Source organism: Apium graveolens, chromosome 8, assembly GCF_009905375.1.
Source record: "Apium graveolens cultivar Ventura chromosome 8, ASM990537v1, whole genome shotgun sequence".
Classification (NCBI taxonomy): domain Eukaryota; kingdom Viridiplantae; phylum Streptophyta; class Magnoliopsida; order Apiales; family Apiaceae; genus Apium; species Apium graveolens.
In genome coordinates, this window is record NC_133654.1 from 206,335,308 (window position 1) to 206,407,396 (window position 72,089).

At 37.4% G+C, this 72,089-nt stretch overlaps 1 non-coding gene across 1 annotated transcript; it reads right to left on the reverse strand.

Annotated features, from left to right (window-relative positions):
- Positions 1 to 41,446: 41,446 nt before the first annotated feature.
- LOC141682370 (small nucleolar RNA R71) lies at positions 41,447 to 41,553 on the reverse strand. The gene has a single exon (XR_012559771.1). It is a non-coding gene; the product is annotated as a small nucleolar RNA R71 (small nucleolar RNA).
- Between the last annotated feature and the right edge of the window lie 30,536 nt (positions 41,554 to 72,089).

The following is a 72,089-nucleotide window of genomic DNA, read 5'->3' on the forward strand; positions in this document are numbered from 1 at the left end:
TCTCTCCTCCCTCCCTTCTCCCTCTCCTCTCAGCCCTCCCCCTCTCCTCTCGGGTTTTAGCCGAAAACCTACCCCCTCCCCTTTTCTTCATTCCTCATTCAAGCTCCCACCTTCTATACAAGTAAATATTACTTCTCATATCATGATCATATAAAATTCAAAGAGTTTTGAGTAAAAAGTTTAAGTTTTAAGTTTGCATGTCAAGGTTTTAGTTGGAACTCAAAGTACAATCTTGATTCTTATGGATTTAAGGTTGTTTTTTAGAGGACTACAAGGAATGGTGAAATGCCAAGTCTTGAGAAAGAGAATCTTGATGTTGAATGGCCATTTCCCTTCCATTTCATTCGGCCATGACCTTAAGGGAGCCGAATGAATGGTCATTGAGATCATTGTTATTGCCTTGATTCATTTCTATATGTTTTTGGTAGTGATAACATAAATTTTATATCAAAAACTTGATAAAACCCTTTGCATGCTAAGTGATCATCTAGATATAGCTATTGCTGGGTTTGCATGTCGATTTCATGATAGAATATATTTAGAAAATATGTTGTTTTGGTTTGTAAAACTCGAAGTCATGCATGCATGTAGATTTCTTTTAGAATGTTGGAAGATTTTGATCATTTGGAAAGATTTTGTTAGTAAGCATTAATTTCAGTAGGGATAAGGTGTTAATATTGATTAGTGCTCCTTGATGCATGGTAATAATTCGTGTATATATTTTATATGAATATATAACTTGTTATTTTTCAAAAACTTGATGACTTGTAAATTGTGTAATGTGATTTTCTTTGTTTTTCCATGTTGCACCCTAGGTAAGGATGATCTCTACCAAGATTATTTTGAGTGTAAGAGAGTTAGTTCAGTAGATCACCATAGTTAAGTCATGGTTTGGGTATTTGAGTTGTTGGTGGTTGAGTTTGTCAAGTAAAAACCTTGGAGAAAGGAGAGTCTTAGTTTCTGCAGAAAATCAGTTTAGTACCCTGAGGTTTAGAGTGAGTTTTGACCATGTCATTGATGTGCACTTTGATGCCCAAGCCACCAGAAGCTAGTATTAGGAGTATATAAAAGGTTTTAGGTGTTGTTTGGAGGTTTATAAGTCGTTTGGTTAGGTGCAGAAGTGAAATCACAAAATCTGTCCAGCAGGGGACAGTTTTGTTGCAACTTAGAAATAGGAAGTTTTGACCATGTCATGGGTAGACCCTCATTAGACCCTGTTGGGCCTTAGTTAGAGGGATTGTCAGAGAAGTTTTTCCAGCCATATTTTATAAAATAGGAGTTAGAACCATGTGTCACAAGTTAGTTCAAGTCAGGGCATATTCTGCCCAGAAAAACAGGGGAATCATGGAATTTAAGCTTAGACCCAAGGAGGCCCAAGCTAGGCCCTTGAGCCACATCAAGTTTTGGAGATGCCTTATGGTCAGAAGAGTTTAGAGTAAGAGTTTTGGAGGAAAACTTGTAGTTTAAGGGTGTCTAATGCACTCAAGAAACCATAGATGTCATTCTGAAATTTACTCCAGTGAGCATTTTCACTTATCGCATAGTTTTAGAACACTTAGGAGTGAGATCTAGGTTGACCACCATGGTTGTAAGATAGTATAAAGTCAGTAGAACAAAAGGCCCAAGTGAGGGTCAATAGGTTTTGGATAGTTTCGTAAAGGCACATCGGGTTAGGAAGCCAAAATTTGGAGACTTTGTCTAAGTATAGGGACCAAGTGACTTAAGTTGGGGATCGAGATCATCCAAGCCTAGTGTTGCATTATGGTGTATATGGTATTATTTGGTATTAAAATATGATATGTGAATATATGTGGCTATGTGTACAATTATATTTATAAGGTGAATATAAACTAAGTGCATATAGGCCTAAGTGCCATCCGTGTTTAATTTCGGGTTGTAAATAGGTTAAGTTGGTGAGAATATATTATAATGAGGATTATTATTTATGTAGGATCTCGAGACGAGGGTAAACCTGCCATAAAGGTCGAGTGAAGCTTCCAGTTGCTCCTACCAGCCAGACCAGACTAGCCTTTCTCAAGGCAAGTGATTCAACCTGTCTTTCGTATTCACTGCAAATGTGTAACAATTAGTTCATATATATATTGATGCGATTATCCTGAGTCATTTTGATATACTTGAACCAAGCGTATCTTAAGTTATCTTTGAATTATATAGAAATGCCATGAACCCTCAAGTACGTATTGCAAGTAGTTCAAAAGTCTTATCATGATAGTATATTAAAGTAATTTGAATGCCATGATAAAATAAAGAGTTGTTATAACACTTGATTGATCCTCTTGATTATCATGCTAATGATTCCTAGAGTATTGATATCTCACCCTGATGCTTGAATCCCTATATAACTTTACCTTGATACCTAAAAGCCAGATCTTCATCAAAGTTGTCCATAATTAATTGATACCTCTCTTTATTACCCTAAAGTTTAACAATCCTGATATACCCTGAGCTAAAGATCATTTCTTTAAACCTTAACCACCCTTATTATTCATGAAGCTTATCTTCTTGATGTTCTAGCACTTGTACCTTGTCGAAAAACCATTGCTTTAAGCCTAGCTTGGCATTACCCCTTCATAATATCCAACAGCCTCGCTAAATTTTCTTGCCCAAGTTTTGTATATGGAATCCTTTCAGTTACCCTAATAGAGTAAAGTCTAGTGGATCATGGCCCTGAGATTTAGTACCATATTTCCAGTGTTTCGAGATAATCTATAATCCCTTGATAAAAATGTTTACTGTTAAAAGAGATTTTGTCATAAATCGGCATCAGTTTTTTTTAAATGAATAAAATGTGGATTTTCAGTCCCAAAGGGGGATAAATGTTTTCTTTGAATAGTGGATCTGGACTGAGACGCGAGTCCTTTCCACACTTATAATGTAGGCTTAAAAGTTGCCTAGGGATCCCATTAATGTTTTAGAACCCAGCGAGGTTCGGGATTACTTCGCGGCTGATCACCGGCTGTAATCCGTAGCGTCATAAAATGATTTTGTTTAAGATATGATTTTGAAAATGTTTTGATACAAGCAAATGATGCCATCACCCAAAGTTTTATCTCTTGTTATTATTGGTTATGTCTTCACATTCTCATTCTTTAATATATATCTCAATTTATATTTCACATCGTATTGTTTAGCGCTTGTTGAGCATTTGGCTCACTGCTTGCTTTACCCTGATATTACAGCTAGCAGCTATGGTTAGATTCAAGCAGACAACACGTAAGACCTGTGACACTGATGCGTATGTTCGAGCTCAGGTAGAATAAGGGATAGTTTTGTGTGAGGACTCGAAATTAAAATCAGTTGTAATAGATGGTAGTGTTGGGCTGTTCCAAACCCTAAACTGTAAGATCTTGGATTTGGTTATGTTTACTTTCTTCTAGATATTGTAATGATTATATTTAATTTTGTTGGTTAAGTTGGGGGTGTGACAATATTCATTAGTCAAACCAAATATATTTATGATCTTTTAAAGAAGTTTGATCTAATGGATTGCACATCTGCAAAAACTCCCATGGCCACTGCAACTAAACTTGAATTAAACACTACTGAAAAGTCTATGGACATTTCAAGCTATAGGGGCATGGTTGGCTCACTTCTGTACTTAACAGCGAGTAGGCCAGATATAATGTTTGCTACATGTCTTTGTACTAGATTTCAGGCTGATTCTAGAGAATCTCATTTAGTAGCTATTAAGAGAATTTTCAGATATCTCAAGGGAACACTAAAACTTGGCATTTGGTACCCTAGAGATTTTGGTTTTGATCTAACTGGTTATTCAGATGCAGATTATGCAGGTTGTAAAATTGATAGAAAAAGTACAACGGGAACCAGTCAATTTTTAGGAAACAAGCTTGTGTCCTGGTTCGGTAAAAAGTAAAATTCAGTTTCTACTTCTATAGCTGAAGCTGAATATATTGTTGCTGGTAGTTGTTGTGCACAGATTTTATGGATGAAAAACCAATTGTTGGACTATGGTCTACAAGTCGACCTATTTTCTGTTATAACACAAGTGCAATTGCCATCACTGAAAACCCAATACAGCATTCAAGAACAAAGCACATAGACATCAAGTACCACTTCATTAGGGAAGATGTGATGAATGGTACTATGGAACTTCATTTTATTCCAAGTGAAAAGTAGCTTGCAGATATCTTTACCAAGCCACTTGATGAATCCACATTTTCCAGGTTGGTAAGTAAGTTAGGTATGCTTAATTATTCTTAAATCATTTCAGATATTTTTGCAAGTTGTAATGCAGCCAGAAACTTAATTGATTTTTCTGTGTTAGATGAAATTTTCGCTAAGTCAAAATTTACATCTCGACGGATGCTCATTATCCATCGAGTTTGATCATCCGTCGAAATAGAATTTCTTAATAAAAATTAATTACTTTTCTGGATTATTTTATACCCGACGGATAACTGTTTTATTCTCATCCGTCAAAATGCCTTCATCTTAGCTGTAATATCCGGGGTATATCATGTAATTATTTTGCTATTAAATAATTATTATATGTGTTCAGTATCTATTCTGTGAATTAATTGTTAAATGTTATCTGTATTTGGATATTCAAAAATAATATTAATTGAGTATTTTAATTTTTATATGTCCAAAATAAAATATAGATAATTGTTATATCTTCCTAATTATTTTTATGATGATTTATGAATTTATAAGAATCATCTGAAATTTATAAAATCTTTTTTCGGGTATTTAAAATCTATTTTATAAAAACGGGAACCAACCGACGTCACCGTTGTTACGTTTTTGGAACCCGAAACTCTTCCGAGAACTCCTTCCTAACCTAATTGTAATATTCCGAGCATTTTCCATGTTTCGACTTTTTTGATCCGGCGTACGGTTTGTCCTGCGCGGGTCCCGGCGCAACATTTTCGATACAATATTCGTTTCGGTAAATCAATAAAACTCGTATTTTCGATAAACGGGAGTGTTTTATTAAACTATCACAATTATCACTTCGTAGTACGTGTAACCAGGCGCTGAGACCAAGACCGCAGTACAAATTGTACTGATTTGGATAATTATCCCGAAAACCGATACCGTTTGGATCAGTTTTTATAAATAAACGTACCGTTTTATATCCGGAATGATCCAACGGGATACTAATTTTCCGTAAATATAAATAGCCTTTACCCGTATTTTATTTCGTATCAAAATCATTTGCAGACAGATAATTATATAATTTTCAGAGAAAAACCTTAATTTCATAAACTGTTCTAAGAATCAAACAAGCTTTTGGAGGTGTTATTGAATTCGGTTTGGAAAGCTCGAGTAACCAATTTGAAGGTCTTGAAGAGCTCTACCAGATTCTGTAATCCATACACCTGCAGAAATCAAGGTTATTTTTCTATAATTTTATTTATTTTCGAATTAATTTTAGTAAAAATATGAATTTTTGTTCGGATGATTGTTTCTATGATTTGATGATTGCATGATGTAGAGTTTGTTTTCCTGATGATTTTGATATATTATACGTCAGATTTGGAGTTCAATAACATGTTCAAATTTGAGTTTGATTTTCGAATTTTAAAATTAGGGTTTATAACCCGTATGAAAGTTCATAATTGAAATTTGGGGGTTTCTTATTCTGGAATAGATTGATGTTGTGATATAGTGGGTTGTGTTCTCTGTGAAATTTGCAATCCAGTCGTATAAGTTTCATGAATCAACGAGGTATGTAGAGAAGGGAGTTGTGTTTTGAATATTTCCGAAGTTCGCCGGAAACTGGCAAACTTCACGGCCAAATTCCGGCCAACTCAGGGACTGTTAGGTTGATTTGTTGGCATGGGTGTGTTCCTGGTGAAGTGTAGTTGTGATCTGGAGGTGGTGGTGGCCTGAGCACCCCTGGATCGTGTTCTCCGGCGAGACAGGGTGTTTTCCGGCGACCCCCTGTAAAAATTGCAGTTTAGTACCTGAACTTTTGGGAACGATACAGTTAGGTCCCTGAAGTTTCCAGACTTTGCAAATTTAGGATTCCTGTTTTAAAAATGTTTAAAAATCATATTTCCTATTTATTTTTATTAGAAAAATTCGTTTTTAATTTCTGAAAATTCTAAAAACTATTATTTTAATTCCAAAAATTATTTTTAATTCAAAAATAAATCTGAATTATTTAGTTAATTAATTTCAGTTAATTTTTAATTGATTAATTGGTCAATTAATTCGAAAATTAATTGATTAATTGATTTAATTAAATATTAATTATTTTAATTAATTATTTAATTAGATTTAATTATTTAAAAATGATTTAAAAATTCCGAAAAATAGTTTAGAGCTTTAAAATATTATTCTAAATAATTTCCAAGGGTCGATAATTATTATAAAATTGTTTCGAAGCCAAAATTGGCTAATCGGACCCTGTTTATTAACCCGAAATTGATCCAACGACCCGTTTTAATTCCAAAAAATGTTTTAAAAATCATTTTAAATACCAGAAAGCCTATTTATGACCCGAAACTTCTTTATAAATGATATGTCATTGATTATGTGACGTATTATGTGTTATATGTGATTTGTTGGTTGACTGTCGGTCTCTATATTCGATGTGTACTTGTTTATTGCATAACTTTCAATCCGTTAATCGGATTTGGGTGAAACGAAGGGTAGATAGAAGTATGTGCTGAATAGAATCATATGAGTTGATTATTGTTAGATGCTTATGATATGTGAGTAGAAGAGGCAAAACGTAGGAAAGGGAAACAGGTAGTTGAGGAGTAAGGCGGTTGAGATTGGAAGCGAGTATAGTGTAGTAAGCTAACACCAGGCAAGTGTTCTGAAATTTCTCGAGATATTGTAGTGATTGATAGTCCCGTTCTAAATTGCAAGTACTTTGAAGCACTAAAACCCAAACCCTGATTCCAGTTTTGATCTTGAGCCGTAAACCTGATTCTTTCTAGACCATTGATTGCTGTATAGCTAAACCCGAACCACAAATATACAATATCATTCTGCAAATACATACAAACTATATACCAAACACTGAATCGAATTATCTTCACACTCAAACCATTGTATCCTACGCTTTGAAAGGAAAAATCCTTGAAACCTTGAAACACTGATTCCTTTGTTATCCAATTCTTTGATTATCCAACAACTAGGCTTTGAAAATGCCTTATTGATCCTCATGAACTCTGAAACCATTTCATTATGAAACATCCAATGTTGTTAATGATTCTGTTTATTGTTTATTATTGCTTATTCTGTTATTATGCTAGAATTGGATTGTTTTTATAAAAATTATGGACCAGATTCGTGGTCAGACCATATGATGGTCAAATTAGGCCAATGTGTGCCTTGGATCCAGTAGTTAGAGCAATGCTGTGTGCTTTGCTCGGGGTTAGTTCGTGACTGATCAACATCCTAACCTTGGTTTTTAAAATGAAAGTATAATGTCCAATTCTAAATCATAATTCATTGTTCACTTGATATCGTAACCATTTTCACCTATGATCATTATTCTCAGTTTTGTCATTGTGACTTGCTGAGCTAGTTAGCTCATTTGTGCGATGTTGTTTATGTTCTTTTCCAGTTAAGAAGGAATAGGTTGGTAACGAAGATCCCCAGTCCAACGCGAGAGCTAGGGGTTCAGGTTGATCGAGCTGAGCTAGTAGGCTTGTTTTGGGATAATATAAGTTTGTAAAAGTTTGTAATAATGTTTAATACTCAGTTCTGAGTTTGGATAGTTGGGATTTGAACGGTTGGTAATATAAGTGTGTGTTCGGCTTGTATGCATACTTTAACCTGTTGCGGTTCGTGGTAGTTGGTAAGTAGGGTCACTGCATATTATTATTATCTTTATTATTGATATAAGCAGGTTATAAATAAGGTGTGTGGGTGGACCCCAAACTTCTGACCCGGGTTTGGAGGGCGCCACATTAGCCGTTCAAAATACTGAACATTATCCATCAGATATACTTACGGTCTGTAAGTATATCACGATGGATAATTGACAGAATTTTGACAGTTTATTTTATTTTAAACGACTATTTTGGGCTATTTTGATTGGTTACTTTATTTCACTTTATTACTTTTGACAGTTTATTTCTGAGATAGTATAAAAAAAAATTCATTTTCATTCTTTTCTTTTATCATTCTCAAATCAATTACTCTAACTCTCTTCTCCAAAGCGAATACTCTCTTTCTCTCTGCAAATTCCCTTTATCAATGGCACCAGTAGTCAAAATCATGTCTCATTCTGGATTCATCTATGAAAAGAACTTTGTAGCTCTTATGAACAAGGAAATTCCGGCGTCTGAAGATTTTCACAAAATGATGGATTTTGTGAAAAGTTGCAAACTCAGTTATGCTATGCTGGAATCACCCACAATCTAGTGTGAAGTTGTGGAGGAGATGTGGACCACTATTGTGTACCAGTCTACAAATAAAACCATAACTTTCATACTCAAAGGTAAGCAATTCTGCATTAACAGTGACATAATTTAAGCATGCTTTAAGATTTCTGAAAACATTACTACTATTCCACACACAGATGCTAATTTAGTTACCATGCTTACTTCTATTGGCTATGCACTTCCTACCTCTAAGTTGAGTGAGATTAGGAGGCTAGGTCTTAGAAAAGAATGGAGTTATTTGTGTGATATAGTTACCAAGGTGTTTCCTGGTAAAGAAAGTAACTTTGATTCTGTTAACACTGCCATGCTTAACATGCTTTATATGCTAGTTACTGATAAGTACTTTAATTTCAGTGACATGATCATGTTTGAGTTAGGTTATAAGTTAGGGGAAATTAATAAGAGAGGTAAAAGTGTCTATTATGCTAGATTCTTTATGATTATTGCTAACCATCTTATTGAGAATAATTCTATTTAGAACCCAACCCACAAGCTGGATTGTTGGATTCAAGAAAGAAGAATAATTACAGATCTTAACAGAGAAAATCACCACAAAGAGTTGCCCCTCTTCTACTTTCCAATCATACATGGAGGGACCTCAGGTAAGTGAGGTAAGCACCACTGTCTCTATTATTCCAATCTCACAAATTTCTTTACCTTTAAGTGTAGTTTTGGAATCTGTGTCAATGACCCAACAGACGCCTACCCAAGCTACCAAAACAAAAAATTCAAAATCCAAAACAAAGAAAGCCCCCTCTGGTTTCTCTCAAAAGAAACCAGTTGCAAAATCTACCAAACCTAAAGAGGGGGAGTGAAGGGTGGTGAGATAGGTGAGGGACAGGGTGAAAATCAAAGAAACCCTAAGGATAAGGTTGGTGAGGTAAGTGTACTCAAGCCTAGACACACCACAGTTTCCCAATAAAATGTGGTAGTTAATAAGGAAATTAGCACAACTCTAGTTTCATCCTCCCAAAAGGATGTTACTATTGAAACAAGCTCCCAACCAGGAGCACATGCCAAAAGGGTAAGGGACACTAGTTCACCTCAAACTTATGCCGGAAAGAAGAGATCTAAAACCCTTGGGGATGCACAGGGAACACACACAGTGCAAACTGAAGCTAAAGACTCAGTCACTGCACCATCTCAAAGCCAGTTTGATGTGGCTCCAATAAATGTGGAGTCACAGCCAAAATCTATAGTAATAGAAGCACCACAAACACCAAACTCTCCCACAAATTCTCTGGATGTGGATATGATCAACACATCAATTCCTGATTCCCCTTCTTTAACTCTATTGGGGAAGCCAAAATCTAGTGCAAGTGAGCATCATCTTTTGGATGATTTGTTGGCTCACTTGCCAATTCTTTCAGGAACTGTTGAAACATTTGTGCCCTAATTTTCATCAATCTGCACAGAGTCCACAATAGTTTCCACTCCAAACTCATTTATTTCTTCTATTGCGATGGATATCGTTCATCCGCCGGTTAGTGATTGTATCTCGACGAATGTGCCTAACAGCAGTCATCCGTCGGTTATCCTAACTACTACCCCGATGGATGTTTCTCATCCGTTGGTACTCACTACACACACTGAAATTTCAACTATTGTTACAAGTGTAGATGAGTTAGTAGTTGTACAATCACTCTTAGGACTGAGGGAAGAAAGTGATTTGAGTGAGAGGCTGGGTTGCTCTCAGGCAAAAGGAGAGGAAAGGAGTGAACTCTTGCAGGCTATTTCTTCCAGCCTGGAAAAAGAGAGTGAGAGGAGTCCTACCTTAGAAGGTGAAGGTGAGGGTGTGAGGGTGGTGAGCCAAGGGGAGTCCTTGATGCAACAAAGGAGAGAAAATGAGAGAAATGCAGGTACAAGAGTTATAAGGATGGAAACCATTGCTAGTGAGTCAATGAATGTCAGTGATGCAGAAAAGGAGAGACTATTTCAGCAAGAATATCAAGCTGTCATATATTCTATCTCCCTGGATGCTGAGACATTTACTCATCCTGTTCCAGCTTATCAAACTCTAGTTGAACAGGGCAATGAGGATGTTGAGAGGATGCTGAACCTAGTGCATACAACTGCTTAATTATAAAGGGCAAAGGATGCAATCAGTGATATGCCATCTACAACTGCTAGTGATCCTGAATTGGCTGAAGACTCTTTTGGGGATGATGGTGAAGATGTGGAGGATGACAGCATGAACATAGGGGGAGATGCAGATATTCCTTCCTTGATGCTGACTAAAGAGTGTTCATATTCACATCTCTAATTCACCTTATTCAAGCTGATTCATGACACCCAAACAGCAATCCAGGCATCCACAAGTGCCAGCACTAAAAGGTTAGTCACAACACATCTTGAAGCTCTACAAATGCACAAGATTCAAGCTCTCCAACACAGTCAAAGTGTGGATGAAATGAAGCAAGAAAATTCTGAAATTAAACAAGATTTTGTGGCAAGGTTGGATGCCAGACTTTCAGGAACCACCATGACTGAGATAGCTCAAAAGCTAAGGAAAGAAGCTAATCTGAACAGAAAGGTTGAGGCCATGGACTCTAGGTTGTCTAATGTGGAAAAGTCAGTGGCCAACATACTTGCAAATCAGACAGCTCAGACTGCTCTACTCCAACAGTTGGTGGTTCCATAACTCCCTTCTTCTCAACAACTTGATGCTAACAAAAAGGGGGAGAAAGGCTCATCAAGTGAGGGGGAGAAACTGCTCAACATTCAAGTCAGCAAAGTAATTGTGCCAGCAATTGCTTTCACTAAGCCACCAGCTATGGATAGCATTGATCTCATTAATCTAGCAGCAGCAAAACCGGAATTAAATGACAACCTGACAAAGATTGATGTAGCAACAGCTGAGAAGGAGCTAGATGATAAATGGAAGAAGATTGATGCAGATATTTAAAAGAAATTTGGTCAGATATAGAAACCAGACAAGACTTTTCATCACCACTCACAAGTCACACAAATCCCAGTGAATGAAATGAGTCTTGGTAGCTTGGAAAAAGGCCAAACCTCATGCATCAAATCTCCAAAAGCCAGTCTAATTCTGAAGCCTAAAAGGAACTATTCAAAGTTCTCAGACACTAAACCCTGTTGATCTTATGTTTGAGACACCTAGGCCAGATGAAAAGAAGATGTTAGCAAGGCCAAATGGGCAATAGAGTTGGGAGAATTTGATATCAAGTATAAGCCACGAACGACAATAAAAGCCCAGGCATTGGCTGACTTCGTGGTGGAATGTACTGTAATAACCCCAATTTTTGAAATTTTTAAAACCCTGATGAATAGTAATTTTTGCTGATGATGCTGATTAAGGAAAATTATCAGACCACGCTATATAGGAGTCCTTTTATCGAAATTTCTGAGTTTGTATTAGTATTCTATAATGAGAATGTGTGTATGTAAAAGTCGTCAGAATTCGAAACCAGACACTTTCATTTTTCTCGAGAATCCATCAGACACTGAAGGAATTATGTGGAAGGAATAAGAATTAAGGATTTAAGCCCAAGGATTATAAAAGGTGATTAAAGAAGGAATAAAGGATATTAAGAAGGATTTATAGAGCCCCTGATAATGAAACCACGGATACGTTTTATCGAACGATTTAGGAGAACGAACGATAAATGAATCGTAAAATAATTAAACGACTAAGTAATGCAAGTGGCAAGAAGAAGAGTCAATTAGTGCAAGATTAAGACACTTAATTAACATCTTAATTCAAGGATTAAACTTAAAAGATGCTTCCACCATAAGCTCTTGACAAGTGGCAAGAAGGATGAGCTCATTGGTGACCAAACAAGCTTATGTCACCTTCCACTCACATTAATCAACCAATAACCAAAAAAATATCTTCTCGTCACTTCTTTATCACCACAAACCAATTCAAACACTTTTTCTCCCCCATTTTTATCAAAAAACCCGAGAGGAAAGAGAGATGAAAATGGAGGAAGATGAAATGCTTGTATCTTGAGTTTCCCTTGGCCGTTTTTCGCGTTCTACCTATCAAATCGAAGCCCTCGAGAAGCTTTACACATTTAAGGTAACCACTTTCCTCACCTCCTTAATTTTCAATTCCGTTTTTAATGTTTTATAGTTCAGATGAATAGTTAACTCAAGAACTAATGTTGTGTTCTTGATTTTGTTTTGAGGTTTTGATCATTATAAGGCTAGTTAAGGATCATCTAAGGTTTGTTAAGCATTACCCACTCTCCAGGGAAGGTATAAACTCTAGAATCTTGATCTTATCTTTGAGTTTTGTTTAAGATTTGTGGTTAAAAGTGATGAGTAGTTTGATTATGTATGTATAGTGAGTTAATGGTTGGTTTTTAGTGGTTATTGTTGTTATTGGTTGAAAACATTGGAGGAGTGGTTTGAAATGGTTTGGTTATGAAAGAGTTTTGACTTGGTTAAGTACTATAGTACAAGGTCTTGATTGGTTGATGTTTGGTTGTTGTTTTGGTATAGTCTAGAAGTGGAAAAGCATGTAAATGTAGCCGTCGTAATGCCCGATTTCTTTTAAACCGAAATTGCACTAGACAGTAGGCACGCAAGCCTCATTGTCCAGACCCGACTCACACCATGACTAGATAAAGCATGTTTTTTAAATTCGTTTTGATATGTGGTTCGCCTAAAACGGACTTACGGTATAGGTGAAACGACCATTTTAGTAAACTGCGTTTCGTGGCGATACTTTTACTAAACGCCGAACTTGTAAAATGTTTTCGGAAATTGAAAAAGGCTTCGTTGGTCCCGAAACTTTTTGATAACCTGTACGGGATAGTAAATAAGAGTCTCGAGTTAAAGTCGCCTTAAAAATGTAATTTCTCAATTTAATAAAAATAGTGGAGCCGAGGGTGCGTAAGAAGAATTCTTTGATGATGATAGTGAAGAGGGATCACTGGACATAGGGGAAGAAGTAGGCCCTAGTTCCAGATCTGGTATGCCATCTTGGGTATTTTCAAAGCAATGTGATGAACATTATTTCGAGACCACCATCATTCAACTCATCAGTGAGACACAATACGCTCTTCAATCAACATCAAATGCCAGCACCAAGCAGCTCCTACAAGCACACCTTGCTTCTCTTCAGTTACAACAAATCCAAGGCTTTCAACACAGTCAGAATGTCACTTCTATCAAAAATGAAGTTGATCAAATGAAGAAGGATATTTTTGAAAGATTGGATGCTAAACTTCCAGAAGCAACAATGATTTATATTAAGGGACAGCTAAGGAAGAACTCTAATCTTGCCACAAAGGTGGAATCCTTGGACAAAAGGATGACTACAATGGAAGCTTCTCTCACAGCTATACATCTACATCAAGCACAAGAAACTCAACTGCTGCAACAACTGGTGGTTGTACAATCTTCTTCCCCCAATCTACTTGATGATAACAAAAAGGGGGAGAAATCATTATCTCAAGTCAGTCAAGCAGATCCATCTAGTGAGGGGGAGAAAGTGATAAATGTACAAATCAGCCAAGTAATTGTTTCAGAAATTACTTTGCCAAAACCACCAGTATTGGACAGCGTTGATCTGATCCACATAGCAGCTGCTAAGCTTGAGTAAAAGTCAATTCCTAAGATACTCGATATTGCAGCTGTGGAGAAGGAACTAGATGATAAATGGAGAAAAATAGATGCATAAATTCAACAAAGATCCATCTGATTCAGTTCAAAAGAAGAGAATTGCCAAAATTTACAGGAATAGAAAAGAGATATGTGTGGTGGCTGGACACCCTCTGTTTGTAGAAGCTAAGAAGGAAGAAAAAGAAAGGATCAAGCAAGAAAAGAAGCAGGCTGTTCTAGATGCTAAGAAGCTCAAACAAAAGAAGAAGCAAACAACTATCTTGGCCAAACTTCAAGTTGTCAAATCTACAACTAAGATTTCTGCAAAACCACATGTGATTACTGAAGCTCAAGATCAACAAATGCAAAATGAACCTCCACAGAAAAGAAAATTCAGATACAAACTTCATTCCAAAAGGAAATTGGACTTCAGTGATGAGGAAATGGAAAACTACGTTCCCAAACAGTCTACAACTTCAACTCAAACATCCAAGCCCTCAGTGGTACATGAGGAATTCAAGATAGATCCAACAAAGAATTTTCATGGTGAGCCTATAATTCCCAAGGATGAGCCAATAGACTGGTAAAGTTTGCCAATTCCTAAACTCAATTTACCTATCTTCAACAAGCCAAAGAAAACAAAGATAAGAGCAACTAAGAAGGTCAAGCCTGTGACTCTCAAAACCAAGATCCTAACCAAATCTCAACCTATAGTCAACAAGGGAGATCTCTTCTACATCTGTGACATCAAGGAGTTTTCTGAAATAAACCTCTACTTGGATGAATTAGAAGAAGTAAGAGGGATTAATGCTCATAGACATCTTCCTGAAAGGCTGTTGTTCAAGTACAAGGGAGGGAAAGAAATCACATGACCACTTCATAGGATTCTTCAAGAAAGACAATATGTACTGATAAAGGTCTACTCATCCTTCAAGAAAAACTTTGGATTTAATGTGACTGTAAGGAGATTAGACCTAAAGAAAATAGAAGATCTAAGAAGCAATAGAGCCAAAGATGCACTCCCAAAAACTCTATCAATTCCCTTCACAGGAAAAAGAGTGCATTTGAGGCCTCTTTGGCAGATGGAATTCATGGATGATAAGGGAGTTAGAAGATTCTTCAGACTGGATGACTAATTGAGTATCTCTAGCAATGAGACTCTAATGGAATTGCAAGAAAAGCTGGATCTATCAGAAGCTGATGAACTTGAATTCCACAGACTACTCCAGAATCAAATAGAAGAAAATAACAGAAATCCAAACAATCAAGGATATAGAATCATCTGCTCAGACTAGAGGAGCACCTTGATAATGATTGTGAGAACTCTTTGTACACTTTGCTTTATTCAATTTTCAATAAATTTGTAGCACTTATCAGTTTTATCTACTATCTTTCAATCAGTATAGTTAGGGTGTTTTGTTATCATCAAGTTTCTCTTAATTTATGACTACAATTCCAGTAGACATAAATTGGGGGAGATTGTTAGGAATATGTTGCGAACTTGATGATAAGTTAAACAAAACACCTTAGTAGATTTAATTTAGTGAATTTTATAGCTCTCGACGGATGATCTAATATAGTCCTGACGGGTGAACTTTATAGTCCCAACGGATGGCAATTTGACATCCATCGAGAGTGTAGCTTATGTAACAAATAAGTACAGTAGCACATTTCTGCAAACAACATGTTTTAGTCTAGTAGATTATGTAGGGTTCTCTAAGTCATGTTGACTACTAGATTGATATGCAGAATAGACTGACTAATTGTAAATATGAGATGTCTTGTAATTCTGTATAAGTGAAATAGAGTCAAGTGACAGATAGACTCTCGACGGATTATCTACAGGACTCCCGATGGATGATCAACAAAGCTCTCAGCGGATAATCATCATGACTCCCGACGGATGACCAACATAGTCCTGACGGATGATTAAATTCAAAATAGATGTTGACAGTGACAACATAGTCACATGCATTGGGTGTTTGCAAAAGGAATGTGGTAGCCTGTTAAGCAGGATTTTAAGAACAAAGAAGCATTACCATTTCCATGCAAATGTGAAGATATTCAAAGATGCTGGAATAGAGTAGTGAAGCAGCATGGAGTTAGGCTAGATATGTTTTGTTTTATTATCTTGTCTTACTATCATGTAACTTGGTGATATATAAACCAAGTGCAGAAAGTAGAACATTTAACTAAGCAAGTTTATTTTCAGAGAAACATATCAAGCTGTATTCTGCAAGAATTTCTCTGTAGTTTGTTTGTTCAACTTGTAAAGCAGCTGTGAGCTATTCAAAGCTTCACATAGTTCTTATTCTGATATATATATATATATATATATATATATATATATATATATCTCCGGTGGATACATTCAAATCCACCAGAAAGTTTTAAAGCCTTGTGTTTTCTTACTTAGTGTTTTGATTTCAATTATCTTTCTATTCCGCACTTCAGCAAATCAAACACTATTATATGTATTAAGTTAGAACATTTTTAAAATCAAGAAAAGAATCCAAAATTACATTCAACCCCCCCTTCTGTAATTCTTGTTGTATTGTTAGGGAATAACAAGATGCGACGGGCTGAGGAGGCAGAGCAACGTCGACTCGAACTCTTGGCGTTACAAGAGAACATTATTTCTCTTGCGTCATCCATCTCTCACATATACCGTAGGCGAGAGATGAAAAACAAGGAGGAAAACAAGAAGGCGAAGGAAGAATAGTTCTAGTTCTTAGGAGTTAGGATTAATATCTTGTGTAGTCTTTCTGTATTTAAATATTATTATTAATTAAATTCTCCATTATTTACTATCCTCTTTCACCATCATGACTGCTCGTATTCTCTTGATGTTTGCATGTGTGAATATTGTTGATTTCATATTTCTCTGCTTAACGTTCATATTTCACATGTGTACAACTAACTATTCTCAAGCTATTTCAATATTAACGAACAGATAAAGAACACAGGTTTTTGACAAAATTCAGATGATATTACACAGTGTTTCCTGATGGTGTTGGTTACACTAGGATTTTACAAGTGATTTTTACTTATCTTTTACCTGGTGAAAGTTTTGAAAAAGATAAACTTCTGATGATTTTTCAAATCAATTTTAAATCTCTAACTAATTTAGCAAAATGGAAAGATACTTTCAGGAGAGGAACAGTTTTACCATGAGAATTGTAGGTGTTTTCGTCTAACAAAATTCCTTACAAATATAACTTTCCAAATCCTGACTATAATAACCCCCAAAATTTTGAACTTTTTGTAACCCTTATGAATAGTGTTTTTGCTGAATGAGAAAACTTTTCATGCCACACTATGTAGGGGTTCTGTTATGGATATTCTGAGATTTTATTAGTACTCTATATGGTTTATGAGTGTATGTAAAGATCGTCAGAATCCAATTCCGAACACTTTGATTTTTCCCGGAAATCCCCTAGATACGGAAATAATTGAGTATAAGGTAATAGAATAAAAAGGATTTAAATTCCAGGATTATAAGAGAGGATCATAAGAGAGGATCATAAAAGGATTACAATGTATTGAGAAAGGTTAAGGAAACCCAAGTAATAAGATCCCGGGTATGATCCCTCAAACGATAAACGAAAACGAAAGTTAAGCGAACCGTATAACAGATCAGCGGTCATTAGGCAAACAATTAGGAAGTTAATCAAGGAGGTTAGGGATGATGAGGTCATCCAACCAATAAGGAGAGGGCAAGTAAGAGATGATGACACAATAAGGTGATGTAAGCATTACATAGGGAGGGAGGAGGTGTGGTTGGTTTATAACCACACAAAGACAAGGTTAATAAGGTAATTAACCAAAAATCCAAACAAAACTACATCCACCAAGCCAAAACAAATCATTTCATCAAAACAAAAATTTTATTTCTCTTCACCAAGAACCTTGCTCTCGGCCTTTTCTCCATTTCAAGAAGAAGATTTTCAAAGTTCAAGTTCCAAGCTTCCTTAATTGGTAAGTTAATTATCTAGTACTCCTTATGCATAAATATAGCTATCCCATGAGTTTAAGCTTCAAATTCCTTCACAATCTCTTCCAATAATTCAAGGAAGAAGATGGTGAATAGTAACTTTCAAAAAAATAACTTTAGTTTTCTTGAATTTTATGAAAGTTTAAGGTTATACAAGCAAGGATCAAGGTTCTTTAGGCATTCAAAGCTCTTGTGTTGTGTTAAGAAGCTTCAAGAAGGTATAAACTCCAAACCCTAGCTTTAGTTTTGAGTATTTAGGAATGGTTATGATTGATATAGTATATGTGAAGCATGAAGCTTGTTTGTTTAGAGTTTGGGTTGGAGTGGTAGTGAAATGAATGTTGAATCTTGTTGATTTGTTAAAGGAATTAAGTATAGTTTAAATTCATGATGAGAATAACATAAATTGGAAGAACTTGAGGTGTTGGGACTGTTGTAGTGTGTTTTGGATGGATGTTGGTTGTATGAATGAATTGGAATTGATTGGTGGTTGAATTGGAATGGTATAAAATTGGGAAATCGCGTAAATATAGCCGTCGTAATGTCCGATTTACTTTAGACTACTTTTGTTCATAACATTAGGACCCGAGAACTCCCTGATAGGTTTTGACCATTGCCATGTTTAGATAGTTCATATTACGAGCTTCGTTTTGATATGTGGTTCGTTTGATTCCGATGTACAGTTTAGGAGAAACGGCCGTTTTAAGTAACGACGTTTCGCGAACGAAACATTACCCCTCTCCTTACTTTGAAACATAGGTTAAAGACCTAAAAGGGTTAATTAGTGTATGAAACAATTATGTTAAGTGTGTTAGGCAGTTGGTAAGACACTCGCGAAAGAATTGCCTTAAAACTCGTAATGGTTAATTTATTAAAAATGGTGGAGCCGAGGGTACACGAGCGACTTAAGAGAATCATTAAGCGCAAAGCGAGCGTTATAGTCTAAATTGGTTAAAGTATAGATTTACAAGTGACTTTGGTGTAATTCCAAATTATATGTTGTTTATAGGTTACCAGACTCGTCCCAATCCATTAATACCCCCCAGTCGCTCAGGCAAGTTTTCTACCCGTATAATTGTCGTTGTGATGTATATGTGTATATGCATGATCTTGTGATAAATGCATATTTGTTATTAGCAAATTCTTGCGATATATTGTAGCATGTGATATGGTATATACGCATGCCTGTTTCATATTCTTGAATTATATATCTGTTGGTTCAAATGCTTATTAGTTGCATAATACATATGCTAGAGATAAGCGGTATTTGCGTATACCCTTAGTATAGGGGAGCAAAAGGTGAACTTTTTCTAAAACCGGGAGGCGAGGCTCCCGAGTATAATATATATATATGAACAGTTTTAAAAACTATTAATCGAATAAGGTTTATTCGATAACTTTATATTATTTAATAATTACTTGAATATTCATTCGAGGACTTATGACTCCTGTTATTTTATTTAATGAATATTGTTATAACCGGCATTTTTGTGTAATATTAATTATGAATTTGGTGTAATTATAAAACCGAATGCAAATATATTCAACTATTGTATGCTTGTGTGAATGAGAATTTCTGCGTCTTAAATTTTCATTATGTGGTATATGATTTTTCAAAGCAAGAGTTTATTTAATTGCTTTATTTTTTTTATTTATAAGGAATATTCTAAGCCTTGGAAAAATTTTCTTTTAAAAGGTATTTTGTTCACAAATTTTGAAAATGATTTTATAAAGTCTCTAAAAATCCAAGTTATTTTATGGTATAAATTTTATAATTTTTGAACTTGTGTTTTATTTTATAAAAATAAATCTTTATAAATGTTAATTGTTATAATTAGCAAATTACATAGTTATCCTTGCATGCAAATCCCTTCTATTCAATCCAAAAGGGCTAAAGAGTCAATAACCACCCCACTAACTCTTATTTCCTAAGCCAAATACCTTCTTTACCCTTGCATGCAAATTGAACCAAGTTCAAGTGGAAGGCTAATCATGTCAATTCTTAATTCCACTCACTTTTGGCAACACAAAAACAATAAAACAAGCAAAGACATGATCATTCACTCCACTCACCACCACACTTTCTCCTCCCTCCCTCCTCCCTCTCTCACTCCCGGCCCTCCTCCCCTTTCACTCTCGGCTTTTAGCTGAAACCCCCTCCCCATTTTTTTTCTTCAATCCTCAACCAAGCTTCCACTCTCTATACAAGTAAATGTTACTTGCCATACCATGATCACTCATATTTCAAAGAGTTTTGAGTAGAAAGTTTAAGTTTAAAGGTTGCATGTAAAGGTTTTAGTTGGAATTCAAAGTGCAATCTTGATTCTTATGGATTTAAGGTTGTTTTTGAGAGGACTACAAGGAATGGAGAAGTGCCAAGTCTTGAGGGGAAACTCTTGATGATTAAATGGCCATTCTCTTCCATTTCATTCGGCCATGACCATATGGGAGCCGAATGAATGGTCCTTAAGACTATTCTTGTTGCTTAATTCGATTTTTTGCATGTTTATGTGATAATGACTTGAATTTTGTGGTGAAATTTTGATAAAACTCTTTTCATGCTAAGTGATCATCTAGGTATAGCTTATGCTAGGCTTGCATGTCAATTTTATGATAGAATATATGTAGAAAATATGTGTTTTGGTTTGCAAAACCCGAAGGCACGCATGCATGTGGATTTCTCTTAAAATGTTATAAGATTTTGATCATTTGGAAAGATTTTGTTAGTGAGCCTTAATTTTAGTAGGAATAATGTGTTAATATTGATTTATGCTTCTTGTTACATGGTAATAATTCATGGTTATCTTTTATAAAAATGCATATCTTGTTGTTTCAAAAGCATGAAGATTTGTGAGTTGTGAAGTGTAGTTTCTTTTGTTTTGCCATAATTGTACCTTAGGTAAGGATGATCTCACCCAAGGTTATTTTAAGAATAAGGGAGTTGGTCCAGTAGATTACCATGTTTAAGTCTTGGTTTGAGTATTGAGTTGTTGGTAGTTGAGTTTGTCAAGTCAAAACCTTGGAGAAAGGAGAGTTATAGTTTCTGCAGAAAATCAGTTTAGAACTCTGAGGTTTAGAGTGAGTTTTGACCATGTCATTGATGTGCACTTTGAGGCCCAAGCCACCAGAGGTTAGTATTGGGAGTATATAAAAGGTTTTAAGTGTTGGTTGGAGGTTTGCATGTAATTTTGTTAGGTGCACAAGTAGAATAACAAAATCTGTCCAGCAGGGGACAGTTTTGTTGCAACTCAGAAATAGGGAGATTTGACCATGTCATGGGTAGGCTCTCATTAGGCCCTGTTGGGCCTTAGTTAGAGGGAGTCTCAGAGAAGTTATTTCAACCATAGTTCATAGGATATGAGTTAGAACCATGTGTCACAAGTTAGTTCAAGTCAGGGCATTTTCTGCCCAGAAAAACAGGGGAACCTTGAACTTTTAGCTTAAGCCCAAGAAGGCCCAAGCCAGGACCTTGAGCCACATCAAGTTTGTGAGATGCCCTTAGGTCAGGAGAGTCTTTTGTAAAAGGTTTGAAGGAAAACTTGTAGCTCAAGAGTGTCTAATGCACTCAAGAAACTATAGTTGTCATTCTGAAATTTGCACCAGTGAGCACTTTCACTTATCACACAGTCTTAGAACACTTAGGAGTGAGTATTAGGTCGACCACCATAGTTTGAAGATAGTATAAGGTCAGTAGAGCAAAAGGCACAAGTGAGGGCCAATAGGTTTTGGATAGTTTAGTAAAGGCACATCGAGTTAGGAAGCCAAAATTTGAAGACTTGGTCTAGTTTAGCGACCAAGTGACTTAAGTTGTGAGTCGAGATCATCCAAGCCTAGTGTTGCATTATGGTATATATATGGTATTATTTGGTATTAATATATGATATGTGATTATGTGGCTATGTGTGAACATTTGTAATTTAAAAGTGAATATAAAATTAAGTGCATATAGGCCTAAGTGCCATCCGTGTTAAATTTCGGGTTATAAATAGGTTAAGTTGGTGAGAATATATTATAATGAGGATTATTATTATTATTTTAGGATCTCGAGTCGAGGGAAAACTTGCCATAAAGGGCCAGTGAAGCTCCAGTTGTTGCTCCTATCAGTCAGACCAGACCAACCTGTCTTTCGAATTCACTGTAAATAGTTCATATATATCGATGCAATTATCCTGAGTCATTTTGATATATTTAAATCAAGCGTATCTTTTGTTTATCTTTGAGTTATATAGAGATGCCATGAACCCTCGAGTACGTATTGCAAGTAGTTCAAAAGTCTTTTCATGATAGTTGAATGCCATGATAAAATGAAGAGTTGTTATAATACTTGATTGATCCTCTTGATTAACATGCTAATGATTCCTAAGTATTAATATATCATCCTGATACTTGAACCCCTATAGAACCTTACCTTGAACTCTGATAGTCAGATACTTACCAACGTGATTCCTCATTGATTGATACCCTCTTTCTTATCCTAAAGCTTGACAATTCTCATATATATATATCCTGAGCTAAAGATCATTTCTGCATACCTTAACACCCTTAGTATTCATGAAGCTTACATTCTTGATGATCCAGCACTTGAACCTTGATGAGAAATCATTGCTTAAAGCACAACTTGGCATTACCCTTTTATAATATCCAATAGCCTCACTAAATCCCCTTGTCTAAATCTTTGATATATGAAAACCATTCAGTTACTTTAATAGAGCATAGTTTTATGAATCATGGCCCTACCATATTTCCCGTGTTTCGAGTTGATCTATAATCCCTTGATAAAAATATTTACTGTAAAAAGAGATTTTGTTATAATTCGGCATCAGTTTTTGAAATAAATAAAATGTGGGTTTTTCAGTCCCAAAGGGGGCTAAATGTTTTCTTTGAATGGTGGAGCTGGACTGAGACGCGAGTCCTTTCCACACTTATATTAGGCTTAAAAGTTGCCTAGGGATTCCCAATAATATTTTAGAACCCAGCGAGGTTCGGGATTACTTCGCAGCTGATCACCGGTTGTAATCCGTAGCGTCATAAAATGATTTTGATTAAGACATGATTTTGAAATTGTTTTGATACAAGCAAAAATGATGCCATCACCCATAGTTTTATCCCTCGTTATCATTGGTTATGTCTTTCCATTGTCATTCTTTAATGTATTATCTCGATTTATGTTTTGTATCGTACGGTTAGCACTTGTTGAGCATTTGGCTCACTCCTTGCTTTACCCTGATATTATAGCTAGCAGCTATGGTTAGATTCAAGCAGACTGCCCGTAAGACCTGTGATGCTGATGCTTATGTTCGAGTTCAGGTAGAATAAGAGATAGTAGTTTTGTGTGAGGACTCGCTATTTAAAATCAGTTGTAATAGATGGTAGTGTTGGGCTGTTCCAAACCCTAAACTGTAAGATCTTGGAGTTGGTTGTGTATACTTCTTTTTAAAATGTTGTAATAGTTATATTTAATTTGCTGCTTAAGTTGGGGGCGTGACAGGTTTTGGTATCAGAGCAACGGTTTAGAGTCCCTGGACAGCCCAAATAGGTTATAGGATATGTGTGTAGGTTATAGATAATATGCGAGAGAGTAGGATAAGTAAATTTATTATTAATACTCCTCTTATTGGTTGTCAGCAAAGGGCGTATTCCTCGTCATCCTCTGGGTCTGACGACACTATTGCTTTCACGGTGTATGCTGAGTTGAGGCGCGAGTTCGACATGCTTCAGGGCAAGTACGACCGACTGATAGACCGACTGAAGAACGTGTATCCGGACAGCCGAAACTACGAAGGGAAGCCCAAGGAGCAGATGACTGGGAGACTTGAGACCTTGGTTCAGTACGTCAACACTAAGCTTGAGGAGATGCCAGCGCACGGGGACCGCACCAGCCAGTATGTCATTCAGATGGTGGCGGATGAGCGCCAGAGCATTGTGAAGACGCTTCGAGAGGAAAAGACTACCAAGCCCCGTTCAGATGGAGTGGAGCCTTAGTTCTTTCCGTTTACCTTTCATGTTGTTAAACTATCAGACTCTGTGGAATCCCCAGTTGTTTCCGTTGTTTCCTTAAAATAAGCCTGTTATTCTTAGAATCAGACCTTGTCCTAATCCTATGTATTGTGACCTTTAAAAATTTCAATAATTATGTTCTATTGTTCCATTTGCTCTCAATTGTTATTTTATGTTTTTATATGCATCACCATATCTGCTTAATTTGGAAACTTGACCCCATATGTAAACAAGAATGCCATGCGATACCCTCGAATCATTTTATCATTCATATTTGTCTTAACATAACTCTTATTTCAGGATCATGCCTCCCAAAAAGAAGAACCCAACAACCATATCCATCACAGACCCAAACATTCTTCGACTACTGGAAACTTTGTAACAGCAAACCAATGCTATAGCTCAACAACAACTAACTCTTCAACAACGAATTGAAAACCAAGATAACCGTGAACCACACCAACCACCTGAACCACCAGTACCACCTAGACAAATTGTCACTTTCAAGGCTTTTCAGAATATGAATCCACCTGCATTTCATGATACCACTGATCCAGTGATAGCTAACACATGGATCAAGGAGATGGAAAGGGCTTTTGAGTTGGTACAGTTAGGGGACGATCAGAAGACGCCGTATGCTACTTACTTCTTGAAGGGAGAAGTCATCTATTGGTGGGAGTCAGTAAATGCTATGGAAGCAACTCAGCAGGTTTCTTGGGAGAGATTTAAGAAGTTAATTCTGGACAAGTATTACCCTAAGTACATGCAGAATCAGATGGAGCTAAAATTTCTTGAGCTGAAGCGAGGGAACATGACTGTACTGGAGTATGAGAAGAAGTTCACTGAGTTGTCAAGGTTTGTGACAAAGTATACCAGCACTGAGGAGGAAAAAGCAAAGAAATTTCAGCAAGGATTGGAGCCTTGGATCAGAGATAGAGTGGCTATGTTTGAGCTTGAAACTTACGCGGGAGTAGTACAGAAAGCTGCTCTGATTGAGAATAATGGGACGCAGTCAAGGAAAGAAAGGGATAACAAGAAGAGGAAGGTTCCATTTTATGGAGAAAAGTCTGAAACAGGAAGTTCACAAGATCGGAATGTAAAGAGGATCGGATTCCAGAAGGGCGGAAATTTTCAAAAGAAAGGAAATTTGGGTAAAAGGCAAGAATCGAAGGGGAACAATCAGGCAAGCCAAGGGCAAGTTGGAAAAAACAGGTTCCAGAGACCGGAATGCAAGCACTATGGAAGAAGGCACCCTGGATTATGTAATAAGTTGAGCATGACATGTTATAGGTGCAATCAGAAGGGACATTTGGCAAATGAGTACAAGATGCCAAAGCCAGAAGTTACGTGTTACAAGTGTGGGAAGACTGGACACATAGCTAGGGAGTGCAAGGCAACCAGACCAGTCAAAGCTTTAATGAACGTGGCAAGTACCAGTGCAAGCGTGCCAGCTGAGGTATTGGCATTACCTCCACCACCTACACCAACCCCGCAAGCAATATCAAGGACATTTGATCTGAAGATGAAGAATGCTGTTCAGAATTCGGAGGTGATAGCAGGTACACTTTTACTCAATAATGTCAAAGCTAAAGTATTGATTGATTCGGGAGCAACAAGATCTTTCATATCAGAATCTTTTGTTGATAAGCTTCAATGTGATAAAATGATTATGAGTGAGTTAGTAAATATGGTAATTGCGAACCAAGAGAAGATTCCTGTGAATCAATTCTGTCCGAAGTGTGAGATTGATATTTCGGGGTATAAGTTATCAGCCGACTTGATACTCTTCAAGTTGGGAGAGTTTGATATAATTTTAGGCATGGATTGGTTAGGAGAAAATAACGCTCAGATTAATTGTAAGACCAAGAAAGTGTATTTAAAGGCGAAGAGTGAAGAGAAGGTAGTATTTAAGGGGCAGAGGAAAGAACAACTATTTCTCACAATCGTTTAGGCTAAGAAGCTACTTAGAAAAGGTTGTGAGTCGTTCCTAGCATATGTAGTGGATTCAGAAAAGGGCAACCCCAACATAGAAGATATCCCTGTAGTTAACGAGTTTCCCGATGTGTTTCCCGACGAACTACCAGGCTTACCACTAGATCGACAAATCGAGTTCGAGATCAACCTTGCTCCAGGATCGGAACCAGTTTCAAAGGCCCCATATAGGATGGCACCAGCAGAAATGAAAGAGTTGGCGAGCCAACTACAAGAATTGTTGGATAAGGGAGTGATACGACCAAGTACGTCGCCATGGGGAGCACCTGTTCTGTTTGTAAAGAAGAAAGATGGGAGCATGCGATTATGCATAGACTATCGGGAGTTGAATAAGGTAACGATCAAGAACCGCTACCCGCTACCAAGAATAAATGACCTTTTTGACCAGTTGAAGGGAGAAAAATGCTTTTCAAAGATTGATTTGAGATCGGGATACCATCAATTAAAGATCAAAGAAGAAGATATTCCCAAGAACGTATTCAGGACCAGATATGGGCATTATAAATTCTTAGTAATTCTGTTTGGATTGACCAATGCTCCGGCCGCATTTATGGATCTGATGAATCGAATATTTAAGAAGTATTTGGACAAGTTTTCCGTGGTATTCATTGATGACATCCTTATTTATTCTAAGTCGGAAGAAGAATATAAGCAGCACCTCTGGATAGCATTAGAGATACTTCGTCAAGAAAAGTTGTATGCCAAGTTTACCAAATGTGAGTTTTGGTTAAGGGAAGTTCAATTTTTGGGGCATGTCATTGGAAATGAAGGAGTTAAAGTGGATCCGGCAAAGATTGAGGCCGTTATGAGTTGGGAAACGCCAAAGACTCCTACGGAAGTGCGAAGTTTTCTAGGATTGGCCGGATACTATAGAAGGTTCATCAAGGATTTCTCGAAAATTACCACGCCATTGACTAAGTTAACCAGAAAGAATCAAAAGTTTGAATGGAGTGCAGAATGTGAGGATAGCTTTCAAGAGTTGAAGCAGAAATTGGTAACAGCTCCGGTGTTAGTACTTCCAGACGATCAAGGGAACTTTATAATATTCAGCGACGCTTCACATAAGGGTTTGGGTTGTGTGTTGATGCAACACAGTAAAGTGATCGCATATGCGTCAAGACAGTTGAAACCGCATGAGTTAAAGTACCCGACGCATGACTTGGAACTAGCCGCCATAGTGTTCGCTTTTAAAATTTGGAGACATTACCTCTACGGAGAGAAGTGTGAAATATACACGGATCACAAGAGTTTAAAGTACATTTTCACTCAGAAGGATCTCAATATGAGGCAGAGGAGATGGCTGGAATTGATCAAGGACTATGACTGCTCGATAAATTACCATCCTGGAAAGGAGAATGTTGTGGTCGATGCTCTGAGTAGGAAGGAGAGACTGAATATGATGATAACATCAAAAGAGTTATCTGAAGAAATCGAGAGATTTGAACTGGAACTTTGTGCTTGCAGAAAAGTTGAGGAAGTTTGTCGTGCAATGACCTTTCAGCCAACACTAGTGGAAAAGATAAAGAAGTGTCAAGAAGAAGTAATGGAGAAAGAGAAGAATCAGTTATCTGGAGAGGAGATTAATACTCAAAGGGATGAGCAAGGGATACTAAGGTTTTCTTCCAGAATTTGGATTCCTCATGTACCTGAATTAAAGAATGAGATCCTCCATGAAGCCTACAATTCGAAATTTTCAATCCACCCGGGAAGTACTAAGATGTATCGAGACTTAAAGAAGAACTTTTGGTGGCCAAATATGAAGCGAGACGTGGCCGAATGGGTTGCGAAGTGTTATACTTGTCAGAAAGTGAAGGCAGAACATCAACGACCGAGCGGATTAATTCAGCCCCTGAAGATTCCAGAATGAAAGTGGGAAAATATTGCTATGGACTTTATAGTGGGACTATCGCGAACAAAATCCGGGCATGACGCAATATGGGTTATAGTTGATCGCCTTACGAAGTCAGCGCATTTCCTTCCAATTAACTAGAAGTCATCACTGGACAAGTTGGTTCATCTGTATGTGCGCAAAATCGTACTGAGGCATGGAGTACCCGTATCAATAGTTTCAGACAGAGATCCCCGATTTAACTCGAGATTCTGGAAGCAATTTCAGGAATGTCTTGGCACGAAGTTGAATATGAGCACGACATACCACCCGCAGACTGATGGTCAGAGCAAAAGGACAATTCAAACAATCGAAGACATGTTGCGCAGTTGTGCAATCAATTTTGCAGGAAGTTGGGACGATCACTTGCCGTTGATTGAATTCTCTTACAATAACAGCTATCATTCCAGTATCGGCATGCCACCATACGAAGCTTTGTACGGGCGAAAATGTAGATCACCAACAAGTTGGGATGAAGTAGGAGAAGGAAGAATTCTCGGCTCGGAATTGGTACAACAGTTGCATGATTCAGTCAAGTTAATTCAGAAAAGGTTGCTTGCTGCTCAAGATAGACAGAGGAAGTATGTGGATCCAGCACGTAAGGATGTTCGATACCAAGTTGGTGAAGCTGTGTTGCTGAAGGTGTCACCTAGAAAAGGGTTGTTTAGATTTGGCAAGAAAGGGAAGTTAGCACCTAGATACATAGGTCCTTTTGAAATATTGAGTCAAGTGGGAAAGGTGGCCTATGAGTTGGCCTTACCACCTCAGTATCAGCATGTGCATAATGTGTTCCATGTGTTGTTGCTTAAGAAGTACAATCCTGACGCTAGCCATGTGATAGAATATGAACCTGTAGAAATTCAGGCAGACCTGTCATTTGTGGAGCAACCTGTCAAAATACTCGACTGGCAAGTAAAGAGACTTATGAATAAGTCGGTAAAGTTAGTGAAAGTACTTTGGAGGAACCCTAAGGTCGAAGAATCGACTTGGGAGTTAGAGTCTGATATGTGTTCCCGGTATCCTCATCTGTTCTCTTAGATTCTGAGGACAGAATCCCTTAAGGGGGAGAGGATGTTACAACCGGCATTTTTGTGTAATATTAATTGTGAATTTGGTGTAATTATAAAACCGAATGCAAATATATTCAACTATTGTATACTTGTGTGAATGAGAATTTCTACGTCTTAAATTTTCATTATGTCATATATGATTTTTCAAAGCAAGAGTTTATTTAATTGCTTTATTTTTTTGATTTATAAGGAATATTCTAAGCCTTGGAAAAATTTTCTTTTAAAAGGTATTTTGTTCACAAATTTTGAAAATGATTTTATAAAGTCTCTAAAAATCCAAGTTATTTTATGGTATAAATTTTATAATTTTTGAACTTGTGTTTTATTTTATAAAAATAAATCTTTATAAATGTTAGTTGTTATAATTAGCAAATTACATAGTTATCCTTGCATGCAAATCCCTTCTATTCAATCCAAAAGGGCTAAAGAGTCAATAACCACCCCACTAACTCTTATTTCCTAAGCCAAATACCTACTTTACCCTTGCATGCAAATTGAACCAAGTTCAAGTGGAAGGCTAATCATGTCAATTCTTAATTCCACTCACTTTTGGCAACACAAAAACCATAAAACAAGCAAAGACATGATCATTCACTCCACTCACCACTACACTTTCTCCTCCCTCCCTCCTCCCTCTCTCACTCTCGGCCCTCCTCCCCCTTCACTCTCGGCTTTTATCCGAAACCCCCTCCCCATTTTCTTTCGTCAATTCTCAACCAAGCTTCCACTCTCTATACAAGTAAATGTTACTTCCCATACCATGATCACTCATATTTCAAAGGGTTTTGAGTAGAAAGTTTAAGTTTAAAGGTTGCATGTAAAGGTTTTAGTTAGAATTCAAAGTACAATCTTGATTCTTATGGATGTAAGGTTGTTTTTGAGAGGACTACAAGGAATGGAGAAGTGCCAAGTCTTGAGGGGAAACTCTTGATGATTAAATGGCCATTATCTTCCGTTTCATTCGGCCATGACCATATGGGAGCCGAATGAATGGTCCTTAAGACTATTCTTGTTGCTTAATTCGATTTTTTGCATGTTTATGTGATAATGACTTGAATTTTATGGTAAAATTTTGATAAAACTCTTTGCATGCTAAGTGATCATCTAGGTATAGCTTATGCTAGGCTTGTATGTCAAATTTATGATAGAATATATGTAGAAAATATGTGTTTTGGTTTGCAAAACCCGAAGGCATGCATGCATGTGGATTTCTCTTAGAATGTTATAAGATTTTGATCATTTGGAAAGATATTGTTAGTGAGCCTTAATTTCAGTAGGAATAATGTGTTAATATTGATTTATGCTTCTTGTTGCATGGTAATAATTCGTGGTTATCTTTTATAAAAATGCATATCTTGTTGTTTCAAAAGCATGAAGATTTGTGAGTTGTGAAGTGTAGTTTCTTTTGTTTTGCCATAATTGTACCTTAGGTAAGGATGATCTCACCCAAGGTTATTTTGAGAATAAGAGAGTTAGTCCGGTAGATTACCATGTTTAAGTCTTGGTTTGAGTATTGAGTTGTTGGTAGTTGAGTTTGTCAAGTCAAAACCTTGGAGAAAGGAGAGTTATAGTTTCTGCAGAAAATCAGTTTAGAACTCTGAGGTTTAGAGTGAGTTTTGACCATGTCATTGATGTACAATTTGAGGCCCAAGCCACCAGAAGTTAGTATTGGGAGTATATAAAAGGTTTTAGGTGTTGGTTGGAGGTTTGCATGTCATTTTGTTAGGTGCACAAGTAGAATAACAAAAACTGTCCAGCAGGGGACAGTTTTGTTGCAACTCAGAAATAGGGAGATTTGACCATGTCATGGGTAGGCCCTCATTAGGCCCTGTTGGGCCTTAGTTAGAGAGAGTGTCAGAGAAGTTTTTCCAACCATAGTTCATAGGATATGAGTTAGAACCATGTGTCAGAAGTTAGTTCAAGTGAGGGCATTTTCTGCCCAGATAAACAGGGGAACCTTGGCCTTTTAGCTTAGGCCCAAGAAGGCCCAAGCCAGGCCCTTGAGCCATATCAAGTTTGTGAGATGCCCTTAGGTCAGGAGAGTCTTGTGTAAAAGTTTTGAAGGAAAACTCATAGCTCAAGAGTGTCTAATACACTCAAGAAACTATAGTTGTCATTCTGAAATTTGTACCAGTGAGCACTTTCACTTATCACACAGTCTTAGAAAACTTAGGAGTGAGTATTAGGTCGACCACCATAGTTGTAAGATAGTATAAGGTCAGTAGAGCAAAAGGCACAAGTGAGGGTCAATAGGTTTTGGATATTTTAGTAAAGGCACATCGAGTTAGGAAGCCAAAATTTGAAGACTTTGTCTAGTTTAGCGACCAAGTGACTTAAGTTGTGAGTCGAGATCATCCAAGCCTAGTGTTGCATTATGGTATATATATGGTGTTATTTGGTATTAATATATGATATGTGATTATGTGGCTATGTGTGAACATTTGTAATTTAAAAGTGAATATAAAATTAAGTGCATATAGGCCTAAGTGCCATCCGTGTTAAATTTCGGGTTGTAAATAGGTTAAGTTGGTGAGAATATATTATAATGAGGATTATTATTATTATTGTAAGATCTCGAGTCGAGGGAAAACTTGCCATAAAGGGCCAGTGAAGCTCCAGTTGTTGCTCCTACCAGTCAGACCAGACCAACCTGTCTTTGGAATTCACTGTAAATAGTTCATATATATCGATGCAATTATCCTGAGTCATTTTGATATATTTAAATCAAGCGTATCTTTTGTTTATCTTTGAGTTATATAGAGATGCCATGAACCCTCGAGTACGTATTGCAAGTAGTTCAAAAGTCTTTTCATGATAGTTGAATGCCATGATAAAATGAAGAGTTGTTATAATACTTGATTGATCCTCTTGATTAACATGCTAATGATTCCTAAGTATTAATATATCATCCTGATACTTGAACCCCTATAGAACCTTACCTTGAACTCTGATAGTCAGATACTTACCAACGTGATTCCTCATTGATTGATACCCTCTTTCTTATCCTAAAGCTTGACAATTCTGATATATATAACCTGAGCTAAAGATCATTTATGCATACCTTAACACCCTTAGTATTCATGAAGCTTACATTCTTGATGATCCAGCACTTGAACCTTGATGAGAAACCATTGCTTAAAGCCCAACTTGGCATTACCCTTTTATAATATCCAATAGCCTCACTAAATCCCCTTGTCTAAATCTTTGATATATGAAAACCATTCAGTTACTTTAATAGAGCATAGTTTTGTGAATCATGGCCCTACCATATTTCCCGTGTTTCGAGTTGATCTATAATCCCTTGATAAAAATATTTACTATAAAAGAGATTTTGTTATAATTCGGCATCAGTTTTTGAAATAAATAAAATGTGGGTTTTTCAGTCCCAAAGGGGGATAAATGTTTTCTTTGAATGGTGGAGTTGGACTGAGACGCGAGTCCTTTCCACACTTATATTAGGCTTAAAAGTTGCCTAGGGATTCCCATTAATGTTTTAAAACCCAGCGAGGTTCGGGATTACTTCGCGGCTGATCACCGGCTGTAATCCGTAGCGTCATAAAATGATTTTGATTAAGACATGATTTTGAAATTGTTTTGACACAAGCAAAAATGATGCCATCACCCATAGTTTTATCCCTCGTTATCATTGGTTATGTCTTTCCATTGTCATTCTTTAATGTATTATCTCGAATTATGTTTTTTATCGTACGGTTAGCACTTGTTGAGCATTTGGCTCACTCCTTGCTTTACCCTGTTATTACAGCTAGCAGCTATGGTTAGATTCAGGTAGACTGCCCGTAAGACCTGTGATGCTGATGCTTATGTTCGAGCTCAGGTAGAATAAGAGATAGTAGTTTTGTGTGAGGACTCGCTATTTAAAATCAGTTGTAATAGATGGTAGTGTTGGGCTGTTCCAAACCCTAAACTGTAAGATCTTGGAGTTGGTTGTGTATACTTCTTTTTAAAATGTTGTTATAGTTATATTTAATTTGCTGCTTAAGTTGGGGGCGTGACAAATATTATTACGAATATTCATTCGAGGGCTTTTGACTCAGTTTATATTATTTAATGAATATTATTTGAATATTCATTTGAAGATCTATGACTCCGATTATTTGCTGAGATATATTCTTTATTTTATTAAAGAATAAGGTGTCGATAATCAAACTTATCTTTGATTATTAAAATAAAGATAGTACTTTCGTATAAGTATATCTTTGGTTATTTAATACTCACTTTAAGTACAAGTTTTACAACTTCTACCTCAATTATTTGTATAAAGATTATTCTTTATGGGAATATTATTTAAATAATAATATTCAGATATTTTCTAATATATTGGGACTGATTTACTTTATTAAATCAGCATTACTCCAAACACTCTTTAAAGTGTTTTCGAGTCCTTAAAATGATTTTCAAAAGTTAGAGCGGATCCCAAAACTCAATTTTTTATATATTTAAGATCTTCCTTTTTAAAGGGGATTTAAATACTCGCTCAAAACCAGAGGGATCCGGCTCTGTGGTGTATTTTATATTCGCAACAAGGTTGCGGTTTTGGTAAATGAATTGATTACTTACCCAACGTTCGGGAAGTAAGTCCATCTATCGAGTCGGCATAAGCAACATGGGCTCAGTGGGCGTCCATGATAGTGTAAGTGGCTCAGTGGGAGTCCATCAAATGCGTAAGTGGCTGAGTGGCAGTCCAGCATAAGGTCCTATTGCGACCAGGGTGATGACCAGTGGGGAATTCGTCCATCTACTAGTAGAAAAGGTTACTTATTGGTATCTTTGCCTGATCAGCAAGATATCGGGTTTATGCCACAATTCTTTTTCCTTCCAAAAATTTATTGGATGTTACAAACTCTGTCCATACTTTTCATGACAGAGTTTTTCAGGAAATGTATAAAGAAGATGTATATGTGGATATATATATCGGAACTTAATGAAGTATATCATAACTTCATTTCCTTCAATAATACTTCAAAGATTTAATCTATTCAAATCTTGTCTTGTAGTTTCATCTATGTGATGAACTGTTGAAAACTGATTATAATTTGAACAGTGGTAGTTCAAGTGGTTTTCTAAAATGAGTATAGTGAAGTATTTGGTAACTTCATCTTCCTTTAAGCTTATATCCAGTAAGCAATTATCTTACACTTGATAAAGGTTTTCAGTAAGTTATCTATTTAGATACTTGCATTATTGATTGCACTATATATTATCTTGTGATCTGTAATGCTCACTCTTGCTTCATTTCTTCATCACACAACAACAGTTAGGAAAGATGGCCAGGCTCAAGCAGACCCAGCGCAAGAGCGTGGGAAGCGCCCCGCGCCTTCCCGTTGAGATCGTAGCTGCTATAGCTGCAGAGGTAGATCTATTTGTAGATCAGACATTCTACTTTTGAGAATCAATTATGTATAATTATAACTTGTGGCAGATAATGGCAATTAACTGTAAACTTATCAAGTAATCATTTTGGGTTGTAATAACTTTTAATTGTGGATTCAAGGACTTGTACTTATTTCAATTTCATCTCTGAGACTATGACGTGTTGTGGTGTGTGCTAGTGTGGGGTCACAGCATGAGGTTGTTTATTATTAATTAAGTTAAGTGATAATTGTGGAAAGAAAGACCGTGACGACCCGGATCCCTGACCCCAGATCTGGGGGTGTTACAGAAATGGTATCAGAGCTAAGCGTTATAAACCTCAGAGATGATGCTACGATATAATAATAAACTCACAAAGATAATAAGAACTCTTGCCAAGTTCATGGTCGGACTACTTAAAGTAGCGCTGACAGTTAAAACCCTTACGGGAACCCTTATAAGTATCATGATAGTAACTTAGCTCGTTTAATGTGTAGGCGCATGAGATAGAGGACCCTGTGATGTTCGAGCGTGAGCATGATGAGGCACTGCTAGATGTCGAGGATCAGGAGGAACCTGAGATGGAGGAGGATGAGGAGGACCCCTCAGAGGAGTAAGAGACAGAGGTCATTACTATTTCAGATGAGGAGGACCCGGATGAGGTCCCAGTAGCTGAGGAGCGTGTTGGACCTATGGTAGTGTACACTGGTACCCCTTTACCCACACTCCCTGTGGTCAGAGCCCCTACCCCTCCACTACCATCCTGGAGCACCTATGATGACAGCTCAGAGACCCATACTTCCGAGCCTAGGCAGATCGAGGAGGCACCCCCAGCGGCTCCGGATTCACCACCTCTCGACCCTGCCCACATGTAGTCTTTGTTAGCCCACGGCTATGTTCAGGATGTACTGAGGACCCGAGTGGCTGTTGCTGAGGCCCGTCTGGATGAGGCCAAGAGGGAGTTGGATGCGGAGAGGGCGGGTAGGCGTACCCGAGCTTATGAGACCAGGGCTACTATACCCCGATCCTTGAGGAGGGAGCTGACGGGGATAGAGCTCATGTCCCGAGCGAGACTCAGATCGCTCCAGGGGGACAGGCATGGTAGGATCTCCAGGCGGCAGGCCGACTATATCTTCTGTCGTGCGATGGAAAGGGTATGGGAGTTGACCCGCTCAGGGGTGTGATTCAGGATTGACGATGGGATAGTCTAGTTGTCTAGTTAGTCGAGGCCTTAGTAAGAGCCAATTTTCTGGGATAGTTGACTTGTATATAGCATCCCTTTTTCTGACTAGACAGATAGACTATTGTGTATCACTTTTGGGACAGATGGCTGTAGCACTGTTGTACTTTTGACCAGATCAGACTATGTATTTCTCGCATCATGTATATATTGGTTTCCTTTCAGTTCAGTTCCTTAGTGATGATATCACTGTTTTTATCATTATTATTACTGCACTTCTTATTAGAACTGTCATAAAATATTAGAATTGCGAGATACATTCTCCCCATTATAGAGCTGTGCAAGGCACAATATTGAGTATGATTGTGACCTAACGTTGATTCTTCCTAATAATTTTTTTTATCAGTATCATGCCGCCAAGAAAGATTGGAACTAGAGCGAACCCTGGATTTGAGGACCAGGGAAGCCATAACCAGGACGATAGGAACCACGAACGCAGTGAAGAGGAAGATGAGGATTATGTTGAACAGGATGACTCCCTGTATGAAGAGGAAGAGGAGACATGATGTTGAGGGATTTGAGATAGAGTCTGAGGAAGGAGAAACTGAGGTTGAGCAACCAATACCAAACCCAGGCATGGATCCCATGGGCCAGTTCATGCAACTACTAAGACAGAACTTGGAACGTCAACCCAAGCCACCCCCTTAAGGAAATACCAATGTTGTGGCAAACTCTTTCAGGGCTTTTAAGTCCCTTAAGCCCCCTGAGTTCCACGGATCAGCCGACCCAGTTGAGGCAAGGGCATGGTTAAAGGAAATGGAGAAATCCTTTGAGATTTTGAGTACCGATGAGGCACAGAAGACTGCATTTGCTACCTACCTTCTGAATGGAGAGGCCAACTACTGGTGGGAGGCCAAGAAAAACATGGAGACAGATGCTATCATAACCTGGGAGAGATTCAGTCAGTTGTTTCTGGGGAAGTATTTCCCGAGATTTATGGAAAACCAGATGGAGCTCAAGTTCCTGGAGCTAAAGCAGAATAACTTATCTGTAGCAGAGTACGAAGCAAAATTTACTGAGTTATCAAGGTTTGTGCCGGAGTTTGTGAGCACCGAGGAAAAGAAAGCTAGGAGGTTTTAGCAGGGACTGAAATCGTGGATTCAGAATAGGGTGGCAATCCTTGAGCTTACGGATTATGCCACTTTGGTGTAAAAGGCAACAATTGTAGAAGCCGGAAGTGAACAGATGCAGAAGGAAAGAGAAAAGAAGGGAATAAAGAGGAAAAGTATGAGCATGGGAGGAGATTCCGCAGGAAGGAGCTTCCCAACTAGATTTAATCGAGGAGCAGTGTCCCTACCGGGAAAGAACACTGGGTTAAAGTGGCCAATTAGCGTGAGTGTGAGCCAGAGCGGCCAGAAGTCAAGAATGTCCTATTCCAACCAGTCTCGACCCCCATTGCCAGCCTGTAACACTTGTGGAAGGATGCACACTGGGGAGTGTAAAGGAAAGCCAGTAACCTGCTTTAAGTGCGGTCGGGAAGGTCACTATTCAACTAAGTGCCCTTCATCAACCCCTGCCGTCATTCCAACCACCACTTGTCATCAGTGTGGACGCCCGGGTCATTGGAAGAGGGAATTCCCAATGAACAAACCAGCAGCTTCAGGAGCCAGCAGGGCTACCTCCAATAAGCCACTTACTGCGAGGACTTTCAACATGACAGTCCAGGATGCTATGAAAGACTCAGATGTGATAGCAGGTACCCTTTCTCTAAATTCAGTCAGTGCAAATGTTTTATTTGATTCGGGAGCAACTAAATCTTTTATATCAAAGGACCTTGCGCGTAAGTTAAGACTTAATGCTGAACCCTTGATAGGACCCTTACAAGTAGAAATAGCCAATCATGAAATTATTCCTGTTAACCAGATTCACCCCGCCTGTGAGTTAGGCATAGGGGAGCAATCTTTTAGTGTTGATCTGATTTCTTTTAAATTAGGGGAGTTTGATGTAATTTTGGGAATGGACTGGCTATCTAGCAATGATGCTCAGATAGACTGTAAGGGGAAGAAAGTTAAGTTAAATATCCCAGGAAAGAAAGAAGTAATATTTAGAGGGAAGAGGAAGACACAGAAATTTTTGACTATGGCCCAGGCCAAAAGGATGCTACGAAAAGGAAACGAGGCTTACCTAGCCTATGTGGTAGACACGCAAAAGGAGGTGCCCAACTTACAAGATATTCCAGTAGTCAATGAATTTGAAGATGTATTTCCACAAGACCTTCCGGGATTACCACCCGATAGAGTGATTGAATTTGCTATTGAGTTGGCCCCAGGGACGGCGCCAGTTTCAAAAGCACCTTACCGGTTAGCCCCGTTAGAAATGAAGGAATTAGCTACCCAATTGCAGGAACTCTTGGATAAGGGTATGATAAGACCCAGTGTGTCTCTGTGGGGAGCACCAGTTTTATTTGTTAAGAAGAAAGATGGGAGCATGAGGCTGTGCATCGACTATCGAGAGTTGAACAAGCTAACCGTAAAGAACAGGTACCCGTTACCTAGAATAGACGATCTGTTCGACCAGCTAAAGGATGCTGTATATTTTTCCAAGATTGACCTGAGAACTGGATATCACCAACTAAAGATTAAACCCGAAGATATTCCCAAGACAGCGTTCCGTACCAGGTATGGGCATTATGAGTTCTTGGTAATGTCCTTTGGATTAACCAATGCCCCAGCGGCTTTCATGGACTTAATGAACAGAGTATTTAAGAAGTACTTGGACAAGTGTGTGATAGTTTTTATCGATGATATTTTAATCTACTCGAGGACCGAGTCAGAACATGCAGAGCATTTGAGGATAGCTCTAGGGATACTCAGAGAGGAACAGTTGTTTGCCAAATTCTCAAAGTGTGAATTCTGGCAGAAGGAAGTACAGTTTTTAGGACATGTGATCAATAAGGAAGGAGTATTGGTCGACCCCTCGAAGATAGAGGCGGTCTCGAATTGGGAAAGGCCAACCACACCCACAGAGGTAAGGAGTTTTATAGGATTGGCCGGCTACTATCGTAGATTTGTGCATGACTTTGCGAAGATCGCAGCCCCTTTGACACGACTTACTCGTAAGACAGAGAAGTTTGAATGGACGGAGAAATGCGAGAACAGTTTTCAGGAATTAAAGAAAAGGTTGGTAACGGCCTCGGTGTTGGCATTGCCAGACGGAAAAGGAGATTTTGTGATATATAGTGACGCGTCGCACAAAGGATTAGGGTGTGTGCTTATGTAGCACGGTAAAGTGATTGCGTATGCATCGAGACAACTGAAGGAATACGAGATTAGATATCCTACTCATGACCTTGAGCTCGCGGCAATAGTTTTTTCCTTAAAAATTTGGAGGCACTACTTGTATGGAGAGAGGTGCGAGATTTTCACAGACCATAAGAGCCTCAAGTACATATTTACACAGAAAGAGCTCAACATGTGCCAAAGGAGATGGTTATAGCTAATCAAGGACAATGATTGTGAGATTCTCTATCACCCGGGGAAAGCCAATGTGGTGGCTGACGCCCTCAGTAGGAAGGAAAGGCTCAGAATGATAATGACTTCGGAGGAATTAATCAGGGATTTCGAAAGAATGGAAATAGAAGTAAAGGTAACCGGAACCGGAACTGAAAAGCTTTTTGAGATCTCAATGCAGCCAGAGTTATTGGAAAAGATCAGATTGTGCCAAGAGAAAATAATTAATGAAGGCAGAGAGTCAATGACTGGAGAGGAGATCCATACTGAGAAAGATGATAAAGGGATAATGAGGTACTCCTACCGGATTTGGGTTCCGAACGTTCAAGAGCTTAAAGATCAGATTTTGGATGAAAGCCATAGTTCAAGGTATTCCATTCACCGGGGAAGCACCAAGATGTATAGGGATTTGAAGGAGTATTATTGGTGGCCCAACATGAAGAGGGATGTAGCAGAATGGGTAAGCAAATGTTTAACTTGCCAAAGAGTAAAGGCAGAGCACCAGAGACCCAGTGGACTTTTACGACCCCTGAAGATTCCCGAGTGGAAATGGGAACAGATAGCGATGGATTTTGTTGTAGGCTTGCCAAGGACGAAAGCCAATCATGACGCCATATGGGTAATTATAGACCGACTGACAAAGTCAGCTCACTTCATTCCTATCAATGAAAGATACACAGTCGATAGACTGGTGGACATTTACCTTAAGGAAATAGTGACGCGACATGGAGTCCCAGCGTCCATTGTCTCAGACCGAGACCTCAGATTCAACTCCAGATTTTGGAGGAGCTTTCAAGAATATGCGGGGACCAAGTTAAATATGAGTACCGCGTACCATCCCCAGACGGATGGGCAGAGTGAAAGGACCATCCAGACACTAGAGGATATGTTGAGAGTCTGTGCAATAGACTTTAAAGGAAGTTGGAATGATCACTTGCCGTTGATCGAGTTTTCTTATAACAATAGCTTTCATGCTAGCATCGGAATGCCGCCTTATGAGGCCCTGTACAGAAGAAGGTGTCGATCTCCCTTATACTGGGATGAAGTAGGGGAGCGGAAGATGCTCGGACCCAAAGTGGTCCAAAGGACCAAAGACATAGTGGATCTTATCAGAGGGTGGCTTGTAGCAGCCCAAGACAGACAGAAGAAATATGCAGACCTAGCCCGAAAGGACAAGGAATATGAAGTAGGGGACTTAGTACTTCTGAAGGTATCCCCTTGGAAGGGGTTAATGAGATTTGGAAAGAAAGGAAAACTAAGCCCAAGATACATTGGACCTTTTGAGATATTAAGACGGATTGGAAAGTTAGCGTACGAGCTAGCCTTACCCCCTAACTTGCAACAAGTTCATAATGTGTTCCATGTGTCAATGCTAAGGAAGTATCATCGGGATGCCAGACACATAGTGAAGTACGAGCAGGTGGATATGCAACCAGATCTGACTTACGTGGAGAAGCCAGTAAGGATTATAGATAAGAAGGAGCAGGTTCTTCCGAACAAAGTGATTGATAAGTGGATTTTATATCCACTTGGAACACTTTATTACAAGCTTAAATTGGTGTTTTGGACTCAAGTTGTTGGTATTTTGATGTGTTTTTGTGTTATTGCATTTCAGGTATCAGTTAAATGAAGAAAAGAGCTTTTAAAGGAAATATGATGAAAAGTGATCAGAATTGGAATCCAATCCCATTTTCAAGTTGTAGAGAATCTCAATAGCTTCGCGTGGGCAGTTGAATCGCCTAATTCTGACGAGTAGAACTCAAGTTATGGTCAAAACAAGATTCATCAGAATATTTTTCCAGTCAGTAGCTGAGCGCCCGCTCAGTAGAGCTGAGCGCCCGCGTATACTTGCGGGAAGTTGAAGAACCAGTCTCTGTGGGAACGAATCTGATTTATATCTTATACTACTTGCGAACGCGTATACTTGCGTGAATATTAGCGTGTGTTTTCGCCCTAACAAGTTTTTGGCGCCGCTGCCGGGGACTCGGTGTTAATTTTTAGTTTATGTGCTTGTCATCAGTGGTTGTTAAAGTTCAGTGACCCGGATTCTTTTACTTTCACGGTTTACTTGTTTGTGTTTCAGGTACTCATTACAATGGGAGATCTAGTACCACGAACGAGAGATTTGATGGATTTTTCTCAACCCAAGATCAATGACATTCGATCTAGCATTGTCCGGCCAGCTATCACAGCTAATACCTTTGAGATCAAGCCTGGCATAATTCAGTGGGTGCAGAATTCAATCCAGTTTGGGGGTTCTCCAACGGAAGATCCCAATACACACATTAGGGATTTCATAGAGATCTGCGACACCTTCAGGTTCAATGGTGTTTCTGAAGATGCTGTGAAGATGAGACTGTTCCCATTCTCTCTGAGGGATAAGGCTAAGAGTTGGTTACACTCTCTACCAGCTGGTTCGATTACTACTTGGGAGGATCTTGCTCAGAAATTCCTTACTAAATTCTTCCCTATGGCGAAGACAGCTGCAATCAGAAACGCTATTACTCAATTTGCGCAGCAAACGGGAGAATCGCTAAGTGAAGGTTGGGAGCGCTATAAGGAGATGCTTAGGAAGTGTCCTCATCATGGAATTCCTGATTGGATGATCATCACTTGTTTTTATAATGTGTTGGGAGCACAGTCCAGACCCAAGCTCGATGCAGCATCAGGCGGAGCATTATGGGCAAAGAGCTATAAGGAAGCTTATGATCTAATTGAACTGATGGCTGCTAATGAATATCAGTATCCAACCCAGAGATATCCACATGGCAAGGTAGCAGGAGTTCTTGAAGTGGATACAGCTACGACTATCACTGCTCAACTAATGGTGTTGTCTATGAAGATCGATTCTCTGGCTAACTATGGTATTAGGCAGATAATTAGTGTTTAGGAGTTGTGTGCAGGTTCGCATGCGACGGAACAATGCGCTATATCTAGTGACTCAGCTCAGTTTGTGAGCAACTTTCAGAGATCGCAGCAACCAGTTCCAGACACTTATCATCCTGACAACTGGAATCATCCTAACTTCAGCTGGAGCAACAATCAGAATGCGATGCAACAGCCGTTCCAGCAGTTTGGAAATAAGCTATTCAACCCTCCTGGTTTTCAGCAACAAATTGCACCAAAACAACAACTCTAAATTCAACAACAAAATCATGATGCAGGTCTATCTTCGAATGAAAAATCTGAATTGGAGGAGTTGCGGCTTATGTGCAAAAACCAGGCTATTATATGCCAAAGCCAGGCTATTTCCATCAAGACTCTGGGGAACCAAATAGGGCAAATTGCTAATGCCTTATTGAATCGGCCACCCGGAATGCTTCCTAGTACTTCTGAAGGTATCCCCTTGGAAGGGGTTAATGAGATTTGGAAAGAAAGGAAAACTAAGCCCAAGATACATTGGACCTTTTGAGATATTAAGACGGATTGGAAAGTTAGCGTACGAGCTAGCCTTACCCCCTAACTTGCAACAAGTTCATAATGTGTTCCATGTGTCAATGCTAAGGAAGTATCATCGGGATGCCAGACACATAGTGAAGTACGAGCAGGTGGATATGCAACCAGATCTGACTTACGTGGAGAAGCCAGTAAGGATTATAGATAAGAAGGAGCAGGTTCTTCCGAACAAAGTGATTGATAAGTGGATTTTATATCCACTTGGAACGCTTTATTACAAGCTTAAATTGGTGTTTTGGACTCAAGGTGTTGGTATTTTGATGTGTTTTTGTGTTATTGCATTTCAGGTATCAGTTAAATGAAGAAAAGAGCTTTTAAAGGAAATATGATGAAAAGTGATCAGAATTGGAAGCCAAGGCCATTGTCAAGTTGTAGAGAATCTCAATAGCTTCGCATGGGTAGTTGAATCTCCTAATTTTGACGAGTAGAATTCAAGTTATGGTCAAAACAAGATTCATCAGAATATTTTTCCAGTCAGTAGCTGAGCGCCGCTCAGAGAGCTGAGCGCCCGCTCAGGAGAGCTGAGCGGCCGCTCAGGGCGCGGCTGGTCACTAATTTCGCTGAAAAAGCTTTTTTTGAGTAGAATTTGACGATTTTAAGGGTCCAGGTCCACTAGGGGCATATATATATACTTAAAAAAAGGGTTTTCATCATCCGGGAAGATTGGGATACCAAGGAGAAGACCTAGAAGCACAAAACAACTCCGAAAAAGAAGATCTTGTTTTCAACTTGTGATTCTTTGAATTAGTTGTAACTTTGGATGCTTGTTTTCGTTCTTGTTGAACCTAGATCTCGTTTATTCGTACTTTGATTATTATTTAGTTTATTAAGACCTTGTTTTATACCATGCTTTCATTGGAACCCATGGTGACGATGAGTTCGATTATGGGCTAATCGTTGTCATGGGATTCTAGCGGATTTACTTATAGATTTCAATAGTTAATTGTTTCGATATCTTGGTGTGTGGTGATTGATTGATATCCTAGTATGGTTGTGCTTATTCGTCTTATGTGCGTAGCTAACATATAAGATAACGTGTTAATCTCTATTGAAGCGACAGTGAATATAGGGGTTTAGAACTTGCCATGCTAGCATAGGTTCATGTATTTGTTATGCATGATTCGTAGGTAACTCTAACCGTTTTATTTGCCCTATGTAATCAAGATAGATAACTTGTGCTTAAACCGTTATGTTGTCAAATTCTATAGACATATAGGGTCTCAATATAATTGGTGCCTATTCAGCTTCTATCTCTTTTGTGGATGTCTGGTAGAATGGTACTCGTGCAACGAAAGTTGGCGTTTATCAGTTTCGTGTTATCTGATTAGTGTCATCACCATCACATGCCAAGTTTAAGAACAATAAGGCTATTGAATGGAGTAGTAATGAAGTTAGAATCCCATATTTATCATATATATTAATTTAACCTCAATTCTCTTAGTTAATGTTATTTAGTATAATCTCTTAGTTTAATAAAAACCCAATTTGTTATTTGTCTTAGCATTGAGCGATAACCATACATTGTTGCATAGGTGCATAAATTGAACTTAACCTAAACCAGTCTCTTTGGGAACGAATCTGATTTATATCTTATACTACTTGCGAACGCGTATACTTGCGTGAATATTAGCATGTGTTTTCGCCCTAACAGTGATCAAGCTAGTCAGAGTGCTATGGCAGAATCATAATGTGGAAGAATCAACTTAGGAACTAGAGAGCGCAATGCTAGAAAAGTATTCCCATTTATTTTCTATTTGATTCCGGGACGGAATCCTTTTAAGGAGGGGAGACTGTAATAACCCCCAAAATTTTGAACTTTTTGTAACCCTTATGAATAGTGTTTTTGCTGAATGAGAAAACTTTTCATGCCACACTATGTAGGGGTTCTGTTATGGATATTCTGAGATTTTATTAGTACTCTATATGGTATATGAGTGTATGTAAAGATCGTCAGAATCCAATTCCGAACACTTTGATTTTTCCCGGAAATCCACTAGATACGGAAAGAATTGAGTATAAGGTAACAGAATAAAAAGGATTTAAATTCAAGGATTATAAGAGAGGATCATAAAAAGATTATAATGTATTGAGAAAGTTTAAGGAAACCCAAGTAATAAGATCCCGGGTATGATCCTTAAACGATAAACGAAAACGAAAGTTAAGCGAACCGTATAACAGATCAGCGGTCATTAGGCAAACAATTAGGAAGTTAATCAAGGAGGTTAGGGATGATGAAGTCATCCAACCAATAAGGAGAGGGCAAGTAAGAGATGATGACACAATAAGGTGATGTAAGCATGACATAGGGAGGGAGGAGGTGTGGTTGGTTTATAACCACACAAAGACAAGGTTAATAAGGTAATTAACCAAAAATCCAAACAAAACTACATCCACCAAGCCAAAACAAATCATTTCATCAAAACAAAAATTTTATTTCTCTTCACCAAGAACCTTGCTCTCGGCCTTTTCTCCATTTCAAGAAGAAGATTTTCAAAGTTCAAGTTCCAAGCTTCCTTAATTGGTAAGTTAATTATCTATTACTCCTTATGCATAGATATAGCTATCCCATGAGTTTAAGCTTCAAATTCCTTCACAATCTCTTCCAATAATTCAAGGAAGAAGATGGTGAATAGTAACTTTCAAAAAAATAACTTTAGTTTTTTTGAATTTTATGAAAGTTTATGGTTATACAAGCAAGGATCAAGGTTCTTTAGGCATTCAAAGCTCTTGTGTTGTGTTAAGAAGCTTCAAGAAGGTATAAACTCCAAACCCTAGCTTTAGTTTTGAGTATTTAGGAATGGTTATGATTGATATAGTATATGTGAAGCATGAAGCTTGTTTGTTTAGAGTTTGGGTTGGAGTGGTAGTGAAATGAATATTGAATCTTGTTGATTTGTTAAAGGAATTAAGTATAGTTTAAATTCATGATGAGAATAACATAAATCGGAAGAACTTGAGGTGTTAGGACTGTTGTAGTGTGTTTTGGATGGATGTTGGTTGTATGAATGAATTGGGATTGATTGGTGGTTGAATTGGAATGGTATAAAATTGGGAAATCGCGTAAACATAGCGGTCGTAATGTCCGATTTACTTTAGACTGCTTTTGTTCATAACATTAGGACCCGAGAACTCCCTGCTAGGTTTTGACCATTGCCATGTTTAGATAGCTCATATTACGGCCGTTTTAAGTAACGACGTTTCGCGAACGAAACATTACCCCTCGCCTTACTTTGAAACATAGGTTAAAGACCTAAAAGGGTTAATTAGTGTATGAAACAATTATGTTAAGTGTGTTAGGCAGTTGGTAAGACACCCGCGAAAGAATCGCCTTAAAACTCGTAATGGTTAATTTATTAAAAATGGTGGAGCCGAGGGTACGCGAGCGACTTAAGAGAATCATTAAGCGCAAAGCGAGCGTTAGAGTCTAAATTGTTTAAAGTATAGATTTATAAGTGACTTTGGTTTAACTCCAACTTATAGGTTGTTTACAGGTTACCAGACTCGTCCCAAGCCATTAATACCCCCCAGTCGCTCAGGCAAATTTTCTACCCGTATAACTGTTGTTGTGATATATATGTGTATATGCATGATCTTGTGATAAATGCATATTTCTTATTAGAAAATTCTTGCGATATATTGTAGCATGTGATATGGTATATACGCATGCCTGTTTCATATTCTTGAATTATATATCTGTTGGTTCAAATGCTTATTAGTTGCATAATACATATGCTAGAGATAAGCGGTATTTGCGTATACCCTTAGTATAGGGGAGCAAAAGGTGAACTTTTTCTAAAACCGGGAGGCGAGGCTCCCGAGTATAATATATATATATATATATGAACAGTTTTAAAAACTATTAATCGAATAAGATTTATTCGATAACTTTATATTATTTAATGAATATTACTTGAATATTCATTCGAGGACTTATGACTCCTGTTATTTTATTTAATGAATATTATTACGAATATTCATTCGAGGGCTTATGACTCAGTTTATATTATTTAATGAATATTATTTGAATATTCATTTGAGGATCTATGACTCCGATTATTTGCTGAGATATATTCTTTATTTTATTAAAGAATAAGGTGTCGATAATCAAACTTATCTTTGATTATTCAAATAAAGATAGTACTTTCGTATAAGTATATCTTTGGTTATTTAATACTCACTTTAAGTATAAGTTTTACAACTTCTACCTTAATTATTTGTATAAAGATTATTCTTTATGGGAATATTATTTAAATAATAATATTCAGATATTTTCTAATATATTGGGACTGATTTACTTTATTAAATCAGCATTACTCCAAACACTCTTTAAAGTGTTTTCGAGTCTTTAAAATGATTTTTAAAAGTTAGAGCGGATCCCAAAACTCATTTTTATATATATAAGATCTTCCTTTTTAAAGGGGATTTAAATACTCGCTCAAAACCGGAGGGATCCGGCTCTATGGTGTATTTTATATTCGCAATAAAGTTGCTGTTTTGGTAAATTAATTGATTACTTACCCAACGTTCGGGAAGTAAGTCCATCTATCGAGTCGGCATAAGCAACATGGGCTCAGTGGGCGTCCATGATAGTGTAAGTGGCTCAGTGGGAGTCCATCAAATACGTAAGTGGCTGAGTGGCAGTCCAGCATAAGGTCCTATTGCGACCAGGGTGATGACCAGTGGGGAATTCATCCATCTACTAGTAGAAAAGGTTACTTATTGGTATCTTTGCCTGATCAGCAAGATATCGGGTTTATGCCACAATTCTTTTTCCTTCCAAAAATTTATTGGATGTTACAAACTCTGTCCATACTTTTCATGACAGAGGTTTTCAGGAAATGTATAAAGAAGATGTATATGTGGATATATATATCGGAACTTAATGAAGTATATCATAACTTCATTTCCTTCAATAATACTTCAAAGATTTAATCTATTCAAATCTTGTCTTGTAGTTTCATCTATGTGATGAACTGTTGAAAACTGATTATAATTTGAACAGTGGTAGTTCAAGTGGTTTTCTAAAATGATATAAGTATAGTGAAGTATTTGGTAACTTCATCTTCCTTTAAGCTTATATCCAGTAAGCAATTATCTTACACTTGATAAAGGTTTTCAGTAAGTTATCTATTTAGATACTTGTATTATTGATTGCACTATATATTATCTTGTGAGCTGTAATGCTCACTCTTGCTTCATTTCTTCATCACACAACAACAGTTAGGAAAGATGGCCAGGCTCAAGCAGACCCAGCGCAAGAGCGTGGGAAGCGCCCTGCGCCTTCCCGTTGAGATCGTAGCTGCTATAGCTGCAGAGGTAGATCTATCTGTAGATCAGACATTCTACTTTTGAGAATCAATTATGTATAATTATAACTTGTGGCAGATAATGGAAATTAACTGTAAACTTATCAAGTAATCATTTTGGGTTGTAATAACTTTTAATTGTGGATTCAAGGACTTGTACTTATTTCAATTTCATCTCTGAGACTATGACGTGTTGTGGTGTGTGCTAGTGTGGGGTCACAGCATGAGGTTGTTTATTATTAATTAACTTAAGTGATAATTGTGGAAAGAAAGACCGTGACGACCTGGATCCCTGACCCCGGATTTGGGGGTGTTACACTTACACTGTGGAACAGGGCACATCGAACCCTATTCCTGACCAAAGTTTCTTATTTTCTTCCCTTAAATCAAAACACTCTATCACCTCTAGTTCTTCTCAACAAGAATCAGTCACAAAATCAAAGATAATAGATAAGACTGATGTATCTAATAGACAATCAGGTCTAGAGGTTGTTTGCCATTCACCTAAATATTTGGAGAAAAAATATAGAGTAAGGAAGAAAAGTGTTTCATCTATAAAAAATTAAGGAGAATGTTGGAAGGAAAGTTAGAACTGGTGTTAAACTGGTTGATGAATCATCAGACATTGAGAGTGACAGTGATGATCCAATTGTATTCAAGAAGCCTTCTAGACCAGTGGAGGTTACTGGTGCTAATGCAGAAGAAGACCAAAGTTTGATTACAGCTGCTAAGCCTAAGAAAAGGAGACTGATGAAGGCAGCATAAAAGGTTCAAAGGAAATCAAATGGTCTTACAGTGTTGGCTGATATTGCTCTGGATCAGGAATCTACACATCCTGACAAGTCATTGTCAAATCTTGACAGGTCTCATGCAATTCCTGACAATAAAGGGATAATTCCTGATTAGACAGTTACTAAATCTTAAACAGCCAAGATAGTTGAAATTGCTAAGGAAGTTGGTCTGCAGAATTCTATCAAGAGAAAGGCATGGACTTCTATCAAGGTAAAAAGACCAAACTTCAATCACCACAGAAGGGGTTTAGTACACAAGAACCATTTTCTCAAATGAAGATGCACCTGTTAATGCCCTAGCTACACAAGAACCACATGCTCATAGTGTAGGTACAAGCATGACATCACATCTGACTATTCCTGACATTGCTCAAGGAAGTCATATTTCTGTGGCTGATGACATTCTGAAGATAGTACAAGACAGGGAAGCTCATCAAAAGTACATTGTTAGATTGGATATTGTTATCAATGATCCTATATTTGAGGGAAGCACATAAGAACCTTCAGTTCAAAGGATTAAAGAAGCTTCTACACCTCAAGTCACACAAGAACCAACGGTTCAAATTACTATTGCAGACTTAGTATCAAATCCTAATATTGGTCAATTCCTGACAAGTAGCACATTCTGGACAAAAGGACAATTCCTGATGAAGCTGTTCCTGTTTCTATAAATCCAGATGTACTGCTCACTTCTCAAGATAATATTGAAGGCATCTTGGTACAACCACTCACAGATATACCAATGGTTTATACTACTCAAGGTACATATCCTTTACACTCTATTTTATCTGATGACATGAATATGATTAGACCTTTACAAAGGAATACCTCTAGTCATATGATCACAGACAACTCTTCTCAGCCACCTCTTATTTCTGTAGGACAAACTTATTTGAGCCTTTCATGTGAGAATGAGAGAAAAGATTTAGCGAAAAAAAGAATTAAAGAGAGGCAGGATCCTTAACTGGCAAAAGGAGAGGCAGATGAGTGTCAGGATTTAGTTAATCCTTGTGAGGAAGCTCTGACTATTAAAAGTCGTGAGATGAGTGGTGTGAGAAGTGATGAGATCACTTTTAAAGAACAGAGAGATTTAGGTACTCATGGTTCTTTTTTTATAGGATCTATAAAGTTAACTAAGCCTTCTAAGGCATATCCAGATTTAAAGCTCAAAGACATTATTCCTAATTCTGATTTTGATTCTGATATTCCTGAGAAATCTTCTGGTGATCATGATGATTCTGATGATGATAATCCTGATGATGCTGCTCTAAAAGCTGGTACTGAAGCATCTAAATTGTCTACTTTTGGTTCATCATCTAGTCATGCTCCTATTCTTCATCCTCATAGGGCTAATGAATGGAATCATTCTTAGAGATTACCCAGTGAGAAGATCTCTATGGAATATGCTCAGACTTTATCTGATCATGCTATTCAATTGGTTTCAATTTCTGATATGAAAGCATCTATCAAGTCCATAACAATGTTAGTCGAAGGACTGCATTCTTTTGTCTCTTCCCTCAAGAAAGATAATGTTTATCTTAGAGAAGAGATTGTTGATCTTTCTGTGACTATTAAAGGAACAAACAAACATAGTGGTTTGATAAAGAGAATGTTTAGCTTGGAAGCAAAACAAGGTCACATGTCCGAGAAGCTGACAGCTTTGGAAGCTGGTCAGAATGCTATAAATTCCAAGTTGGATGCTATTTTCTCTCTTCTACAAAGTCTAGATGCAAAAAAAGGGGAGATAGTACCCAAGACAAAATTTCAATCTAAATCAGTTTTGAGAAGAAATACCAATTCTGATGATGATGGTGATAAACAAGAGAAGGAGACCTCTGATGTTGTGAAAGTTCAAACTGGAATTGGAATTCAAAGTCAAAAGACACAGTCAACTCAAGTCTCTAAGGATAGATCACATGGATCTAATATAGAAGCTACTCTTGTTACTCCTAGTCCAATTCCTGATGACAAAATTACAAGTTCTAATTATTCTCTTGATACTGAAAGAGTAATAGCAATTCATGATTCTGTGAAAACTGAAGAAGAAGAAGAAATTTTATTTCTAATGGATTTACAGATTCTCTCTACTTATGTTAAAGATGTTAATGCTGAAAATTTTAAGGAAGATGTAACACCCCCAAATCCGGGGTCGGGGATTCGGGTTGTCACGAGTTTCATTTCCCTTATCAATACTTAATCTTAACAGTCAAACAACTACTGCGTACTGTGACCCCACAATATACACACACACACCACAAGTTATAGTCTCAGAGATGAATACCAAAAATAACACAAGTCATTTTATTCCACAATTATAAACCATTTCACCATAAAAAGGGTTTCTGAATCATTCACATATTCTTTGCCATTATTACAATTCATAAATATACATAAATCTGGTACAACAAAAGTTGAAAGCCTAGCCTACTGGTAGCTCCTACCTCAGCTACAACGGCATCAACGCCTACAGGAAACTGCGGAACGTTTCCTAACCGCTCACGAATTGGGAGCTTGATCCTGTTCACCTTGTCTATCTGTTGTTGTGTGATGAAAGAAGGAAGCAAGGGTGAGCAACAAGCCCACCGAAATAATTTGTATAATAATTAACAATATATGAGCATTCCCATAGTACTCATGAAAGTCTTGGTCAAGAAGAAATGAACCAAGTTAGGTATCTTAACACGACCAAGTCACAAAATATTCAGTATATAAGTATATATACTTTCCAAAATCTTAGAATCCTCTACCATGCATAATATACATAGAGTTCCAGTTTATAACTGTATAAAAATATCATTGTAAGGTGATCTTATATATCTAACCTTGTCTCAACGTTTTTCTGAAAATCTTTGTCATGCATAAGATAATCATTAACCAGATATAAGTTGAAAAGATGAAGTTACAAGATACCCCAATATACTTATATCTTTTCCGAATACTACTTGAACTACCACCGTTCAAGGTATAATCAGTTTTAAAAGTTCATCACATAGATGAGACTACAAGATAAGATTTGAATAGATTCAATCTTTGAAATATCATTGAATGAAATGAAGTTACGAGATACTTCATTAAGTACCGATATATATATATTCATATATATCTCCCATACATTTCCTGAAAACCTCTGTCATGTAAAGTATGAACAGAGTTGCAATATCCAATGAATTTGGAAAGAAAAGAATTTTGGCATAAACCCGATATCTTGCTGATCAGGAAAAGATACCAATAAGTAACCTTTTCTACTAGTAGATGGATGAATCCCCCACCGGTCATCACCCTGGCCTCATTAGGACCTTGTGCTGGACCGCCACCCGGCCTCTTACGCGTTGATGGACTGCCACCCAGCCACTTACACTTTGATAGACCGTACCCCGGCCTGTCGCTTATGCCGACTCAATTAGATGGGCTTACTTCCCGAACATTGGGCAAGTAATCAAACTGTTTTCTCAAAACATCAACCTTGTTGCGAATGTAAAATACACCAAAGAGCCGGATCCCTCAGGTTTTGAGCGAGTATTTAAATCCCCTTCGAAAGGATGATCTTAAATATAAAAATGAGTTTTGGGATCCGGTGAACTTTTAAAAATCATTTTGAAGACTCGAAAATATTTTTAAGAATGTTTGGAGTAATGCTGATTTAATAAAATAAATCAGTCCCAATATATTAGAAAATATCTGAATATTATTATTTAAATAATATTCCCATAAAGAATAATCTTTATAAAAATAATTGAAGTAGAAGTTTTAAAACTCATACTTGAAATGAATATTAATAACCAAAGATATACTTATACGAAAGTATGATCTTTATTTTGAATAATCGAAAATAAGTTTGATTATCGAAACATTATTCTTTAATAAAATAAAGAATATTATTTAGTAAATAAGCGGAGTCATAAGTCCTCGAATGAATATTCAAAATAATATTCATTAAATAGAATAAACGGAGTCGTAAGTCCTCGAATGAATATTCAAAATAATATTCATTAAATAGAATAAACGGAGTCGTAAGTCCTCGAATGATAATTCAAAATAATATTCATTAAATAAAATAAATGGAGTCATAAGTCGTCGAATGAATATTCAAAATAATATTCATTAAATAAAATAAACGGAGTCATAAGTCCTCGAATGAATATTCAAAGTAATATTCATTAATAAAAATAAAGTTATCGAATAAACCTTATTCGATTAATAGTTTTGAAAACTATATCTATATATATATTATATAAATATATATAATATACTCGGGAACATCGATTCCCGGTTTTAGAAAATGTTCGCCTTTGGGTCCCCTGTACTAAGGGTATACGCAACTACTTCTTATCTCTAGCATATGTATTATGCAATTATAAGCATTGGAATCAACAGATAGATATCAAGATTACGAAACAGACATGCATATAAACCATATCAGCATGCTCCAATATATCGCAAGATTTGCTAATTAACCATCATGCATCTATCACAAGATAATGCATATACATATATACATCACAACAACAGTATAACGGGTAGAAAACTTGCCTGAGTGTTCCCGGATAGACTTAAGCTTAGAGTGGGTCCGATAACCTATGAACAACAACATAAGTCGGAATTAACCCACGGTCACTTAAGAAACTAGACTTTAACCAATTGAACCCTAATGTTCGCTTATGGTCACTTCTACGCTTAACGAATCACATAAGTCGTTTGAGTACCCTTGGCTCCACCATTTTTAATAAATTAAGCATTAAGAATTTTAAGGCAATTCTTTCGCGAGTAATCTACCAACTGCCTAATCCACTTTACATAATTTTTTCATACTCTAATTAGTCATTTAAGGCCTTAACCAAGGTTTCAAAGTAAGGCGAGGGGTAATGGTTCGGTCGTAAAACGCTGTTACTTAAAACGGTCATTTCTCCTAAACCGTACATCGGATTCAAGCAAACCACATATCAAAACGAAGCTTACGACATAATCTAACTAAACATGGCAAAGTGACAGATTCAATAGTTAGCTCTCTGTCCCGAACACTAAGATCAAGCAGTTGTATGAAATTGGGCATTACGACGACTATGTTTACGCGATTACCAAGTTTTAAACCACTCCAAACAACCACCATTCAACTCACAACCAACAATACAACCAACCCTCATCCAAACCTTACTACATCAGTCCCCAAACCTCAAGATTTTCCAATTTATACAACCCCACACATGAACTACTAGCTATACTTAAGTTTCATTAACTATAAACAAGATTTCAACATCCAAATCACTACAAATCCAATCCAAATTCTAAACACACAAGCATCATGCTTCTCATTTACTATATCCATCAAAACCATCATAATACTCAAAGTAAAGTTAGGGTTTGGAGGTGTTATACCTTCCTTGGAGTGATTATAGTAGCTAGGAAGTCTTAGGGAGCCCCCTACAAGCTTGATCTTTCCAAAGAAATCAAGAACACAAAGTTAGGTTTTAAAGTTTCTAAAAGTCAGATTGAAAGAACTGTCAAAACTAGGGTCTTACCATGCTTATTTGGATGAGACTTGTGAACAAGAGTTGTAGGCCATCTCAATACCTTTCCAAAGAGCTATAGAACATACTATTTGAGTGAGTATTGAAGGAGATATGGTAGTTTGAAGTTGCTGCTCTGGTTTTGGCCGAGAGCTTGCTTCTTTAAAATGAAAAGTCAAGTTTGTGTTATGATTTTTTTGTTTTGTTTCTTTGTTTATGGCTTGGCTAATTTTGAGGATTTACCATGGTAAAAAATGAATGGTTCACAATCAACCAACAACACACTTCTTTTTGTCATGCTTAGGTCATCATTCTTATGTCATCCAATTGCCACATGTCTCTTCCTTGTGGTTTGATGATGTCACAATCTTAGGCTTTTTGTACAAGCTTGTCTCTTGGTCGCTTATTTGTTTTACGGTTCGCTTAACTTTCGTTCTCGTTCGTCGTTTGAGGGATCATATACGGGATCTTATTACTTGGGTTCCCTAAACCTTTCTCAATATTTTATATTCCTTTTTATGATCCCCTCTTAAAATTCTTGAATTTAAATCCTTTTTATCCTGTCACCTTATACTCAATTCTTTCGGTATCTGGTGGATTTTCGGGAAAAAATCAAAGTGTTCGGATTTGGATTCTGACGATCTTTACATACACTTGTTTACTTTATGGAGTACTAATACGATCTTAGAATTTCCATAACAGTACTCCTATATAGCGTGTTCTGATAATTTTCCTTAATCAACATCATCAACAAAAGTTACTCTTCATCCGTGTTTCAAAATTTTCCAAAAATTGGGGTTATTACAGTCTACCTTCCTTAAAAGGATTCCGTCCTGGAATCAGATAGAAAATGAATAGGGATGTTCTCTTAGCATTGCACTTTCTAAGTCTCAAGTAAATTTTCCCACATTGTGGTTCTACCACCAAACTCTGCCTAGTTTGATAACCCTTCTCCTAAGCACTTGTTCCTTTTCGATCTATAACCCTTTCTGGTTGCTCCATATAGGTTACGTCTGGTTGCATGGCTATGCGCTCATGTGCCCCTATTTGTCTGGCATCCAAATTATACTTCCTTAACATTGATACGTGGAACACATTATGAACTTGCTACAGGTTCGGGGGTAGGGCTAGCTCATATGCTAACTTCCCAATAAGTCTTAATATCTCCAAGGGTCCAACACTTCATGGACTTAACTTTCCTTTCTTTCCGAACCACATCCATCTTTTCCAAGGGAATACCTATAACAGCACTAGGTCCCCTACTTCCTATTCCTTGTCCTTTCGTGTCAATTCAACATACTTCTCATGTCCATCTTGGGCTACTACCAGCCGTCTTCTGATTAGATCTATTATATCCCTGGTCCTTTGGACCACTGCTGGTCCGAGCATCTTGCGCTCTGCAACTTCATCCTAACATAAGGGAGATCGACATTGTCTTCCTTCAAGGATCTCATAAGGAGACATCTCGATAATGACATATGATGTATTGTCGTAAGAAAACTCAATCCGCGTTAAGTGATCATTCCAAATTCTATCAAGTCTATTGCACAGACTCTCATCATAGCTTCTAGCATTATAGCTTTTACTTCTCAATACTCCTTCTTTTCTGGTTCGTAAGCGTTACTATCTTCCGTACAGAATACTATTCTAGATATACCTTTACTCGCTAGAGTTTTATAACCTTTTAATAACCACGTCAACCTTAGTATCACGAACGTGTTTCCATTCCGAATACCACCATAACTTTACTACTCCTTTTTTAGCTGTTTCTATTTTCCAAAGTGTGATCAATCATATAGAATTAAAGGAAGTTGTTGAGAGATCACTATGATCATGAACACTTGTTCTATTGCATAGTTAGTACAGAAGGTAGCCAGCCTTTAGTACTTGACAAGCAATTAAACAATAGTTGGTATCCTACTAGGCTTCTATCACACAGATAGATAGTCATTCGGCAATACCTCCCCTTCTGGAAGGGTTGTTCTTCTCAGCTTATACAAAATGAAAAGAAAAGAACGAATTAAAGAGAATTGTATATATATATATAAATAAAAAAAATTCTGCCACAAAAGATCTGGCTTGGAATCTACCTCTGAACTATAGAGGTTTATCACAAAAGAACAAAACATATATATATATATATATATCAATATCCAGTATTATCGCATTGCATTTCACATGCTTAAATATTTTTGCTATTCCGTCCATCATTCTATGGACCCATGCTCTTCCTCGAGCTTATACTCAATCACCTTTGAAACTCCCTTGACAGCAAAAATCGAATATCGGATTTCATTCTAGACATCATAGTTACTAGAATCCATTGCTATTCCGTAACCTTCTTCGTATAGTAATACTACTCTTTATCGATAAGAAGGAATAAATATATCATAGGTAAATGATCACCTTAGTTAGTCTACCGATGATTACTTATACATCACCACAACCCGATTAGTGGTACCCAATCTCAACATCCATTACACTACAACTCTCACGGTTATAATCGGCTCATTATTCAAAGAATCGTTGCTGCATTACTATGGTCCACCACTGACCTACTGTCATCATTCGTTTTCCTTAGAATCTTAATAGCTAACCATACGGAGTCCATACCTGTCGTATCGAATTCTTCTAAGGAGGTAACATGATCACCGCTCATGATTCATGAAGAACACTCCTGAACTTGACGCACATATGACATGAAGCAGATAAAATTTCATAAGAGTTTCAATGAAAGCAACGATAGCAGGTTAATACCATTATTAACCATATGTCTTTATTAGGAGACATGAAGCTCAAAGGTTCATTTAGTCCTCTCGTAACATGGTTCTGGCTTATCTCAAGATAGGACCTTCTAAAATAGATAGCCCGCTCACAGTGCTAACATGAATTAAATCTTTACCAAACTACTATTACGGTTGAGTATCGTACAATCATCAGAAGAAATGTCAATCTTTCAAACCATAATACAACCTTCACGGCTTTAACCATCATCACTGTATTCCTCTGGCACGTGTGCTTATAATTGTCCTCTTACACTTAAAGTGTCGGCCACCTCTTTGACCTTTCCTGATAGTAAAATTTCCTTACAATTAATGTCATTTTTTAACCACCTCCAAATAAATTTTCTACCTCATTTCAATCACTGCTTATGTGAAAATGCTTTTCTTAAGTCCTGGTGAGAAGAAAAAAAATCACCATTTTTTTTCATAAGTCATTGCCTTAGTCTTTAGATGTGAACATTATCACGACTGACTCTCGATCATACTTAGGACGTCTCTTATCTTGGGTCCTTCTCGTTTTCACCAATCTCGACCTTCATTGGGTCGATCTATACTTTCTTATGGTTCAACACATGCCCACCTGGAATTATTATAACTATGTCATATTTCCTTATCAAAATTTCTATTCTTGAGAACTTTGAATATTACCTTTTTCCTTGTAAAACCTCTAAGGTTATCCTTAAATTCTTCATCCGGTACTCCCTAGGTACAGGGCGTATCAAGATACCATTTACTAATACTAGAACCATTGTTTAAGTACTTCTGAAAAATTTTTGTACTGATCTTTAAAGGTTGTTGTTACCTTAGTCCTTCGTTCCATACTACCCAACTCATAATGCCCCTATTAAGGGTGAAATGCCAACCTTTATGCATTCCTCTATGGTTCATCTCAAGTTATCAAGGTTCCATCCTTAATTTCACCTTTTTTAAAAAGGTACTTGCATCCTTTCATAGATAAATCAAGTCATGTATCCCTGATAAGGGTGTCTTATTCAATCATTCCCAGCTCGATAGTATATTCCTAATTTCGCAATAACATCTGTATTCAAAATGAGGTCTATCAATATGGACTCCAAAAGATAACAACGGTTATCCACTTTTCTTGCCTGATTAATAATGATAACAGGGATGTTCTACAAGATATTGGTCGTGTTCAACGTGAACTTCTTCTTAATAAATCCTTATTTACTTTTGTTGTTTATCTCAACGGTCATCTCAATATTGGGATATCTTTCATACCTGGCGTCTCCCTTTCTGGGTATCATGCCCCCAGTCTTACACTTTACTTTCTTGAAGGTCACTTCCTTCATCCAATTTTCCTAATTTCTTACTTTCTTGTCTCCTCAGTCTATCCGCGTCTCCTTGTTTATCCTTCGGACTATCTCAAGGTTTCCTCGAATCCTCCCAACTTAAAGGGGATAAAATATATGTATCTTTCATGCCTTCATCCATCAGCTTTAACTCATGGTGACTCACTCTCATCCTGACGATTATATAATTTTCTATTTCTATTGCTACGAGTCTTTAGGGTTTCCTCGTATCTAACTCCCTTATCATTCCTCCAACTCTATTGCCTTTATATTCCTTTCCACTTCAGTTTCTTTTTTATCTACCTCTCTCTTGCAATCATTTCACGAACCCACTAATCATTGACTTCAAACATCACGTCATTATGGGATTCTAGTCCTCTGAACAAATCTGGACAACTTTTACAATCTTAGATTCATAATTTATCATACTCGTCCGCCTTTGTTTCGGCTCTAAAGCTTCTACACTATTTCCATAACCTTGGGAAGTACTTTCCCAAAACAATTGACTGAACTTTAATCAGTTTATTATAACCTCTGGCTCCGTGCCTTTCTTGGTCTTTCACCAGCGGGTGGCCTCTCTCTTAGGAGGGTAAGTGACAAAAACAGACTTTTGTGATTCGTCCATCATTTAGAATCTTAAATGATTCCTATATTTCCTTTAGCCAGGCTCTCGCCTCTACTGGGTTTGCTTGTTCCTTGGAACTCTGAGAGCTTAGCGACTTAAAGGTCCTGAAAGAATTTCCCACCGCACTGTCTCCTCAGGGTGGTGGTTGAGGATAATAGTCTAAGTTCTTTTTAGAAAGGTCCATGAATTGCCGTATAGGAGTACCGTCTCAGGTCTCCTTTCCTTACTCGACTTTCTATTTCCTTAGTATGAAATGTTTCATCCTTCTCCCTTACTTGGGGTTATCTTATATGTTAAAATCCTTGTTTTCCACTTCATTATGTTATGGGCTCCTTCTTTCTTAATGGCAACCTCCCTGACTATCACATTCGGGGTTTGCCCTAAATCTTATTCCTTGAGCTATGGATTTCATCTAAGATCCAGTCCTTACGCTCTTAAACGTTTGGAACCCAAATTCTGTAGGAATACCTCGTTATTCCCTTGTTAGTCCCTTAACAATATAGCAAGAATTACAGAAGGGGGTTGAATGGAATTCTTGAACCTTTTTCTTGAAATAAAAATGTTCAACTCGATTATGGATATATTTGTTTTGATTAGCACAATGCGGAATGTAAACTTGAATGAATCAAAACATAAGTAATTAAAAACAAGAGTCTTTAAAAACTTTCTGGTGGATTTAAACAATTCCACCAGAGATATATTTAATATATCGAGAGGACTCTGTGTGCAGAAATGCTCACAGCTGCTTACACAAAATAGAACTGCTAAGAACTACGAAGAACACAGGAAATGCTAAAGATAGTGCTTACAAAGATTTCTCTATTGTTGTTTCTTAGCTATCTCAGTTATTTTCTATTTGCTATTCTCTCTTGGTTTATATATTACCAAGATTACAAAGTCAAAAAGACTGAACAAATATAAAATCTAACAGTCTTGATCTTTGCTGCTTTTCGTCCTCTATTACCCAGTTAATGGGCTTCCACAGTGTGTTTGTATCCAACTCAACGGCTGTGTGTCAGCTTTCACTATTCAACTGATGTTTGAATTCTTGATATGATCATCCGTCGACTTTCAGATCATCCGTCGATGACTTGATTGATCATCCGTCAACTGCTATGTTAAACATTCGTTGATAGTCATTTGATTATCCGTCGAAGCTTTGTTAATCATCCGTTGGCAGCTATTTTGGCACTTGACTTCATTTCACTTATACAGAATTACAAGACATTGCTTATGTACAGTTAATCAACCTATTATGCATATCTAGTTAAAGTCAACATGACTTATATGCTACTCCAGATTCTATACAAAGGTGCATACAACACTGTGCTACAAACTTATTATTACATAAGCTACTCACTCGATGGATAATAAGTTACTCATCCGTCGGGACTAAAATGAGTTATCCGTCGGGACTATAATTCTTATCCGTCGAGTGCTACATTATTTCACTAAGTAAAATCTGCTTAGATGTTTTGTTTAGGTACTCATCAAGTGCATAACATATTCACAACAATCTCCCCCAATTTATGTCTACTGGAATTGTAGCCATAAATTAAGAGATACTTGATGATAACAAAACATCCTAAATATATATCTTTAAAGATAAGTAGATAAAACTGAAAGTGCTTCAATTTAAACAAGATATACAAGGTTTGGCTCACAGTCAGTTCAAGATGCTTCTCTAGCCTGAGCAGATTTTTCTAGTTTCTTGAAGGTCTGGATCTTCTTCCAAGCTTTCTGTTGTTTTCTTCAATTTGATTCTGGAGCTGTCTGTGGAATTCTAATTCATCAGATTCTGAGAGATCTAACATTTCTTGCATTTCCAAGAGAGTCTCATTGCTAGAGATACTCAATTGGTCTTTTAATCTGAAGAATCTTCTCACACCCTTGTCATCCATGAATTCCATCAGCCAGTAGGGCCTTAGATGCACTCTTCTCCCTGTCTATGGGATGATAAGAGTTTTGGGTAGTGCATCTTTGGCTCTAACACTCCTTAGCTCTATAATCTTCTTCAATACTAGTCTTCTTGCAGTTACATTGAACCCAAAGTTTTTCTTGAAGGATGAGTAGACTTTGATCAACACAGCTTGGCTTTCTTGAAGTATCCTGTGAAGAGGCCATTGAATCTCCCTTCCCCCTTTGTACTTGAACACCAACCTTTCAGGTAGGTTTCTGTAAGCATCAATTGCCCTTACCTCATCCAGCTCCTCCAGATAGAGGTTTAGATCTGAGAATTCTTTGATGTCACACAAGTACAAGTAGTCTCCCCTGTTGACCTTGGGTTGAGCTTTGACTACTGACTTGGATTTGAGAGGTGACAGCTTCACTTTCTTGACTGCCCTTGATTTTGTCCTTCTTGGCTTAGTAAGAATTGGCAAGTTGAAGTCAAGAATTGGTAATTTATCCCACTCTATTGGCTCATCCTTTGGCACAATAGGCTCTCCATGTATGTTCCTGTAGGGGTCCACCACCCTTATGTCTTCAAACACCACAGAGGGCTTTGATGCTTGAGTTTCAGCTTGAGTGGATTCCTTTGGAAATTGATCTTCCAATTCCTTGTCAACAACATCTAACTTTCTTTTTGTTCTTTTAGCCAGTTCTTTCTTTCTTGGGGATTTCTTCTGTTTTTCAGTCTTCTTATCTGATTTAGTAGCTTGAGATGGTTGAGAGGGAATTTGTTGAGAAGAATTCACAGCCTGTAGCTTGGCCAAGATAGCAAATTGTTCTTTCTTTTATTTAGACTTCTTTGCATCTAGAGCAGCTTGCCTCTTTTCCTGCTTCAATCTGGCTTTTTCTTCTTCCTTTGCATGAGCAAATTGTGGATGTCCAGCTACCACACAAATTTCCTTCCCATTTCTGAATATCTTTGCAATTCTCTTTCTTGAGGCTGAATCGGCTGGATCTTTGTAGAGGAGAATAGATCTTGACAGAAGCTTCTTTTCATCAGGCTTGGGTGTCTCATACATAGAATCCATAGGGTTCTTCAAAGATAACTTTGGATAGTTTGCCCTTGGTTTAAGAATTATCTCAGCCTTTGTAGTCTTGATGCAGGAAGATTGTCCTTTCTCCAGATAGTTCATGCTCATCTCATTCACATTGATTGGCTTGACATGAGAGTGATGGATGGCTGACTGATCTGGTTCCTTGACTAATTGAAACTTTTTCTGTATTTCCTCATCAATCTTTTTCCAGTTGATCAGAGTCAACTCTTCTTTATCAGCATCTTTCAAATTTGCTGCTGCTGCATTTATAAGATCTATACCATCTACAACTGGTGGCTTGGAGATAGTAATTGAAGGTACAATTACTTTGCTGATTTGAACTTGAAGTTTCTCCCCCTCAGTTGGTCCTTTCTCCCCCTTACTTGATTCTCTCTCCCCCTTTTTGTTATCATCAAGTGGAGGAGTTAGGCCTTGTGCTTTAGCCAGTTGCATAAGAAGATTTGTCTGAGTCTGTTGATTTTGAAGAAGTAGAGCCAATGAATTCTCAATAACCTGAACTCTGTTCTCCAGCTTGGCTATCTTCTTATCAGAATCTGATTCTCTTCTCAACCTTAGTAATAGATCATGCATGGTACCATATGGCATTATTAAATCCAGCTTCTCAGAGTTGTATGTCTTTGAGTCAGCTATCTCCTATTTCAATTCATCCACACTGAGATTCTGTCTTGAGTGTTGGATCTTCATTAAATGTAAAGAGTCTAGGTGAGCTTGAAGAACAGCCTTGGTACCAGCATCTGAAGCTTCCTGAAGGGCCTGCTGAATAACTATAACTTGTTTTACCAAAGACACCTCAAATTGCCCTGGTGAAAATTCCTTTGCCCATGCCCATTTAGGTAAACTGAGAGCAGAACTTGGGCCTTCAGCTCCCCCTAAGTTCATGCTTCCATCCAAAGAACCAGAGTCATCATCATCAGAATTTACTCCAAATTCTTCAGATGGCTCTCCAGCTTGAGAAAGCATTCTGTTCACAGCAGCTTTATCTCTTTGAAGAGATTCTGTGGTGTGCACTAAATTCAAAGTCTGCTCTGCCTCCACATTGCCCTGAGCAGCCAACATTTGATAGGCTGAAACAGGGTGAGTAAAAGTGTCAGCATCCAAGGAAATGTTATCAATTACAGCTTTGTAATGTTGCTGAAATTGTCTTCCCTTGTCAGCATCATCCACAATCATTGACTCACTAGCAATGGCTGGTTCCATCCTTATTTCTCCAGTACCTGCCTTTCTCTCATATTCTCTCTTTTGTTGCATCAGGGTCTCACCCTGGCTCCCCACCCTCACACCCTCACCTTCACCTACGAAGGTGGGACTCCTCTCACTCACTTTTGCTAATCCTGAATGAATGGATTGCTGAGATTCACTCTTTTCCTCTCCTTTTGCCTGGGAGCAACCCAGCCTCTCACTCAATGCACTCTCCTCTCTCAGTCCTAAAAGTGATTGTATTACCACCAAATCTTCTGCACTTGAAATTATTGAAGTTTGAAGTTGTGCAGAGACACTCGACGGATAAGTGATATCCGTCGGGTGAATGGTAAAGCTATCCGACGGATAACTGCTGTTAAGCTTATCCGTCGGGATACAATCACTACTCGACGAATGAGCAATATCCATCGAGAGAGTAGAAATGAATGAGGTGGGAAGATAAACTATTGTTGACTCTTTGTTGATTGAAGTTATTTGAGGCACAGATGTCACAATAGAATCAGAAAGAATTGGCAAGTGAGCCAACAAATCATCTAAAAGATGATGCTCACTTGCACTAGATTTTGGCTTCCCCAACAGAGTTAAAGAAGGGGAATCAGGAAATGAAGTGTTTATCATGTCCACTTCCAGTGAGTTAGTTGGTGAGTATTGTGTTTCTGTGGCTTCTATTATGAGAGATTTTGGCTGTGACTCCACATTTATTGGAGCCACATCAATCTGACTTTGAGAAGGTACAGGGACTGTGTCTTTAGCACCAATTTGCACTAAGTGTGTGCCCTGTGCATCCCCAGTTGTTTTGGATTTCTTCTTTCTAGTGTAAGTTTGGTGTGAGCTTATGTCCCTAACCCTCTTGGCCTGTGCTCTTGGATGAGAGCTTTGTTCAATAGCCACATCCTTTTGGGAGGATGCAGCTAGAAGTGAGCTTTTGTCCTTTTTAAGCACTACAGTTTGTTGGGAAACTGCAGTGTGGCTAGGCTGGGATTCACTCAACTCTCCAACCTTATCCTTGGGGTTTCTTTGATGTTCACCCCTTCCCTCACCTATCTTACCCTCCTTCACACTCCCCTCTTTGGTTTTTGTAGATTTTTGAACTGGTACCTTTTGAGAGATACCAGATGGGGTTTTCTTTGATTTGGATTTAGAAATTGCAGTTGTTTTGGCAGCTTTGGTAGGCAACTGTTTGGTCATTGTCACAGTTGCCATAGCTATGCCTGAAGTCAAAGAAATAGAAGAGATTAGAATAGTTGAGGGTCTGGATGAACTTACCTCACTTACCTGAGGTGTCATCATTACAGGAAAAATAGAATATTGGCACATCCTTGTGATGGTTGGCTCTGTTCAAGTCTGCAATGATTCTTCTCTCTTGAACTCAACAAGCTAATTTGTTGTTGGGGTTCTCAAGTTCAATCTCTTGACAAAGATGGTTAGCCAAAAGCATAAAAAATCTAGCATACACAACAAGGTCACTGAAATTGTAATATTTGTCTGTAACTAGCATGTATAGCATGTTAAGCATGAAAATGTTCACAGAATCAAAATTACTGATTTTTCCAGAAAAGAGTTTAGTTACTACATCACACAAGTAACTCCATTCCTTCCTAAGACCTAGTCTTCTAATTTCACTTAGTTTTGCAGTAGGAAGTGCATAATGAATGGAATTGAGCATATTGACAATATCAGTGTCAGTGTGTGGTGCAGTTACATTATCATCAGGAATCTTGAAACATGCTTTTATGACATCACTATTAATACATAAATCATTACCTTTGATGGTTAGAGTGATGGTTTTGTCAGTAGAGTTATAGATTGCTGTTGTCCACATCTCCTCAACAACTTCACAATAAATTGTGGGTGATTCCAGCATGGCAAAACTTAACTTGCAGTTGTTCACGAAGTCCATCATCTTATGATAGTCTTCAGATTGCTGAATCCCCTTATTGACCAAGGTAGTGAAGTTGTTCTTCTCATAGATGAACCCAGTCTGTGACATGATCTTAACTACGGGTGCCATTGTTAGAGAAGAAAAGCTTGAAGAGAAAGAGGATTTTTGCTTGAGAGAGAATGAAATAACACAGTTGAATTTGAGAATGATAAAATAAAATGATTAGAATGAAATAAGCTTTTATACTTTACTCAAAATCAACTGATAAAAATAATAAAGAGAAGTAAATTACCCAATAGAAATTGTCTAAAATAGCCGTTTTAAAATAAATTGTAAAAATTTCACCCATTATCCGTCGTGTAATGCTTACAAACTGTAAGTATACTCGATGGATAATGTTCAGGAAATTAACGGTTAAGATTTAGACACTTCGACGGATGAGGATAAGTTGATATCCGTCGAGCTTTAAAGCACTCCAGAAAAGTAATTGATTTTTAATTACAATTTGTATATCGACGGATGACTCAACTCGATGGATAATGGTCATCCGTCGAGATGCAAATTTTGACTTAGCCAAAATTTTCATCCAAGACTAAAAATCAGTTAAATTTCTGGCTACTCTTCAACTTGCAAAATAATTCAAATAAATTCAAGAGTAATTAAGCATACCTAACTCACTTACCAACCTAGAAAAGGTGGATTCATCCAGTGGTTTGGTAAAAATATCTGCAAGTTGCTTCTCACTTGGAACAAAATGTAACTGTACAGTACCATTCATTACATGTTCCCTGATGAAATGGTACTTGATGTCTATATGCTTTGTCCTTGAATGTTGCACTGGATTTTCAGTGATGGCAATTGCACTTGTGTTGTCACAGAAAATAGGAATCCTTTCAACTTGCAAACCATAGTCTAGCAATTGATTTTTCATCCATAAAATATGTGCACAGCAACTGCCAGCAGCAATATATTCAGCTTCAGTTGTAGAAGTAGAAACTGAATTTTGCTTTTTACTGAACCAGGACACAAGCTTGTCTCCTAAAAATTGACAGGTTCCTGTTGTGCTTTTTCTATCAATTCTGCAACCTGCATAATCTGCATCTGAATAACCAGTTATATCAAAGCCAGAATCTCTAGGATACCAAATGCCAAGGTTTGGTGTTCCTTTGAGATATCTGAATATTCTCTTAATAGCTATTAAATGAGACTCTCTAGGATCAGCCTGAAATCTAGCACACAAACATGTAGCAAACATTATATCTGGCCTACTAGCTGTTAAGTACAGAAGTGAGCCAACCATGCCTCTATAACTTGAAATATCCACAGACTTTTCAGTAGTGTTTAGTTCAAGCTTAGTTGCAGTGACCATGGGAGTTTTTGCAGATGTGCAATCCATTAGATCAAACTTCTTTAAAAGATCAAAAATATATTTAGTTTGACTAATGAATATTCCATCACTAACTTGCTTAACTTGTAAACCAAGAAAGTAAGTTAGTTCTCCCATCATACTCATTTCATACTTGCTTTGCATTAGTTTGGCAAACTTTTTACAAAGTTTCTCATCTGTAGAGCCAAAAATAATATCATCTACATAAATTTGAACAAGTATGCTAGAGCCATTCACATTTCTGAAAAATAAAGTTTTATCTACAGTACCTCTTGTGAAGTGATTTTCCAAAAGGAACTTTGATAAAGTGTCATACTAGGCTCTAGGTGCTTGCTTCAGTCCATAAAGTGCTTTCAGTAGATAATAGACATACTCTGGGAAATTTGGATCTTCAAAGCCAGGAGGTTGACTTACATACACTTCTTCCTCCAAATCTCCATTCAGAAAGGCACTTTTGACATCCATTTGATAGACCTTGAAATTGGCATGGGCTGCATAGGCTAAGAAGATTCTGATGGCTTCAAGTCTTGCAACAGGAGCAAATGTTTCACCAAAATCTATTCCTTCTTGCTGACAATAGCCTTTAGCAACCAATCTTGCTTTGTTCCTTACTACTATGCCATTTTCATCCATCTTGTTTCTGAATACCCATTTGGTGTCTATTGGATTCTTTCCTGTAGGCTTGGGTACCAGCTTCCATACTTTATTCCTTTCAAATTGGTTTAGTTCCTCCTGCATAGCTAAAATCCAATCAGGATCTAACAAGGCTTCTTCTACCTTCTTTGGTTCTTCCTTAGACAGGAAGCTGCTGTATAGACATTCTTCTTGAGTTGCTATCCTGGTTTGAACTCTGGAAGAAACATCACCAATAATCAGTTCAAAGGGTTGATCTTTTGTCCATTTTCTTGGTTGAGGTAAATTAGCCCTAGATGAAGAGACCTCAATGTTGTCTTGATGTGTGATTGAGTTTTAATTGCTAGAAACTCCCCCTGAATTTGTGGATCTTTGATTTGAGATTGGGGTGCTTTCTATGGGTGATCTGCCTTGACTTCCTGCTCCTTTTGATAACCCGACGGATGGTGAATTTTGAGTACCGACGGATGAGGCAGGTTGTCTTCCGACGGATAATACAGATTGCCTTCCGACGGATGAAGCATTATGTAACTCGACGGATGTTGAGTTTTGTGCTTCATTTGTAGTAGATTTGTCTGCATTATCCTTAGACACTGTTTCTTGATCACTCTCATCATCACTTTCATCACTGACCATCTCAACATTGTCGAATTTGAGGCTCTCATGGTAATCTCCAACTTTTAGTCCTTTAATCTTTTTATCATCAAACACAACATGTATAGATTCAACAACAATGTTGGTTCTTAGATTGTAGACTCTATATGCTTTACCAACAGCATATCCAACAAAAATTCCTTCATCTGCTTTAGCATCAAACTTCCCATTTTGATCAGTTTGATTCCTCAGAATATAGCATTTACAGCCAAAGACATGAAGAAAGTTCAGAGTTGGCTTCTTGTTCTTGAACAATTGATAAGGTGTCATGCATCTTGCTTGATTAATCAGAGAGATGTTCCGAGTGTAGCATGCAGTGTTTACAGCTTCAGCCCAGAAGTATGTTGGTAGTTTTGATTCTTCAAGCATTGTCCTTGCAGCTTCAATAAGAGATCTATTCTTTCTTTCCACTACTCCATTCTGTTGTGGAGTCCTTGCTGCTGAGAACTCATGCAAGATTCCATTTTCCTCACAAAATGCTCTCATGACATAGTTCTTGAACTCAGTTCCATTATCACTCCTGATTCTTCTAACTTTGAAATCAGGATGATTGTTAACTTGCCTTATGTGATTGATCATGATTTCACTAGCTTCATCCTTGGACTTTAGGAAATAGGTCCAAGAGAACTTTGAGAAATCATCTAAAATTACTAGGCAAAATCTTTTCTTTGAGATTGACAATATATTGACTGGTCCAAACAAATCCATGTGAAGCAGTTGTAGAGGCTCTTCAATTGCTGAATCAAGTTTCTTCCTGAATGATGCTTTAATCTGCTCTCCTTTTTGGCAGGCATCACACAGTCCATCCTTTGTAAACTCCACCATAGGAATGCCTCTAACTAGCTCTTTCTTTACCAGCTCATTCATGGTCTTGAAGTTCAAATGGGATAGCTTCTTGTGCCATAGCCAACTTTCATCTTGACTTGCTTTACTGAGAAGACAAGTTACAGATTCTGCTTTAGTTGAGTTGAAGTCAGCTAGATACACATTTCCTCTTCTCACACCAGTGAGAACCACTTTGTTGTTTTGATTATTAATCACAACACAGGTTTCTTTGTTGAAGGTTACTGAGTTGCCTTTATCATAAAGCGGGCTGATACTCAACAGATTGTGTTTGAGACCATCCACTAAGGCAACCTCTTTAATGATGACATTGTCCTTTGAAATCAAGCCATATCCTACAGTATAACCTTTGCTGTCATCTCCAAAAGTGATACTTATATATCTCCCATACATTTCCTGAAAACCTCTGTCATGTAAAATATGAACAGAGTTGCAATATCCAATGAATTTGGAAAGAAAAGAATCTTGGCATAAACCCGATATCTTGCTGATCAGGCAAAGATACCAATAAGTAACCTTTTCTACTAGTAGATGGATGAATCCTGTAATAACCCCAATTTTTGGGAAATTTTGAAACCCTTATGAATAGTGTTTTTGCTGAATGAGAAAACTTTTCATGCCACACTATATAGGGGTTCTGATATGGATATTCTGAGATTTTATTAGTACTTTATATGGGATATAAGTGTATGTAAAGATCGTCAGAATCCAAATCCGAACACTTTGATTTTTCCCGGAAATCCAATAGATACGGAAAGAATTGAGTATAAGGTAACAGGATAAAAGGATTTAAATTAAAGGATTATAATAGAGGATCATAAAAAGGAATATAATGTATTGAGAAAGATTAAGGGAACCTAAGTAATAAGATTACGGGTATGATCCCTCAAACGATAAACGAAAACGAAAGTTAAGCGAACAGTATAACAGATCAGCGGTCATTAGGCAAACAATTAGGAAGTTAATCAAAGGGATTAGAGAGGATGATGTCACCCAACCAATGAGAGGAGGGCAAAGAGGGAAGGATGACATCACAACATGACACAAGCATGACATGGGAAGGAAGAAGATGTGGTGGCTTTTTAACCACACAAAATCAAGGGCAACTAGGTAATTTACTAAAACAAACACAAAAATCAAACCAACCAAGCCAAGCAAATCATTTTTCATCAAAATCAAAAAGAAACCAAGGCATTGTTCTTCATGCTCTCGGCCAAAACAGAACCAGCACACTAAAACTGCTGTATCTCCTTCATTTCTCACTCAAATATTGTGTTCTATAGCTCATTGGAAAGGTATTAAGATGACCTATAACTCTTGTTCACAAGTCTCGTCCAAATAATCATGGTAAGACCCTCATTTTTACAGTTCTTTAAATCGGACTTTTAGAAACTTCAAAGCCTAACTTTGTGTTCTTGATTTCTTTGGAAAGATCAAGCTTGTAGGAGGCTCCCTAAGGCTTCCTAGCAACTTAACACCTCCCAAGGAAGGTATAAACTTCAAACCCTAGCCTTTACTTTATTTTTTAGTAAGTTTAATGGTTGGTTTTGTGAAATGAGAAGCATGGATTGTGATTATTAGTAGTTTGGTTTGATTTGGAAGTATTTTGGTAATTGAAGATTGATTATAGTTCATAGGTCTTGATTGTGGTTGTTTGAGTTGAAAACCTTGGAGATTATGGACTGATGTGGTATGGTTTCGGTGAAGTTTTGTTGTATTGATGGTTATGAGTTGGTTGGTGGTTAATTGGAGTAGTTTAAACATTGGTAATCGCGTAAACATAGCCGTCGTAATGTCCGATTTACTTTAGACTGCTTTTGTTCATAACATTTGGACCCGAGAACTCCCTGCTAGATTATGACCATTGCCATGTTTAGATAGTTCATGTTACGAGCTTCGTTTTGATATGTAGTTCGTTTGATTCCGATGTACGGTTTAGGAGAAACGACCGTTTCAAGTAACGGCATTTCGCGAACGAATCATTTCCCCTCGCCTTACTTTGAAACATAGGTTAAAGACCAAAAAGGGTTAATTAATGTATGAAACAATTATGGTAAGAGTGTTAGGCAGTTGGTAAGACACTCGCGAAGGAATCGCTTTAAAACTCGTAATGGTTAATTTATTAAAAATGGTGGAGCCGAGGGTACTCGAGTGACTTAAGAGAATCAATAAGCGCAAAACAAGCGTTAGAGTCTAAGTTAGTTACAGTATAGATTTACAAGTGGCTTTGGTTTAATTCCAACTTACTTGTTGTTTATAGGTTACCAGACTCGTCCCGAGCCTTTTATCACCCCAAGTCGCTCAGGCAAGTTTTCTACCCGTTATAACTGTTGTGGTGATGAAAATATGTATTTGCATTATCTTGCGATAGATGCATGTTGGTTAATTAGCAAATGTTGTTATATATTGAAGCATGCTGCTATGGTATATATATATGCATGCCTGTTTCGCATTCTTTCCATATATATATCTGTTGATTCAGTTGATAATACCTATGCTAGAGGATAGCGGTAATTTGCATATACCCTTAGTACAGGGACCCAAAGGTGAAAATATTTTCTAAAACCGGGAGTCGAGGATCCCGAGTAGATTTTGTATATATGGATATAAATATATATATATATATATTTATACTTATATATATATATGGTCATAGTTTTCAAAACTATTAATCGAATAAGGTTTATTCGATAACTTTAACTTTATTTTATTATTGAATATTATTTCGAATATTATTCGAAGGCGTATGACTCCTTTATATTAAATGAATATTATTTTGAATATTCATTCGAGGACTTATGACTCCTTTTATTTTATTGAATGAATATTTTTGAATATTCATTCGAGGACTTATGACTCCTTTTATTTTATTAAATGAATATTATTTTGAATATTCATTCGAGGACTTATGACTCCTTTTATTTTATTATCTGAATATTATTTGAATATTCATTCGAGGGCTTATGACTCAGTTTATATTTTTAAATGAATATTTTTGAATATTCATTTGAGGATCTATGACTCCGATTATTTGCTGAGATTTGTTCTTTATTTTATTAAAGAATAAGGTGTAAATAATCAAACTTATTTTCGATTATTCAAATAAAGATAGTACTTTCATATAAGTATATCTTTGGTTATTTAATACTCGTTTCAAGTATAAGTTTTAATACTTTTACTTCAATTATTTTTATAAAGATTATTCTTTATGGGAATATTATTTAAATAATAATATTCAGTCATTTTCTAAATATTCTGGGGACTGATTTACTTCATTAAATCAGCTTTACTCCAAACACTCTATAAAGTGTTTTCGAGTCTTCAAAATGATTTTTAAAAGATAGAGCGGATCCCAAAACTCATTTTTATATTTAAGATCTTCCTTTTAAGGGGATTTAAATACTCGCTCAAAACCTGAGGGATCCGGCTCTGTGGTGTGTTTTATATTCGCAACAAGGTTGTTGTTTTGTTAAATGAATTGATTACTTACCCAACACTCGGGAAGTAAAATTCTTGGAACAAGTTAATCCATTAACAGGCATCGCTTGGGAAATATCGGTGAGTTTTCCTTTCCAACTAGATACGACTTCTTGGTGGAGCCGTATCAACAAGTTCTACTTGGGGAAAGGGGGAACGAGCTTTACGTTTCAGAGTCATGGATTTCATCTGAACTAGGAGTGGCGTAAGTGGTCGAGTGGCGCCGGCCCAGCCTTATTATATTGGCCCAAATGGCCTGGAAGTTCCGCTAA